Source organism: Solanum verrucosum, unplaced genomic scaffold (assembly GCF_900185275.1).
Source record: "Solanum verrucosum unplaced genomic scaffold, falcon-dt-bn FXZP01000129.1, whole genome shotgun sequence".
In the NCBI taxonomy this organism is placed as follows: domain Eukaryota; kingdom Viridiplantae; phylum Streptophyta; class Magnoliopsida; order Solanales; family Solanaceae; genus Solanum; species Solanum verrucosum.
The window spans coordinates 201598-273686 of NW_026020333.1; the positions used below are offsets into that span (position 1 = coordinate 201598).

The window sequence follows — 72089 nt, forward strand, 5'->3', positions numbered from 1 at the left end:
TGAGTTTTTCTCTATATTTTGTACTCTCATATTTATATAGTGGATTGTTCATTTCTTTTGTGGACGTAAGTCGATTGACCGAACCACGTTAAATCTGTGTCTTTGGGTATATTTCTCGCTTGTCTTATTACTCATGGTCTTTTGAGGTTTATTTTGCTAGCTTCCGCTTGACACCTAATTATTTTTGGGAATTTTTTTAAAATGTCAATATTTTAACATTTAATAGGATCTCTTTGCCACATTTTCAATATTTATTAAAAGTGTCAATATTTTAGTTTGTTATATATCTTATTTATGTATTTCTTAATTTGAAAAGAATACAATTATTTAATAACAGAAGGGAGAAAATCAAGGGAGAGAATATTTCAAAAAGAGGTAAATATCACTTAATTTTCTCATCAGTTACATTTTTTAAAAGAAAACTCAAACATGTGCCTTTTCACAATGTATTTTTGTTTTTTTTTTTCCAGAATTTTGTAACCTTTTTAAATCGTATTCATTCCAATATGTATATTATTTGTATTCATTATAGTTTTCATGTTGTATTTTGTATAATGAAACTTGTATTTTTTTTATTAGTTTGTATGCATTCCAATAGCTATGCCAAATGAATCTATAGTAATTTGAGAAATGTATTTATATTCATGTATTTTTTTCTTCAAAAATTTGTATCCTTTTTTAAGTCGTATTCATTCCAATATGTATTTTATTTGTGTTTGTATTCATTCTAGTTTTTATGTAGTATTTTGTATAATAATATATAAAATACAAAAAACAGTATGATGAAAAAGTGAGAATGAAATATAAAACTGAAAAGGAATAAGTGAATATTTGTTGCAATCATTCTTAAATAAAATACATAACTAGTTGACATACCTTTAGAATGAATACAAATTAGGAACAATATCAGATTCATAAACTATGCAACATGATTTTTGAATGAATACAAATATAATAGCATACATACGGTTTTGAATACAAAATTGAGAAAGGATACAAAATTCTAAAAAATTTTATCAAAACAAACCAATAGGAAGTGTGCTTCCTATAAATAAAAAACACATCTAGTTGACATACCTTTGGGATGAATTCAATCAGGAACAAATACAAGATTCATATATATGCAACATGAGATTTTGAATGAATACAAATATTAATAGCATACATATAGATTTGAATTTTAATTGACAAAGGATACAAAATTCTAAAAAAAATTTATAAATACAAAACAAACTAATAGGAAATTGTTCTTCCTTAACTTGGTCTTCAACAAGTTTTTCGAAATCTTCAACACTCAATTTTGAAAATCAAAAGATACTTGGTGACAATGTATTTGCCTTTATCAGTGGGTGAAAAATATTTTGAAGGAATTGTAAGATTTCTTAAACAAATTGGAGGAAAGTAGAAGAAGTGATTTTCTTACACGAGAAAATGAGAGAACAATGGTGAAAAACTCAAGAGAGAGACAAGAAAAGGAGAGAACAATGGTGAAAAACTCAAGAGAGAGAAAGGAAGAAATTGGGGTAAAAACCTAGAAAGAGGGGAAAGTGGGTAATGAGAGTTTTTTTTTCTTCTTTTTCACGTATAAGGAGTAAAATTAGTTAAATGTGGGGCCTGATTTGAGAAATAAAAGGAAAGAAAATCAATTATATTAGGATACATTTTATTTGCTAAAATATTGACATATTGACATTTTCAATAATTATTTTAAAGTGTAGATATTTTTAATAATTATGTTAGGGAGTTTGACTAGTTTACTAATTTTCCCATTATTTTTCGGTCAGATTACTTCACGGTCCAAGTAAGACTTCTAGGCCACAAGCCCACAACAAGGTATCTAATGAGCTACTATCCATAAGAAAACGTATAGTATGTTATGATCAAGCAAGTAATGAAGAAAGATAAAAGTCTCAAACTAAATACAGTAGAAAAATATATAAGTTAAAACCCAAAACCTAATTATACATCATCTGAGAAGACTGAAAGTAAATATAATTGTGTCCAAATACGCTATATATCTAAATGGAAAGGATACAAAATTAAAGATCAATAAGGAGTCCTTGGTGCAAGTGATAAAATAATGAATACTCAACAAGTATCATCGATCGACTAATCCAAATAAGATAATATATATCTTAGAAATACTTGCCCAATCCTGTCATTCATATGACAACAACCGATAATGGATAATTAAAATATAATAGTCATCAACAAGTAAACAATAATCAACAACATGAAGGTAATTAACAATGCAATACTTTACTGAATCAGCCTAATTTTTAAATTCATCAACAACGTAACATATGGAATGTTATGCACAAATCAACACCAAATAAAGTATGGACGATCTTAATGTACATATCAATCCTAGTGCAGACAATAACAACGTGCATATCACATACTCAACACAAACTGTGTCTACGTGCATATCATAATCAACGCAGAATCACTTGAGCAAGATATGTCATTTCAATAAAGCATAATCATCAGCTAGACATTATCGTATACTCAACACGGACGGTCTCAACGAGCATATCATAATCAACTCAGAACTGCTTTATGCAAGGTATAAACATTATCAACCTCATGTAGAAAATATCATGAGTTTCAAGGCAAATTTATGTTATTAACTTAACTACCTAATAGATCAATGAGAATACATAGGGGGGAAAATCAAATTTGAACTGAAAGAGCAATAGTTATAACACTTTATTAGGAGTTGAGGTGTTCAATTATAACAAAACTTAGTTTGAGCGTCTAAATGAAATATTCCGACAGGTCAAATAAGCCAATAACATCATAGTGGTCAAGCATTCAGTGTCATCCCTTTCATAATGTGATGACAACATACAAATCTACAGACCTCCAAAAATGTAAAGAAATAGACCAAAACTAAAACTAACCCGTATACATAATTAGATGAGTGCACCTATTTACAAAACAAAACTCACAGATATCACATTTTTCTCAGTCAAAAGTAGCGCGTAAATGAGATGCTTACAGGTTCCCTGTAATTGTAACAAAAGGGACTAATCTTCTATAATCTCTCCGTCTCCCAAGTGGGCAACTATCAAGCACCCTCCCTAGCATCAACCGTGTGTTTTGTAATGCTAATTCTCTTGCTGACAAACCAGATTCAGATGCATTAGATTGTGCCACTGGTGTCGAACCTGGTCCATATCCGAGGCCCATTGCAAACTGCAATGGTCCACTTCGAGCCTTAAGTGATGTTTGAGATGCAAGGAGCTTCTCTTCGGTGCCAATGAGTCCATAATCTAATTGCCCCGGATCATTGGGATGTGATCCGGGTAAAGAGCTACAGCTGTGTAAGAGGGCTTCCAGCACACTAAGTGCCTCCCAACACATGGGGCTTTCCACCAACTGAGATACAATTGCATACAATTGTGGACTCTGAGCAGCATCCATAGGAGTATGCTGAAGCAATGCCTTCAGCATAAGAAGGATAACACGCTGATATTCCACTGGCCCTTTCTCAAGAAGCCGTAGGAGGTGCCCAAATGCCAGAGTTGAGTGCTTGGGGAACCATTCATGGCATAGTAATGGTGAAACACAAGCTAGAAGGTTCTCTATTCGTTTGATCTCACCACGGGAGTAAGCCACAAAAACAGTAGCCAGTTCATCCATTGATTTTGATTGACACCAGACGGCTATATTGGCAGCAACAGAGCAAGCCTTTTGATGTTGTTGCTGTAGTGGTGACATAAAACCCATAAATACATCCTGGCTGAGCTGTAAGCAGAGCCAGGGAAGCAAGCCAGTGATGTGCATCAATAACCGTGTTTCTGCGTCACCGAAGATGGAATCACATGAAGGCACTGTAATCCTTGATAGAAGCTCAACAGAAGCACCATGACTGACAGTGCACATAAGGCCTTTAAGAACCAATGGCTGTACTCCCTCAAAGACTGGGAACTTTGCATTTGAATCAGAAGCATTCCGTGATTCCAGACGTTGAAATTCAGAACTGTCAGAAATACTTGAATCAAGCTCATCTCGAGGCATACTTGAAAGAAGCACGTTCTCTGTTGTTCGATCTCGGAACGATAAACGGTCAATAACCCGACGAAAGAGCTCCAGCACTTGACAGTACACATGAACAAAATCAGTATGCATCATGGCAACACAACCCCAGAAAAGCTGGGGATAGAGTATAACCTTTTCTGGTTCCATATTCTCCACCATCACCTGTAATGTTAACAAGATCTCCATAACAAAACCTAAAACAGCTGGTATAGGATTTCCCAAGCACCTGTGAAGACAACGTAGCAGGGATACACATGCATCATTTGTTACACAAGGCCTTAGTGAACGGTAAATCTGGTGGGAACGGCAGGCCAAGTGTCTAGATGTGCACTCCATGGCCCATTTAAGTGCCTCTGCTCCCCAAGTTTCTCGGAGATCTCCTTGAAAGAAGATAGCATCCACCATACTCTGTACCAAAGCAGACAAGAGTGCTGCACTTGGTAGCTCTGTTCTCACTACCGTGGGGTCCTCATCCTCCCACATCATGCTACCTCGCTTAGATTGAACATACTTTATGAGGCTCACTACTTGCTGCTTGTTCTCTCCATCACTATTTTCAACATCATATAACTCCAAATGACGCCCTGCAAGTGAATACAATAGATTTACAAGCAGATGCTGACAATGCTCCAAGACAATATCCTCTGAACTATCCATAGATACAAAAGTGACATGAAAGAGCAAAGGTAAATGCTCCCGGAAGTCCTCATCGTTCTCATAAGCAATTTCAGCGAGTAGAATCAATGCTATGTCTGCATGAGAGAGAGAGTGCTGCTGATGTCCTTGCAATGCTGATTGAAGTTCTTTTGCATTAATCCCGTGCATTACAGACCCAGAATGCAACCCATCTTCCCCCGAATTTGGAGTGTCAATGAAGTAGTCTCCACTGTCTCGAGAGCGATGACGACTTCGCATACTTCCAGTTGAACTCCGTACCCCCATTAATGGCCCTGACATGTTCACCAATGATGGAAGAAGTTGGCCAGACCTACCAGCAGTTCCAGGGACAATATTCAACTCAGGAGGCATAGGAGTCAATGGGCCTGAGGCACTTCTCCCTCCAACAGTGGCTGTTCTCCAGCTCAAGCTCCCACTTGTGTTCCTCAGTGGACCATCAAGAGACCCACGAACTAATAAAGGTGACATGTGAGGTTGACTATCTACAACGGATGCAACTTGAACCACAGAATGCCCTTGAGAAAATTCTAACACGGTGTTTCCATTTCCCTCACCTTGGTTTGCACTGGGCCTCAGAGGTTCGATGCTATCAAGCATGCGCTGAGCAAGTTGATAAACCAAGTGATCAATAGTACGTTGGGGGCATATACGAGCTAAATATAAACTGACCCTTTTAGCAACAGAGAAGTATGTAGCAAATGCACCACTTATTTCTGCTGATGCATTTGAATCGCAATCTTCAATACCTTTTGCAATCAAAAAATCTAAAACCGGACTTATGTTCCTAGGTTTGCTGGCAATTGTACTCCAAAGCTTCTCAATTTCATCAGGAAATTGATCACCATGCCGCCATGTCACGTAATAAAGGCTTTTCAATAGTCTGTCACTCCAACCCGAGTCCTTGAGTCTCCAGAAATTGAGATTCTCAATCCATGGAGCCATGCACGTCAAGACTTGATGCTGTGCAATTATATCAACTGCGTCAAGCTGCCTCTGCATGATTTCTTCACAAAGCCACTGACTAAGTTCAGGGTGATCTTTAGCAAGTTTACAAGAGAGTTTGTACTGGAACTGCTGATATGAATCGGGAAGATTCCCTACAACAGCAGCTCTGTAGCTACCTGAACCCTCCATGCCATCCTCAGCCCATTCACGGACAGAAAGCGTCTCAAGCATCTGAAGGGCATCATCACGAATTTGTCTAGAAGGATCTACCACCTTGTAGAGGATCAGGCTTAAGAGTCTCTGAATTTCACATTTTGGTATCTCTTGACGCATATAAACTTCTGCTAGCACACTGAAGTAGCCATCTGCGATTGCAGCATCTGAGTAGTAGCACTGTACCAAATACAAACTTAGGATCTTCAGAGGTATAACAACATGAACACCAAAAATCTACCAAGGGGAGAAAAGGTTAAATATAACTTGTTGCATGTAACAACAGAAAATAAGTTAGATGAATATATCAACCTAATTTGTATATCAAATAGCTAGCAGTAAATGCAACAAGGAAAATGCTAAAAAAATGTGACTGAAAACATACCATGGAAACAGATGCAATGCAACTACCCCAACAAAAACCGTACAGGAAATAATTAATCAAAAGGGCGTACCTCATAGCACCATTATGCATGTATGTCTGTGGGCACATGTATTTTAAATAAGTCACACATTAACAATCACATTTAAGATGGTTAATCTGATTACACAAGTGCAATTTGAACATAAATCATTGTTAGAATAGAATAGGAAAACACAATCCTACACAAACTAGGAATAGTTTATAGTCTCCTATTTGGTAAGGAATTGTATTATATAGTGTCTATAAATAGGGTTCTCTATGTAATTATTATAACAACAATTCAATAATATTCTTTTCCTATATTTCTCACATGGTATCAGAGCAATTGTGAGAGAAAAAAAAATCACACAGTTTTTTTTTTTTTTTTTTTTTTTTTTTTTTTCCGGTAACCTAGTGGCTGTCCAGGTATTTAATATTTTCCGTCACTGTTTTTCAAAAAACTAACACCACCACTAGTTGAGGAACTTCCCAGCGAGCAAACCCCAATCATCCCCGCCGGAAACCAGTGCTACACGCGCCGTCACGCGCCGCCGGAAGAATTTCTCCGGCGAGTTGACAGATCCACGCGCCGGCGCGTGAGACCTGTTCCGGCCAGTTTTTCGACCAATTTTTTTTTCCATTGCGGTTGCCTCTCCATTCCGAGGCAGACTGTATATTTATTTTCTTATTCCGACCAGTTTCGGGCAGTCAGACCTATTTCCGGCGACTGCACCTTTTTTTTTTTCAGATTCTGACCAGGACCAGCCTTATTTTATTTTTTTTATTTTTTTTTTTTATTTTTTTTTCCTCTCTCTAAATTCATAATATGTCTTTAGGGATTGATATTTTTGGCTCCAAGAATATAGGTAGTTCAAGTGCTATGATCACTTCAGAACCATTAATGGGAAGCTCAAACTATTTAGCTTGGGCTTCCTCGGTTGAGTTATGGTGCAAGGGGCAAGGCGTTCATGATCACTTAACCAACAATACTTGTGTGGTAGATGAAAAGGCAAAGGCTAGTGAGACGGATAATAACGTCAAAGCACAATGGGAGAAGGTTGATGCTCAATTATGTAGTCTCCTATGGCGATCTATCGATTCCAAGTTGATGCCCTTGTTTCGCTCATCCCAAACATGTTATTCAGTTTGGGAAAAGGCTCGTGCTTTATATACTAATGATATATCTCGATTCTATGATGTGATATCTAGAATGACTAGCTTAAAGAAACAAGAATCCGATATGTCTACTTACTTGGGTCAGGTACAATCAGTCATGGAGGAATTTGACACGTTGATGCCAATCACTAAAAATGTGGACAAACAACAAGAACACAGACAGACGTTGTTTCTAGTTCTTACACTTGCTGGACTCTCTACTGACCATGATTCAGTGCGTGATCAGATTTTAGCTAGTCCTACAATTCCTACAGTTGATGAATTATTCTCTCGTCTACTTCGTATTGCTGCGCCTCCCAGCCACAAAGTAGTTTCATCACCGACCTTTGATTCCTCTGCTCTCGCATCTCAAACTATAGAAAAACGAGTATATCAATCTATGGAGAATCGACGAGGAGGAGGTCGTCTTGGAAAACCTCGATCCAAGTGTAGTTATTGTCATAAGTCTGGACACACTCGTGACATATGTCATAATTTGCATGGTCCACCACCCAGTTATGATCCTGCTACTCTAAAGGAATATAATGAGTTCCTTCGTAATCGTGCAAGTAAGCATACATCTTCACAAGAAGCATTTGTTGCTCCGCCTGATCGACCATCCCATAATGCTCATATTGCTCAATCAGAATATGATGAGTTCCTTCAATAACGAGCAAGTAAGCAAAAGTCTCCACAAGCAGCTTCGGTTGTTCAACATGATGTTGTTGCGGGTAATTCTTTTGCTTGTGTTTCACAGTCTAATACTCATGGATCATGGGTCATGGACTCGGGCGCTTCTGATCATGTTTCTGGTAACAAATCACTTCTGTCAGATATTGTTTATTCACAATCTCTTCCTGCTATTACTTTGGCCAATGGGATACAAACAAAACCAAAAGGGGTTGGAAAAGCCACACCCTTATCTTCTGTCACTCTAGACTCTGTTCTTTATGTCCCTGGTTCCCCCTTTAATCTAGCATCTGTTAGTCGTTTGACACGTGCCCTACATTGTGGCATAACCTTTTTTGATGATTTTTTTCTCATGCAGGACCGCAGTACGGGACAGACGATTGGCACAGGACATGAATCACAAGGTCTTTACTATCTTACCTCTTCAAATTCCTTCACAGCATGCTCTGTTACAGATCCTCCGGACCTCATTCACAAACGTTTGGGACATCCGAGTCTATCTAAACTGCAACAGATGGTGCCTAGTTTATCTAGTTTGTCCAAATTAGATTGTGAGTCGTGTCAACTTGGGAAACACACTCGTGCCACATTTTCACGTGGTACTGAGGGTCGTTTAGAGTCTATTTTTTCATTAGTTCATTCTGATGTTTGGGGTCCTAGTAGAGTCAGTTCCACCTTAGGATTTCGTTATTTTGTTAGTTTCATTGATGATTATTCGAGATGTACTTGGGTTTTCTTAATGAAAGATCGTTCTGAGTTATTTTCTATATTCAAAAGTTTCTTTGCTGAAATAAAAAATCAGTTTGGTGTTTCTATTCGTACTTTTCGTAGTGATAATGCCTTAGAATACTTATCATCCCAGTTTCAGGAGTTTATGTCTCACCATGGAATTATTCACCAAACATCTTGTCCATACACTCCTCAACAAAATGGTGTAGCGGAAAGAAAGAATAGGCATCTCATTGAGACTGCTCGCACTCTCCTCATTGAATCCCATGTTCCGTTGCGTTTTTGGGGTGATGCAGTCCTTTCATCTTGCTATTTAATTAATAGAATGCCCTCATCTTCTATTTCGAATCAGGTTCCACATTCCATACTATATCCACAGTCACATCTCTATTCTATCCCTCCTCGTGTATTTGGGAGCACATGCTTTGTTCATAACTTAGCCCCAGGAAAAGATAAATTAGCCCCTCGTGCTCTTAAATGTGTCTTTCTTGGTTACTCTCGAGTTCAAAAAGGGTATCGTTGCTATTCACATGATCTCCGCCGATATTTTATGTCTGCCGATGTAACATTCTTTGAATCTCAACCTTACTACACATCTTCTGATCATCTTGATATCTCTGAGGTCTTACCCATACCTCAGGTCTTACCTGTACCGACTTTTGAGGGACCTACGGTATCTTCTCCATCTCCAGTTATAGTGCCACCACTCCTAACTTATCATCGACGTCCTCGTCCAGCAATAGTCTCAAATGATTCATGTCATGCGCCGGACCCTGCTCCTACTGTGGCCTTGCCCCCTGCTAGCCAATCGATTGCACTTCAAAAAGGTATACGATCTACTCGAAATACTAATCCCCATTATACTTTCTTGAGTTATCATCGTTTATCTTCACCCCATTATGCCTTTGTATCATCTTTGTCCTCTATTTCCATCCCTAAGACTACAGGAGAAGCACTTTCCCATTCTGGATGGAGGCAGGCTATGATTGATGAGATGTCTGCTTTACATTCGAGTGGTACTTGGGAGCTTGTTTCCCTTCCTACTGGTAAGTCTACTGTTGGTTGTCGTTGGGTTTATGCGGTCAAAATTGGTCCAGATGGTCAAGTCGATCGGCTTAAGGCTCGCCTTGTTGCTAAAGGGTATACTCAGATATTTGGGCTAGATTATAGTGACACTTTCGCTCCTGTGGCCAAAATAGCATCAGTCCGTCTTTTTCTATCTATGGCGGCCGTTCGTCATTGGCCTCTTCATCAGTTGGACATTAAGAATGCTTTTCTGCATGGTGATCTTGAGGAAGAAGTCTATATGGAGCAACCACCTGGTTTTGTTGCTCAGGGGGAGTCTAGAAGCCTTGTATGTCGATTGCGTCGGTCACTATATGGTCTAAAACAGTCTCCTCGAGCTTGGTTTGGAAAGTTCAGCACAGTAATTCAGAAGTTTGGCATGACTCGTAGTGGCGCTGATCACTCTGTGTTTTATCGGCATTCAGCACCAAATCTGTGTATTTATTTGGTTGTTTACGTTGATGATATCGTTATCACCGGCAATGATCAAGTTGGTATCGCTAATTTGAAGCAGTATCTCTTTCAGCATTTCCAAACTAAAGACCTTGGCAGATTGAAGTATTTTCTTGGTATTGAGGTTGCTCAGTCTAGATCAGGTATTGTTATTTCTCAACGCAAGTATGCTTTAGACATTCTTGAGGAGACAGGAATGATGGGATGTAAACCCATTGACACTCCTATGGATCCGAATGTTAAACTCCTTCCAGGACAGGGGGAGCAACTTAGTAATCCTGAAAGGTATAGACGGTTGGTTGGAAAGTTGAATTACCTCACTGTGACTAGACCGGACATCTCTTTTCCTGTGAGTGTTGTAAGTCAGTTTATGACTTCTCCTTGTGATAGTCATTGGGATGCAGTTGTTCGTATTCTGCGATATATAAAGTCAGCTCCTGGTAAAGGACTACTCTTCGAGGATCAAGGCCATGAGCATATCACCGGATATACAGACGCTGATTGGGCAGGATCACCCTTTGATAGACGTTCTACATCCGGATATTGTGTCTTAGTTGGAGGTAATTTGGTTTCATGGAAGAGTAAGAAACAAAGTGTGGTTGCTCGATCCAGTGCAGAAGCAGAATATCGAGCAATGGCTGTAGCAACTTGTGAGCTAGTTTGGATCAAACAGTTGCTTGGAGAACTGAAGTTTGGAGAAACCGGTCATATGGAACTTGTGTGTGATAATCAAGCGGCCCTTCATATCGCATCAAATCCAGTGTTTCATGAGAGGACTAAGCACATTGAGATTGATTGTCACTTTGTAAGAGAAAAGATACTCTTAGGAGATATTGTTACCAAATTTGTGAAGTCAAATGATCAACTTGCAGATATCTTCACCAAGTCTCTTACCGGTCCTCGTATTAATTACATTTGTAACAAGCTAGGTACATATAATTTGTATGCACCAGCTTGAGGGGGAGTGTTAGAATAGAATAGGAAAACACAATCCTACACAAACTAGGAATAGTTTATAGTCTCCTATTTGGTAAGGAATTGTATTATATAGTGTCTATAAATAGGGTTCTCTATGTAATTATTATAACAACAATTCAATAATATTCTTTTCCTATATTTCTCACAATCATATTAGTATCTTAAGAAAACAAGTGTAGTAGATAATAAATGAATGAGTTACATGCACAGGGAAGTCCTACGTGTAAAAGGAAAGAAAAGGGCTGACCTGATCAATGCAAGCAGGAAAGAGGTCCAAATTTGTTATAAGAAGATTTCTTAAAGCTAATTTTGCCAGTGAAACTCGAAGATGACTTCCTCTGTGCCTATCACGACCAGTTGTTCCTCTGCCACTTTCACCAGTGAATCTTGAATAAGATGGAGTTCTTGGATCAGCAGGTGAATAACCAAACGGAGCCCTTGGTGCAGGCTCAATGAATAGGCTATTAATCCAAGATATTACACGCCCGCTCATCTTTCTTGCATTGTCATCAAAGCAGGGTCCATACAATAGTGAAGCCATTGCATTTGAGGAAGCCCACTGGATTGCCTCTACCTGTTCACTCAGTTCTTTATCAAATGATAGTTTGTCCATGGAGTCCTTTGATCGAGAGTGCTGAGCAGACTTGTATCGCTCTACTTCACGGCGATAGTCATTAACACCATCCTGATTCCAAGTATTGCTAGCATCATCACTCCAGGTGAGCAAAAGATCAAAGAGTCGCCTCCTAGTTCTAATATCAAATTTCTCAGATCTAGAATCAACTAATTCAGGAGCCAAGGATCTCAATACAGAAGCAAGTGCATAACGGAGGGGTTGCATATCTTGAAAACTCTCAGCAGATGCTGTATATATCTGTCTGGTTGTATCTTCAATGAACTTTAAATAATGAAGGCGGAAAACTGGTTTCCTACTAAGCATTCCAGGCCAGATATTCTCAGCAACTGTGCGGTATATATTCGCAATGTGGATACGAAGTTCTTCTCGACGGGACCTTTGGCTCTGCAACAATAACATTATATATCTACTTAAGAATCTGACAGGACATATATGCATACAACATAGGTAAAGTGAATATGAATACCTATAACTACATGCCCAATCAGGCTCATAAAAAGTTCAGGACAGAATCTTGAAAGACTGTTGTAAATACAGAGAGTTCCATGCCAGAATCTGTTTGGCAGAAAGTTGGAAATTTTTGTGCAAATATATAGATGCATCAATTTAAGAGACGTCAATTTAGTGTCAGATTGTATTTTTGCTTAACATCAATTATTAAGGACATAATCAAGATTAATGAACACATCAAGATTAATGAACACATCAAGATTTTGTGATATAACAGAATTGGTTAGAGAACATCATCAGTAATATCATCTTCTGCTATTAGACCATCTCCAACCCATCTCTATTTTACTCTCCATTCTCTATATTTGGAGAGTAAAATAGAGAATGCCCACTCCAACCCCCTATATTACTCTATATACTCCATTTATATAGAGGTGAATAGTAGTTCTGTAACACCCCGTATTCAAAAAGGCCAAAATAGCAGCTTTCCAGATGTTGCAGGTACCAAACCACACGGCCCGTGGAGTGGGCCACGGACCGTAGGTGTGGTCCGTGGTTGGCCTGCCTAAGAAGGGTCTGAGGGTCCAGAACCACGACCTGACCAACGGACCGTTGGTCAGACCACGGTCCGTGGTTCGAACCCCCAAAAACCAAGTTTCTGATCACCATCGACGGCCGTGCAGGTTGGTCCGTCGTCCTGACCACGGTCCGTCAGTGGTGTCTCGTGGTTCACTGCTGGCAGTTATTTTTCAGGATTAGTTGGGTCTTTTCCTAATTAATTAATTTCTATACTACGTCGTTTTGCCTATACTTAGGACCCACCTATATAAGTCTTTTTACCCCCAAATTAGACCCATTTACTTCATTCTTCCAAAATCCCAAAAGAAGATCAAAATCTCCTCTCAAATAATTCTCTCTAGAACTTGAAGAAGAAGACGAAGAAGGATTCACCTAGGGTTTCAAGCTAAGGTCTCAATTCCTCCATTGAAGATAAGCAATTGGACTTGAGGTATGATAGTTTTCATCCATGGAGTTCCCAAATTCCTCTATTTCAAAAGGTAGAATTCCCCAATTAGCTAGGGTTTTCTTCAATTACCATGGGTTCTTATGATTATTGATTTGAATGATTGCATTATAATCTTCTAAGCATGAATTGATGATTTACTATGGTTTTAGGATGTTTTCCCCTATGAACCCATGTAAACCCCCATGTTTTCCAAATTGTGATCATATGAGGTGGGTTGTTGATTATGAAAGAGGAGTTTTATGAATTAATGCATGAAGTGAGAGAATTACATGAATTTATGATATAATCCCTATCTAATCATTGAATTCTAGATTTGGTGATTAAAAGCAAGCTTTGAACCTTGAAATGACAAAGTATGAGTTCATGCATGATCTTAAGAAATCTACGTAAATGTTTAAGGGTGCTTTGAGAGTAAAGTGCCAATGATGATGTTGTTGTATTGTTGAAAGGACATTCTCATAAACACAATCTAGCATGATGCGAAAGGTTTTCTCACATAATAAGGATTCTTAGGTTGAAAGGCTATTCTCACCTAATTGAATCAGAGAGTAAGAACTATCCTAATGAAACTAACTTGGATTGGTTGTCCAAGGACACCTTTCCATGGATAATGAGAATAAGTAAGAAATGACTATTCCGTGGGAATTATGCTTAGCACCGAGTGAATATTGTTATGAGATGGAAGCTCTCCCGTTAGTAGACGTCGGGTTTCTAGAAACAATCTCTTGAGATGGAAGTTTTCCCGTTAGTAGAGGCCGGGTTTCTAGTAATAATCTCCTTATCCCATAAACTATGTGCCCCCATAGGATGATTAGCTGGTGGATCCACTTAAGCTAGAAGTTCATGGTTCTACCTTAGGCAAGTAGAACAACCCTTTTCGGTGTGGGAGACACCGGGGAATCATGTTATAGCTCACATGGTCTCTATGTCGGTTAAGGCTAATTTTCCCATAACAAGATTGAAAGTGAACTAAGGTTACTCAAGGAGTATCTCATATGTGTTCAAAGGTTTAAAGATGAATTAGCTTGCATTGACCAGGAATGTTATGATCTATGTTTCTAAACTTCTTATATAATTATTTTACTTGGTCTATTCCATGCCATGAAATGAAATGTCCCTTTTTGCATGTTTTAAATACTTTTATGCATCACTATCATACTTGGTACATTGTTTTGTACTAACGCATACTCTTGCCTACATTTTTCCCAAATGTAGGGTCTGGCAGTCAGGTTTCCGAGTTTCGTGGCTAGTGTTGATTCTTGGATATTTTTCCCGAGCTTTGGTGAGTCCTCATGCTTCGAGGATGGAGTTTTATTGATTCACTATCTTTTCATGTATTTTCTCTTTTGAACATGATGTATGGGCTAGGCCCAATTTCATTCTATTGTATTAGATGGCTATGAAGAGACATGAGTTTTAGACTTTCGCTTTTCTTTTATAAAAATGTTTGGACTTGGACTATTGTTTTACTCTTATTGTTCTAATTCTTATGTTATGAGAACTAAGTGGCTTGTATGGAGTCCTTCGAGGTTCTATACGCCATGTTACATCTTAGGGGGTACCCCTGGGTCGTGACAAGTTCTCCAAATTTGGAGAACTACTATTCACCTCTCTATTTTACTTTTTTATTATTTTAATATTATTTCTTTGATATCATTAATTAAGTCTTTATTATTTGCCATTACTTTCTAATGGAATATAACATCTAAAAATATATAATTGACAAGTTACAATTTCCACCTGAATTAATAATTTTTTTTATTTTTTTTTTAAAAAAAAAATAGGACTTTAAATATGTAATTTAAAATCATTTATATTATATAAGACTATTAATTAAGTGTCTAATATTTGAAATTATTTTCTAAGTAATATAATATCTAAAAACATATTATTGATAAGTACACTACTTCCATCCCGAATTGACAATTTTTCTAATTTGATTTTTTTAAATTTTTTGTCACTTTAAATATGTGATTTAAAATTATAATTACTTTTTACTATAAAGAATGCACAAAGTTTACATGATAATTCCAACAATTCATTTTTATGTTAAAGTGATAAATTATTAAACTGCACTTTTTAATGAGCCTGAAAATACTTGATTGCAATAGTTCAAAATGGAATAGGGGAAGTAATTACTCTCTCTGTTCCTTTTTATATGTCATCCTTACTATAAATAGTTGGTCCATAATACTTGTCATTTCATAAAATCAATGCATAAATTACAATATTTTTCCTACTTTACCCTTGTGATTTATTAGCCTTGAAAATATACATTTGACCAATATAGAAAAACTAAGTAAATAATTCATGTTCATTGGTCAAATTAATTAATCAAAATAAATTAATTCATATTCATTGATTGAAAAGTTGACTTCAAGAAAAATTAAATACAGGTAAAATAGTAAACTTACTTAATTTCTTAATGCACGTAAAATAAAAAATGGTGACATATAAATAGGAACGGAGGGGGTAGTATACAAAATAATTGGATACAAATGAAATTGTTAATTAAAACAATTTTTAGCTACACATAAATAAAATAAGGACAAAAAGTTACTCATTTTGAACTCCGTAATGCATTAATAGAGAATTTATGGGAGAAACGTAATAATCTTGAAAGTTGAATATTAAAATTTAAAATAACTTTTTCAATGATGCAATATTTATTATGTAATTGTATTTCATCAATGATTTCATTTGGATGAATTGTTCATTTATATGTATTATATATAATATTTGTTGCAATTTATGTTATTTAGAAATTTAGAATAAAATATTTTTTTATTAAATGAAATATTTGATAAGAATAAAATTTTATATTACATGAAGATTATATAGATTATAGGGTGATTATTTGAAATAGGAAAATAAAATTGAAATAGAAATAATAATATAATATTGAGGAAAGAGAAAAAAGATTTTTTTTTAGAGAGTAAAATAGAGAATTGGATTGGAGTTGATTGTCTGAAAAAATAGAAAACTCTATATTTGGAGAGTAAAATAGAGAATAGGGTTGGAGATGCCCTTAGCATGCAAGAAATGTATTTCTCCAAACCTGGGCATTTGTTATAAAGGAGATGCTAAGCACATGGATGTCAGTCGATTTAACTTGATTAGTATGAAAACTCTTGATGTTATCCCTTCATAACAAGTTTCATTACTACAACTTTGCATCAAGTTGGTGGCTGCACTCTCTGGTTTTAACCTCCAAGGGTTCACCTAAACATGTCATTTAGGAAAGGAAGAAAAAGGCTTCCAATCCAAGCCTTCAGTTTTCCAAGTGGACTAAGAAGGTCCATGTTCATACTGTTAGCGGAAATCTATGCCATGAAGTAGATAGAAACTCATGACACTCCCATGTATCCAAAGAAGGAAGAAAAGGAAAGGATGAATCAAGCACTCAATTACTGACATCAAATCATAGGGAAGATGAGACAACAGGAGAACAATGATGGGGAAGTATCAAAAGAAGTACCTTCCATTTTGGTTTCCCTTCTGTCTCCAGAGAGACCTCGTCGATGAAAGACGCAAGCTCATTAAACATGACTTCACATATTTCAAGATGGGCGTGGCCAAGAGCCATGGTAGCTGCATGCTAAAACAAGCAAAAAGAACAAATTATTTGACACATTGATAACATACAATGAGAAGTTCTGATTCTCTCCTACTTCTCTCAGCATCATGAAATACTAATACACAAACCATCACCCATATTCCTGGGCTCTTATTCTCAGAAAAATATTTCAGAGACACAAAACTTTGAACAGCTTTTTCAATATCTACACATATGACAGTATATAGAGGATCTCCTGATAATAACCAGTGTCATCACAGGGAACAGTTCAAGGATTATTTATCAAACTGAAAAACATAAATTGTAACTTGATATCAGCCCAGTGTTTATTTAGTGTATTTTCCAATTCTTACAAATAAACTCTGGTGCTTTAACATTCTTTCAAGTTCCAAAGGCATAATATGTTTGTCCTAGATAGAGGCTACAGGAAGTTTGAAGACCAAAATTCAGTCAAAGGATTCTCAAATACTCATGAAATACAAGAATAAAGAGAAACGACACCAACTTCATTACACTGATCTCAATCGCAAGTCTTCAACAATCAAAAATTTTAATACCATCAGTCATTTAAGATTAGATTGTTAATATATTATCCTATGCGTTAACATTTACATCGAGAAATAAACACATACAGAGCCTAACAACCTTATTACCACCTGAAAGCTTTTATGTAGCCACTACTTACTATATTTGGTTCAGAACAAGACTTTAAGGATGGGAAGATTAGGTGAAAAAGTTCTTTTGTAGCTGCTGAACCACCACCTTCATTACTATCAGGTGGACATGAGCATGCAAACATTCCATACATCAGCCACTGATCTAGCTTATTATCTGTGTCCTGTGATTGATAAGCCTTTCCGCCCAAATCAGAAGGAGTGATATGAGCAAGCCGCTGAATAACTTCCAGTCTGCAGGTAGCAAACAAAGTGGAACATTTAGCCATCTGCATAAATTGCTTGAATTTGAAATTTTGAAAAACAGGAGCTGCATCAATGAACAGGAAATTGAACATGAAATATTTGTTCTCTCTGATAAAGAACAAAATGGCACAGTCGAAGGAATGTATCAAGGTAAAACACCAAATAAATACAATGTTCATCTCATCCCAAAAAATAGCAGACGTGTATTCCATGTCAAATTGCATGCATAGATTTTTTCTTGCAGAGAAGAGACTCTAATTCATGATTCTAAGGACAAGTAAAGAAATTTTTTTAACATGAATCTTTTTTCTTCTATCAGCAGTATTATAGTTGGACCAAACCATTACACACAAATCATTCTACAACAGAATTGTTTAGACTTTCCCAAGTATACCCAAAAAATTGCTTATAAAAGATAAATGATGCTTAAAGGCACAACTTTCACGTCTTAGATGTCCATACACAAATGGCTTACTTTGCATCCTGAACAGAACTTGGACACAGCTCAGCAGCATACTTCACAAGCTCACTAAGACAACGAGCCCATCTGTGCTTATCGGGGCTATCAAATAGTATAGATTGGAGAGTAACATCAGGGGGTACAGGATCAGACTCTCGCCTCAGATCAAATGGACGCCCTGAATCCCAGTAACAGGTCTGAACTATATCATCCTGCAAAAACAAATAGCTCCTTACCAGATAAATACCTGAATTTCTTAATCAGAAATAACAGAGGTACTTGAATGCTCAGAATGCACTACAAAGGAAAGAGATGTTACATACCCCATTCTCTTCTAAAACATCAATTATAAATATGGGTTCAGCTTCATTTCTCAAGATATGATCTGATCGATCGTGCAATGAAAGTTCCCTAATATCGTTTCGCAAGGCACGGACACAACGCAGTAACTCCAGTGCTGTGTGTCGAATCTGACTATCCACAGAACTAAGGAATATAAGACCAACTGCATCTATCTCCGAAGCATGAAATTCAATTGTTTGGGAGTGATGGAAAGAAGACTTCTTGAATCCCTCAGTTCTCTGAACACGCTTTGCATCTGAAACATCATACTCCACCCTATCGTCAGTTAGGCAAGCTCTCCAGAAACACATAAGTTCCAAAAGGCGCTTCAGAGACGTTTGAATGAGAAGAGGGAACTCATCTGGAAGACACATAATAAAGTTTGCCATCCCTCTCATAACTGCAAATCGACGATGCGGAAGGTATCTTACAATGCGATTGAGTACCTGTACAGCTTCCTCACGCACACCTGGATCAATACTGATACCATGTTGAGGTATTATCCCGGTTATTTTATCACTTCGGCCAACTTCTTCAATCAGATACGGTATACACTTCAGAACTGAGCGGAATAGATAACCCTGAGACTTTTCCTTTATTACAGCATCTGTGGCACAAAAGCATTTATATTACACCAACTTGGCACAAAATTCCCTTTGAGACAAGCTAGAGGCAATTCGAAAGAAGAGATCCAAAGATAAGATCCAAATCATAAACGTTGATTTGGTTTGTGTAATGTTTATTGCTACATTACAATCCAACACATGACTTCTCTCCAAACAAAAAAAAAAACCGCTGAATGTTGTAAGGATTGCAAATTTAAGCAAAGTGAGGTGGGCTCTAAAACACTTCAAGGCAACCCTTGGGGCTCAAGTCACATTATACTAATCCCTTGAAAGGTGAGATATTTGTCTAGTGAATATCTTATGTCTTGAGTTGTCAAACTGTAATAACCCATTTTCAATGCTCTGCACCTTATAATGTCCAATTTGTGCACCCATAAACACTTCACTCTTGATTATTTTTTAGTATTTGACTGAAAATAATCTTTAATTTATTTTCTAAATTTGGTGACTTAGTATGTCTTTATTTAGAATGTATGTTTAACAAAATTGCTGGACATATTGCTTTTGAGCTCAGAATATTTTTCAACATTTTTTATCGGAATATATTTAAAATGTCTTTTCATATTTTAAATTTGTGTGTTCTATTTTTTAAGTAAAAAAATAAAATATGCACAATGTCTCGGAGCTAACACCTCACTCTAGTTGTTGTATTCTCCTATGAACCTCATATTGTTCTGTGGACAACCTAAATAAGAAATCATCTATTTTCTCCAGCATTACCCTTTTGTGGTAACTCTCTTTGGTTAGAATCGGTATAAGACAAAAATAAATAAGAAATCATATCTTTGCTCATCATTGATTTTTTTAATTGATAAATATATTTGGTGAGAATTGTTATACGAGGAAGACCTGGAAACCAGGTTAACAAATCCAGGACCTGCCTACTTGTTTGAAAGGAGAGGAAGTCGTAAGGCATAGCCAGTAGGAGGCAGCAAGGCTTCAGAACAAAGCCACGGGGAAGGGAGCTTGGTTATATCTTGTCTCAAGTACATCAGTCACAATATGTTATCATTCACATCACAGAGAAACAAAGGAACATGTATTCAACCAAAAGTATATTTCTCGTATTTGCATTACCCACAAGACATCTGAGTCCCAAAATCATATTGAGAACAGCCCAAATCAGAGTTCTACCTGTGTGAGGATTACATAGGCAATGTTTGGTGTATTTTAGTTGCGAAAATCCACATATACTTCAGAGTTCAGTGATTCATAGTTCAAATGGCATATATCAATACATGAACAGACAGAGAAAGCAAAGAATTCAACGAGGCATGACCAACTTAAGTAATGTATGCGGCCTCAAAGATGTATGTCTCTATAGGTCTATTGTGAGAATAATAGCTGACCAACAAACAATGTCTTCTGAGCAGTGAGAAAAGCATCTCAAAAAGATTGTAAATAAACCAAAATATTTTCAAAGTTCTTAGATTGAATTCTGAGAAATTGGCAAAATCAAGTATGCAACTCAACCATACATACGCAAGCTCATATAAAGGTTCAAGAACATGAGCTACGTATTTAAGATGATTACCAATGGTGGTCCTTGAGGAAGTAAGAAGAGCCTGGCTGTAGTTCTTGTGACAAGATCTCAAAACTGACTCAATTGCAGCCTTCACTTTTGGGATGTAGTGGCCAATACCACGAGCTGTCAATTTTGGTCATAACAAAATGATGACTCCAGAATAACAAGGCCAAAACAATGAACAAAAGAATATCAAGAAACTAAGGGCACTATATTTACCATGAAGAATTTCCAATCCAACATGCTGGCTGGTAGGAGACATGACAATGGCAAGCAAAGCACGAAGACCAATAACTTTGGCTTCACTCGGACTATCTGGCTTCAGCAATTCCAAGATTGTATGGTTCATAGCAAAATCAATGTTGTGTTCAGCAATGGTCACACAGAATTCTACTAGTTTATCATGTTGCACATCTTGGGTAAGCATGCCTTTTCGGAGAACTGTAAGGAGTTGTGACGACACACTGTCTAGGTAATCCCATACACGATTTGGAGGCTGGGAATCACCATGAACACTCAGGTAAAATCTTAAGACGCGGTGTAAACAGTCTAAAGCCATGAATCGGTGGCTCTTGTCCTACAGAAAGACCAATGTTATATTATTCTTTCAATGATCTTACCCATAGCAACTGCATAAGTAGATACATGACTCAGTTGATGCAAAAGAGAAAGTGAGAAGCAACTACAGTAACTTTTTACTTTGTTCCCAAAGCTTACCCTCAAATGCTTATAGAGTTGCTCCATATGAGGACCAAAGTTACTGAGGAAAAAATGCGGATCACCAAGACACAGGAGAAGTGTAACTAAAGGATAGCCAACCTGGGTTGCAAAACATATACAAATTAGAGTAAACAGAATGAGAAAAAAGCAACCAGAAAACATTGTCCAGAAACAAAAGTGTAAGAAAACAGCATGCACTGTGGACAACAGAATGAGAAAGAGACAACTTGGTTAAGAAGTCAGGAAACATTAAAGCAGTCCAGCTAAAATATTTTGAGACTTTTCTATAGGTTAATTTGATCTGCTATTCACCTCATCTATTTTTCATCTTAGATGGAAAAACACCAGAGTAAGACAGGTGGAAGTTCTCAAAAATCTAATTGTACTTTTTAAGATGCTTACAGCAATATGTTTGCTTTGCTTGTCCATCCAATGCATGAGCTGAACCCTTATTCGTGCCACAGCTTCGTACCATAAAGTTAGGGCAGGATCTATGAATGAAGGAGGCCATTGACCTTTTCCACTATCTGCAAGAGGCGCTAAGATGTTTGATAGCATATTGCATAAGGCATGATGAAGTTCGCTTTTTCGTTTATGTGGAGCACGATTAAGTGGGTTAGCTTTAGCCACAAAGGAAGCTGAAGCATTCAGTCCACCCTCTGTCTTTACCTGGAAATATCTTTATCTTTATAGTACCTCAATGCAAATTAATTCAGTCAAATAAAATACCGCATACCCCAAGCTTCAAGTAGCGCATTCCATTTATAATACTTAGTGTTTCACTTCTAGAAACACTAGTATCTATCCGCCGTGTGTTGAGTTCCATGAAGAAGCGCTCTGTCACTGAACTAAATCTGGTGACAGAGAAAGGGGAAACGTTAACACCTCACATTAATGAAACACGTGGCTGAACTTGACATTCTCACTGATCAAAATCATTTGTGAAGTACACAAACTGTATGATGTGTATAGGGTCAGGTTTTACCGCTCACATACAACTCTCATGAAACTTGTTATTTATCCTTGTTAAAATAAATTCCATTCAAGTTGGGATCAAGTGAGTGAGTTTGAAAATATTGGACTATAAAGGTAGGAGTACCATTCACTTACCTGATCCTTGATAAGGCACCGAGGAGTTGGGCAACCAAGTCCAGAAGAAGCCCCCTTAAATCAACCAATGAAGGGTAATCAACCTGGCTAACAACCCTGCAATAATAAAGTGTCACAATACCACAAAAACCTCAAGTCAATAGCCTTATTTCCATTATTCTACCATCTGACACAAGAATGAGAATAAGTCAAGGTCGATCACAGATAGTCTCTCTTGGTCATTGCAATGGCAATAAAAACATATTTATAGAGAGCAAAGTTATAACGCTTGGAAAGATACAAAAACCTGATCTTCATAGTATCACAAGCCTACAAGACAGGAGTCCTCCAGTTTAAGGCCGAAACATCTATTTTTATTTTTTTTGAACAAGTAACATTTGTATTATAACTCAGCACTTAGGTAGTGCTAAACACCTTTACAGCAAGTCAAAACATAGCAATATAATAAAGAACTCCTAATCCTAGCATGACTCTAACACTTGAGGATATTTTCTGCATCTATAGGAGAGTTCTTTGTACACCAAAAACACAACCAAAATACAATCTGTTTTAATTTTCTGCACTGTTCTACTCCTGTCTTCGAAACACCTAGCATTTCTTTCATTCCAGATGGTCCACCATATACAAGCTGACTTATTTTCTGGGAATGGAGATCAAGCAAACTCAAAATGAAGTCTTTGTTTGTCAAAAGAAATATATGAAAGAGATTTTAAAAAGATTTAGAATGGAAGAATGATAAAGTGTGAGTACTCCAATTAATCAAAAAGAAAAGCTGCAAAAGGATGATGGAGTTGAACTAGTTGATGAAGGAGTATATTGAAGCTTAATTGGATGTTTGATGTATCTCACAACAACAAGGCGTGACATCTTGTTTCCTGTGAGTGTTTTATCCAGGTTTTTAAGTTGTGCAAGTGAGTTGCACTTGATGGCTGTCAAAAGAGTGGTTAGGTATTTTAAAGGAACTCTAACCTATGGCATCAGATTTAGCAAAAGTCAGAATTTCAAACTCCGTGGAATTTTGATAGTGATTGGGGGGGGTCAACTGGTGATATGAAAAGCACGTCTGGTTATTGTTTCACTTTTGGATCAGGGTGTTTCTCATGGTGCTCAAAGAGACAGGAAATAGGAGCACAATCACCAGTTGAAGCAGAATTCATCGCAGCAGCCACTGTTAATCAAGCACTATGGGTTAGGAAAATTTTGATCAGTTTGCAGTTGGAGCAAGAAAAAAGCACTGAGATCCTTGTGGATAATCAAGCTGCCATAGCCATATCCAAAGATCCCGTGTTTCATGGAAGGACCAAGCACTTGAACATCAAGTTTTATTTCTTGAGGGAAGTTTATAAAACGGTGAAGTGGTTTACTCTATTGCAAATCAGAGAATCAAGTGGCGGACATTTTTACAAAGTCATTTCATGTTAGCAGATTCGAATATCTTAGAGAAAGTTGGGAGTTTGCAGCTCCTAATTTAGGAGGAGATGTGGTTACGTGTCTCAGGATCTATTTGGAATGGGGTAGAGACTTCAGCTAATTGTTAGGAGATTAGTTTTCTTTTAGTCATTATCCTAATAGCTAGTTATAGTTGTTCCTATTTTCTAGGCATATTAGCAGTCTTTTAGCGGTCCATGTTCAATTTTAATGTCATTCTCAACTCTATCCCTGACTGGGTCTTTGATTTCAGGCCCTTTTGAGGAGGGTATCGTTTTGGTTAATATCAGCCCGGCTCGCATGGACTTCCGGTCTTTCTTAGTTGACTACTTTTTTATTGCAATTTGAAGTTCTCTAGTTACTCCTGCACAAGCAACAACAGTTATGGATTTGATTGAGGGGCGCTGGGAAGAATGGATCGGGGAGATGCCCTTGAAGATGACTTACCCAGCTCTGGAAGGACATGAGTGGAGAATTGTCACCGGATTTGATCCAAAAAACAATGTTCTGTTTCAGTTGTATTGCTCCTCTACTTATTTAATCAGCTTGAAGTTCAATAAAGATTATTCTTCTGATTCAATTCATCTTGCTATTTCAGTTTTAACAACACTATATCCAATTTGCATAGGATTCCAGGCATCTTTTGTGATAGTCTTGAGTCTACTGCTTCATTAGCCCATAATTTGTCTGCCTTGAATGAAAGCCATTTGTTGGGAGTCTACCAGTTTATCCATCACCCCTTTGATCCTTTCAGTCAACACTTTAGACAAAAACTTGTAGAAACTGCCTATCAAGCTAATTGGTCTAAAATCTTTTAACTCCTTTGCCCCTTCCTTTTTGGGAATCAGTGCAATATATGTTGCATTGAAGCTCTTTTCAAATATCTCATGTTCATAGAAGTTGTGGAAGTAATTCATAATGTCATGTTTTAGAACTTCCCAACATTTGACGAAGAAGCCCATTGTGCATCCATCAGGTCCAGGGGATTTATCTATAGAACTTTTTGAGGCAGCTGAGCACCTCCTCCTCAAATTTGGCTTGCAATTGTACTTTTTATGCTTCTGAGATTGTAGGACAGTTTATCATGTTTCCTACTGGTCTCCATCTCTCTGTTTCTGTGTACTTCTTATAGAACTGTATGATCTCCTTTGTTACTTTGTCTATTTCCAGTTGGTCAATACAATTACTTCTTTTATGTGCATTAGCTGAATTGTGGAAGAACTTAGTGTTGTTGTCATCTTCTTTTAGCCACAAAATTCTAGATCTTTGCCTCCTTGCAGTCTCTTCGTTCTTGTGTAGCTCTTCATACTCCAAGAGAGTAGTTGCCTTTAATGCAACCTCTTCCTCTGTTTAGTGCTCTATTATCAATAATAAAGTCCAGAGTTGTCATCTTGTTTAACAGATTGGATCTTTGCAAAAACAGATTTCCTTTTTCTTCCTTACTCCACTCCTTGAGCTTACCCTTCAGTGCTTTCAATTTACATGCTAAAATGTAGTCTGGTTTCCCTGTGTATGCAAAAGAATTCCACCAAGACCTGATTTTGTCTATAAATCCCTCAGTGTTTAGCCACCAATTTTTATCCCCTTACCCCACTTCACTATGCTAGAACAAAAAGTACACTTTAGGAGAGGCAGGCCCTCTCGAAATAACCAGAGCTAGTTCCACAGAACTTGTTATGCACATGAAATTAATTAAGAATTGTGTCACTTGAAAGTTAGAGGTGAGGTAACAACAAGGTTTGAACAATGTATGTCCTATCTGAACATGTCACTGTAGAGATGCATAAATTTCAAATAAAAAAAATTAGGCATACTGTAGAAACAAAATAGTAGGAATACCAAGATCGGATTTGTGATTCTAGTATAGAGAGAGGACCAAATAGAAGTGGAGCAAAACAGCTGTCAGTATTTACAGCTTTCATTCTGGAAAAAATGAAAAGGAAGTTGAGTGCCATGAAATTATGTATTAGCTTGACTAGTCATTACCTGTCTGCATTTATTAACCAATCGAAAACAAAATTTTCAAGCCCGATCCATAGCTTCTCTGCAGTTTGGAAAAGCACATTAAACTTAGTAGAACTTGACTAGCTACCTAGGGAAAGGAATACTTGTTGATGACATTAACTCTACAAATGTACCTGTAAGTCCTTCTTGTGGACAACACTCTACGAAGCGAATACATGCAGAGCAAAAGATGCATTCCACAGCAAGCTAAATCATCCAAGAAGCATGTCAGATGCTTCCAACAGAAACTTACAGATTTAGGATTACTTACTATATGATACAGTTCAGGTACAAACATGAATAGTTTACAAAAATAGAACAATACATATTCTTTTCTTTGCTTGGACAATTGAGTTTTAAAAAAGGTACTTCGAAATAAGGGATAAAATTGAGACTTTTGAGTTCCATTTCTCATAAGTGAATTGTTTTCTTTGTAGTTCTCTTCAAACATCTTGTAGTGAACCCCATAAGAACTAAAATTGAAGAGCTGTTGAGTATTGATGAAATTTGATGATAAACAAACACAATGTGCTTTGTGTATTGATTGTGATATGTGAAATGAGAACCAGGTCCTTAAGACTCATACAAGTGTTTAGAGACACAAGTCCTGTGCTGATATATTTTAGGAAACATATCAGTGTGTCTGACTGTCTTCATTCAAATTCCTGTAATATATTTGGGGTAATTACACAAGATTTTTCTAACAAATTGAGTTGTAAAAGGATTCTAAGTATAGCCAACCCTGTGGCTATTTTTGGTAAGATGCAGCCTAGGAATCCTTCACTGAAAAAGAATCCGATTGATTTGGTTTCATTTCCAGGAGTCCTCCTTTGAAAAAAACTAAGGATTAATTGGTTTCCTTACCTGCATGCTTACTAACGAGATTGGTGCATATTGTGTGTACTGTTTTGCAGATTATTGAGAGACCATGCAAGCAGTTCAGAGCATTCAAGCAAATTCATTTTTGTACTTTTTTGGCCTAAAAGTAAGTGATTAAAAGCACCTTTTATCTTTCCCGAACACTACAAAAAGTAGAAAAAGAGCTTAAAATCCAAAAGCACTTAAAATAAGCCAATCCAAACACCCTCTTAGAGTTTTGGCTTAGATTGCAGGAGTTGTAATATGATTTTGGCTCATTATGTTCAGTGGAGTTTTAGAGTTAAGTACTACAGGGGTAGGTCATGATTTTTACACTTTTTGAGCCAAGTGGTTTTCCACGTTAAATCGTGTGTTCATTATTACACTGCACTTTACAGTTTTTAGTTGTTTAAACTAAATACTAATAAGAATAAGGTGCGTTGGAGGCAAACATTAGGAGGTGAAGAAAATTTGGTACGACCCAATTCACACAAACACACACTAGAGTCCCTGTAAAGGTAAAAGGATGAGGATCCTATTCACCTGAAGAAAATCCTTAGGCAGTCATTTATTAACAATCTCAAGCCTTTAGGTATAAGACTTCTGTTCCATGTAATCTGCAAATAGTCCATAAGACTAATTATAGAGGGGGATATACTTGCGAGATAACTTTATGAGGAAAAGTCATTATACTTTTTAGGGTTCTTTTCTTCTTTTTCTTATCTTAGGCATCAGTAGTTAAAGACCCTTATTTTGGGGCTGCGGATACGAATGATTGTTTAGTATTAAATTTTATGAATTGAAGTTGGTTATCATATAAGTTGTTCTTTTGTTCTTGATTTAATATTTTGTGATTGGCCACCATTGAAATAAATGTATTGTCCGAATTGAACTCGGGAGAGGAATAAGAGGATAGAATGTGGGACAAAAGGAGCATGATCTTCTCTAGAAATTAGGGTTGATTTGTATCTAGGATAGGGATATACCTAGAGACCTTTCTTGGTTACTAAAAAAGATGTAAACTTAATGCTCCACAATTGGTTCAGTTTATCCCCACTCAACGATGTAGTTAGACTGTCAATTGTGGTAGGCGATTAGAGGTCGGGAGACCATTATCATACATTCAACTTTGTAAATCAGCGATTCAATAACTAATTGAAGTCCATAGAAGAAGATACTATGCATGAATTCTAAGTAAGTTGCAGCCTTGATTTTCCCAATCATTAGTATACGTCTTTTATTCTTGCATTCTAATAAGGTAAATTCTTTTGGCACTCTTGAATAAATAATTAGACAAGAATAATTTAGTAAAAATTTAATCGACAAGTCATTTGGGTTCGATAATCTGGCTCTTTTAGAGCCACTATATTACTTGCGCGTGCAATTGGAAGCAACAAGTTTTTGGTGCCACTGTCGGGAACTTGGAAATTAATTGTTTTTCTAGGCTATACTTTTTCTTTTTATTTATTTAAATTTTTTTTAAAAAATAATAATAAAAGAAAAAAAAGGTGGTGAACTTAATTGTGTCGTGCCGCGATGTCAAATTAGGTGCTTATTGGGAAGCAACCCAATTTGTAGTGTAGCTTCTTATTTTTTTTAATTTTTTTTAGTGTCACTTCTTTTTGTGTTATTTTTGCAGAATAGGGGAAGTCTGAGTACCCAAGAATTTGAAGCAAAGGAGCATGTTTGAGCGTAAGTGTGGAGTGTGTACGACCCTTGATGAAAAAAATTAAGAGAACATGCTACTAGCTAGGCCTAGAGGCCTTAGGTAGTTCTTTCTTTCACTCTTTGCTTATGTATTGAATTGTTGCACTGGGGACAGTGACATGTTTTAAGTGTGGGGTGGGGGATTGAATTCCTAGTTTTTGTTGTTTTATTGAGTCTTTTCTTTTTTTAGGATGGGTTCCTCGGCTTTTTTTTTCGGTTCTTTTCCTAAGGATAGTCCCTTTGAACCAAGTAATATTTTTAGGAAGTAAATTTTTTCTTTTTATTTTTATTTTGTTGGAGAGAAAAGAAAACACCCTTTTGATTGTTTGATACTTGTTATTTGGGCCTAATTTTGACTAGTACTTTCTTGTGAATGATTGATTGCTAATGAAATTGCAGACTTTTTGACACTGAGGCACATGGTTGTGACTTTGTATATAACTTATTTTATTTTATAGTTTGTTATGACCCTGTTTCTCTTAGAAGTAGAATTGATTCATCTTTGATTGATACTCGTGTCATGTGTGATGAGAATTTGCATCTCAGTCTAGAACTTGTCCAGCATGTTATTGAAGCAAAATAAAAAGTGTTGCTTTGTTTAGGAGATGATATTAGGCTTTCTTTGATTTGTCTTGTTAAGTTTAGCCTTTTCAAATATTATATCACTAGTAGCTCCTTTGAGCCTGTAGTCTTTCGTTGGTAGCCATATTTTTACCTTGACTCTTTTGTTGAATTCCTAATTTTTACACCTTGCTTCCTTGAGCCTTGTAGCATAAACTTATTTATAATTGTTAAATCTAAAGAAAAAGGGATGGTTGAGTGAAAAAGGTAATCAATGATGGCTACAAAGTGATTAAAAAGCCCTTTTAGAAAGAATGTAAAAATAGAAGAGAAAAACAAAAAATTCTTTGAGAAAAAAAAAAAATTGAAGCATCTTGAGATGATGAGAATTACTTGTGAAATAATTATAGAGGACCGAAAATAAAGAGAAGAAAACAATTGGTGATGAAATCTAGAAGTGCAAAGTGCTTAGGGAAGTGTAAGTCACTATTATATAGTTTCCCTACCCATCATCTAGCCTATATTACAACCCATTAAAGTCCTATTTGATTTTATCCAAACATGTTTAATTAGTGGAGATGTACATAATGGGTAAACCTATGATTCTTTATGCATACATGTGAATTTTATTTGTGAGTGTGAGAGTTGTTCTTTGATGCTAAGTCCTTAATTTATATTTATTTTTTTGACAAAGGTAACAATTTTGTGTATTAATCTTCAGCACTAAAGGCTGGGATCCCAAATTTACATCATGGAGCTACATACAGGTGCGTGTACTCAAAACAAAACAAAACTAGATCCTACTTCATCTTACAAAGAACCTAGGATATCTATAATAGCTATAGGATCACCTACATACTCAGAATTGCACCAATAGCAAAAAGTGATTATGCAATTCATTTTAATCCCGTGTAAAGGACTACTAATACTCTCATAGCATCTCATATTTCTCTCCTTCCATATGGTCCACCAAATCACTGCTGGGACAATTCTCCATCTGCTTTGGTCTATACTGCCACTGCCTTCATTGTTCCAGCTTTCTATAGCCTGACTTGCCCTTTGTGGCATGGTCCAATTTGTGCCCCTGAAGTTGGTAAATAAGTGCCACAGTTGTCTAACCACCTTGCAATGAAGAAACACATGGTTGATTGTCTCTGCCTGTTGCTCACAAAAAAAAACATCTAGGACACATATGTATTCCCCTCTTCATTAGATTCTCCTGTGTTAGTACCGCCTCTTTAACTACCAACCAAGTAAAGACTGCCACCTTATATGGAATTTTGACTTTCCAGATAAACTTCCAAGGCAAAAATCTGAGTTGAGTCCCCATTTGATTCAGATTCTTGTAGGCAGAGCTAACTGTAAAGATACCTTTGTTGTGATGAATCCACCTAAGAGTGTCTTCTCCCTCTTTCAATCCTCCAAAATGGTCCAAGGTGCCATAAAATTCAGCTAGTCTATCCACCTCCAGTCTTGTATCATCCTTCTGTATGTTAATTTCCATCCATGGATGGACCAAACTTCTTGCACAGTGGCCTGATGTTGCTGATTCAACAGATAGATGTCTGGAAAGAGCTGTTTGAGGCTGCCATTTCCTAACCAATTATTGTCCCAAAACAAAATCTTTCTTCCATTGTTTACATTGAATCTAGTTCTTTGAAAGAAACAATGCCACAAATTTCTAATTGATCTCCATAGGCTAATACCATAGGCAGAAGTCGTTTCCTTAGTTTTCCAGTGGTCTATCTTCTCATACTTGGCCTGAATCACTCTAACCAAAGGGCCTGCTCCTCTTTAGGAAATCTCCACAACCACTTCATCATAAGGCTTTTGTTCTGTTTCTTCAAGTTTCTATTGAGTGTGTGGACTGCTTCTTCTTGTGAGGGCACTTTTTTCATGATAAATAGGTGATTTTATTAACTTTCTTTGACGAGAGTAGGTGAGCAAGCTCAAATTTGATGAGTTTAGAGTGCTTCCTTGAGGTTAGGACGTTAGAGGTTTGTTGTTTATTTGTGTATCTGGCATAATAATTGAGAAGTGTACTTGATGTATTGAAATTTGTGGCTGGCCTAATTGCTTGTATCAACTAAAGTGGTGGCATTCCTAATTTGATTTTTTAGATGAACTTTAATGCTTGCTTGAGGACGAGCAAAAGTTTAAGTGTGGGGTGTTGATGTGAGGCCAAAAACACATATTTCTAATTATTATTTGCCTCACATTTATTATTTGTATTTGTCCTTTTTGAGCATGAATTTCATGGATTGTGCGTAATAGTGTATTTTATTTGTAGGAGTAATTGGTGTAAAGTTGGAAAAGTTTGGAGCTTAAACTAATAAAAGATGGAAGATTACAGAAGGAAATCAAACAGACAGCTTAATAGATTAAATTGAATATAATAATATATAATTTTAATATATGAGAAGTGCAAGAAGAATTTGAATTGAATTATTACATGGGCCACGTGTCAAAATTTGAATACACGCACAGATTGAGGCGGCCCAGCATGGTTCAAGCGGAACCCAATTTCTTTTGGGTTTTGGTTTCCCAATTTGTTTTGGACTCAATTATTTTATTTAGAGTTTCCTACATCTATAAATAGTCCATAAGAATAATTATAGAGGGGGATATACTTGCGAGATAACTTTGTGAGGAAAAGTCATTATACTTTTTAGGGTTCTTTTCTTTTTTCTTAGGCATCAGTAGCTAAAGACCCTTATTTTGCGGTTGCAGCTACGAATGATTGTTTAGTATTAAATTTTATGGATTGATGTTGGTTATCATATAAATTGTTCTTTTGTTCTTGATTTAGTATTTTGTGATTGGCCACCATTGAAACAAATGTATTGTCCGAATTGAACTCGGAAGAGGAATAAGAGGATAGAACGTGGGACAAAAGGAGCATGATCTTTTCTAGAAATTAGGGTTAATTTGTATCTAGGATAGGAATATACCTAGAGACCTTGCTTGGTTGCTAAACAAGATGAAAACTCAAAGCTCCACAATTGGTTTAGTTTATCCCTGCTCAACGATGTAAGTAGACTGTCTATTGTGGTATGTGATTAGAGATCGGGAGACCATGATCATACATTCAACCTTGTAAATCCGCGATTTGATAACTAATTGAAGTCCATAGAAGAAGATACTATTCATGAATTCTAAGTAAGTTGCAGACTTGGATTTTCCCAATCATTAGTATACGTCTTTTATTCTTGCATTCTAATAAGGTAAATTCTTTTGGCACTCTTGAATAAATAATTAGACTAGTATAATTTAGTAAAAATAATTAATCGACAAGTCATTTGGGTTCGATAATCTGGCTTTTTTAGAGCCACTATATTACCGCGACCACGTAAACTTGTGTGTGTAATTGGAAGCAACAATTACCTTACAAATTTATCCTGGATAAATGTGAAACTTTTTGGAGAAGAATATATTCTAATTAAGAATCTTATGTCAGAGATTTCTACGATTATCCATTATGAAGCATTGTGTAGATAGATTGGAGAACTGTATTCTTTACAAAGCTTTAAATTTGCAGATTGATGGTCAATTTTTTGTTTTTCATCCAAAAAAAATTATAATGAGGAGTGATCAATAAAATGCATTGCTCTCAGTTTGATACAACTAATCGCATGAAGAAAATGGTCTTCGTACACATAACTCTGAGAGGAAGTTAGCTAACATCAAAGCGTAACAAATGTTACAGGATGTCAAATCAGAAATACTTGTGGTGACTTGCTCCCTATAATAAATTTGAGCCAATAAATTCAAGTGATCTTATCATAAATAGTTAAAGTATAGCAATTTCTTTATTTCTAACCATATTTTGTAGTTGAATCCATAAGTTTCATAACCCACTATATTTCTTCCTTAAGTTTTGTTTTACATAGATATATACACCAAGTTCAAAAGGGCAAAGACCTGGATTAGTATTAGTAAAGGTTTATAACACAAATGTATGACCAGTCCGCCAATCTGATAGAAAGGTCTTTCAATCTTTTTCTATTCAATTAACTATGTGGTGTTCATTTTCATGCAACTTGTTTTATGACAGGAAACTGGAAGAGCATATAAAGAACAATATCTCAGCACTTGAATGCAAAAGCATTTGTCAGTACTGGAAAATGAAGTAATGTACAAGCATTAGTAGATTAACAGACCTTTCTCTGAAATGTTGATGCGTCATTTGCACCTTTGGGAGATTCGCTATAACCAACATAAGAATCATAAAAGAATACAATGTTAATAAGATAATTTAAATAATCTAATAACCTTGATTTAACTACTTTATTTTTTGAAACTGAGATGTAACTAGTTTTATGACGGTATTGAACAAGGAAAGAATATAAAACAGAAAAGTTCTGTTATGAAAAATTTCTTAGTCAGATTCCTAGGAAAAAGTATGTGACCTATTGATCAATGAAAAGGGAGAAGCAGATAGAATGTGGAATGAATTTGGTCAGGAGAAGAAAAGATAGTACTTCCTCTGTCCCATTTTATGTGGCAGTCTTTCCTTTTTAGTTCCTCCAAAAAGATTGTCACCTTACTATAATTAGAAACGATTTAACTTTAAAATTCCCCTTTTACCCTTAATGAAATGATTCTCAACCACACAAATATCTAAGAATTGTTTTAGACCATAAATTTCAAAAGTCTTGCTTTTTTTCGTAAACACCGTGCCAAGTCAAAGGGTGCCACATAAAATGGGACGGAGGGAGTAAAAAATTACACTCCATGAGACCCAATATAAGTGATTGTTGATTAGCTTGATTCTAGGAGATATTCTTCTCTAGGTTAGTTGTGGGAGCAGATTTTATTTTATGGTTATTAGTTGTAATTGATTGTCTAATCTAAATTAGTCATAAGACTGTTTGTATAAGCATCCTGATTATTGTGATGTAAAGACACAGAAAACTTCACAAAATTCAATAATACAACCAATACGAATACAAAAAAGTATTCCTCTTTCTCAAAAAATTCATGATATCAGAATTATTTTTGCCTTTTTTATGTGAATTATCTCACTCTGCAACAATAGGGCTCCACTGTGTTTCAAGAGGTCAAGTTTCTTCCCTCTTTTACTATTCGCGTCAAAAAGGGTAGTTATACAAGTCAACCTTTTACCAGTGCTGATCTTCCACAGATGGGAAGGAGAAATCTGTTGAAGGGAAAGCAAGTGAGGACAGTGACTGGGAAGAAAGAGATGTGTTGTTAAGGACATGGATCTGAGGAACTATGACTGAAGAGAGCATGTATCTCATTGTAGGTTGTACTACAGCTAATGAGATGTGGGAATGCTTGGAAGAGGCATATCTTCAAGCAACAAAGGATAAAGAGTTTCAACTCAAGCAACAACTTCAGAACATCAAGCTAGGATCTAAGAAACTTGATGAGTATCTGAAGGAGTTTAAGGGTATATGTGATTGTCTTGCGGCACACAAACCTTTTGATGAGGATGGCAAAGTTATCAACTTTGCAAGAGGTTTGGGTCCTAAGTATAGGACTTTCAGAACTGTGATGCTTGGAAAGGCACCTTATCCAACTCTCCGTCAGTTTGTCAATGCCCTTAAGAGGTTTTGACATGAGAGAAGAGGAGGATGAAGTGCCACAGGAGAACCATAGCATGACCTTCTCTGCACAAAGAGGCAGAGGTAGAGGATTCTGAGAAAACTCCAATAGAGGAAATTCTAACTACAACTCAAGAGGAAGAGGATTCAGACCTGCTAGACAGGGAAACTTCAACGAGAACAACCAAATCATGCAAGGATCAAATCAGGTGAAGGGCAAGGATTCATCTAGTGCTTGTCAAATTTGTGGTAGGAATAACCACACTGCACTTAAGTGTTTCTACAGATGGGATTAGATGGGACTACTCCTGCTAGGCTAAAGAGACTCTCCCACAAGCTTTGGCAGCATCCAACTTGCAGGGAACAACTGATCCTACAATGTATGTTAATTCAGGATCCACAAATCATATGACCAACAACATAGGTAATCTATCTGATCTTTAGACCTTACAATGGAACTGATAAAATAATTGTAGGTGATGGATCACATCTAAACATTACACATGTTGGAAACACTACAAAATCAGGATTGAAAGTTAAGGAAATATTAGTAGTACCCAAGTTAAATAAGAATCTATTGACTGTTAGCAAGCTTGCTAAGGACAACTCTTGTACACTTGAGTTTAATGAATCTGATTTTGTTGTTAAGGACAAGAAGACAGGGAATCAGCTGGTCAGGGGATCTAAGAAGAGAGGACTCTATGCACCAGAAGATAATGACATCTTGTCCTAATACACTTGAACAAAATGGAATTTCTGAAAGAAAGCATAGGCATATGGTGGAAATTGGGCTAACACTACTTTTTCATGCCAAATTGCCCTTGTTCCTTTGGGTAGAAGCCTTCCTCACTGTTGTGTTCTTAATAAATAGACTTCCATCCTCAGTGCTAAAGAATGAGATACCATTTGCCAAGCTTTATGGGCTCCAGACTACAACAGTTTAAAGGTTTTTGGCTGCAGGTGTTATCCATATCTCAAAGGCCAGACAAAGTTTGCACCAAAAACTTATCCTTGTGTGTTCATTGGTTATAGTAGCCTACACAAAGGCTACAGGTGTTATCAACCATCAAACAGGAGAGTGTTTTTCTCTAGACATGTGATCTTTGATGAACAACACTCCCTTATGTGCAACCAGAAAAAATTGATACCACTAATCCCACTCGCTTTGTTACCTTCCTTGAGTCTTTTTCTGATGTGCAGGACGACACTTCAAGTGATCACCAGGCTTCCAGTGCAGTTGATACTATCAATCCAGGGGAAGTGTTGTTACATACTCCTCCAGAAGTGGTGCATACTTCTCCACAATCGACTGATGCTCAGCCTGATGATGTACTATCAGAAAACAGTCATGATCAGACTGATGATTATATACAAGAAAGCATCTCAGAAGGTCATCAAGTCTAGCTGATCAAGATTCTAGACACACAGCCTCAACATCTAATCCACAAGGCATACAACTAGAAGTTGACTTGTCAAGATGGTTCAACACTGAGAATAGGCCAAATTCTGAAGAGATGCTACTCTCTCAAAGCACAAATGGAGTCTCAGAAGCTCAAACTTCTGAGAGTACAGGTGGACATCACATGGTAACAAGATCAAAGAGTAAACAAGCCTTGATAGCAGCAAATGGAGCAGCTAACACTGAGCCTAGAACCATAGATCAAGCACTAACATTGCCACACTGGAATGAAGCCATGAAGGAAGAAGCGGATGCACTGCATCAAAATCAAACATGGACCTTGGTGCCTGGAACTACTCATATGAATGCGGTTGGATCAAGGTGGGTATTCAAAACTAAGCTCAAATCAGATGGCTCTGTAGACAGACACAAAGCCAGACTGGTAGCCAAGGGGTATTCTCAACTTGAAGGAATTGACTTCGAAGAGACCTTCAGTCCTGTTGTCAAAGCTACAACTACAAGGGTAGTATTATCGGTAGCTGTCAGTTTACACTGGCCCATTTGACAGCTTGATGTTAAGAATGCATTCCTGCATGGACATCTCCAAGAAGAAGTCCATATGGCACAACCACCAGGATTTATTGATCCTCAGTATCCACATCATGTGTGGTCCCTAAAGAAACCCTTGTATGGTCTTAAGCAGGCACCCCGGGCTTGGTCTGCCAGATTTAGCCTGTACTTACTTCATCTTGGATTCAAGTGCAGTACGGCAGACTCATCATTGTTTGTTCTTCACTGCAAGAAAAGTACTATTCTTCTTCTTTTGTATGTAGATGATATAGTAATTACAAGAAGCTCCCTTATGCAGTGAAGCATTGGCAGGAGTATCCATCTGAGGTTATATATTTTGATGGTGGTATCCATCTGGATTAAAGTAAGTATGCTACAGAACTGCTTAAGAAGACTGATATGGCCATGGATAGACCAGTGAACACACCCCTTGCACAGAAGCATGGACTATTGGAAGCTACAGGAAGTCCTGCCAATGCTTCATTATGCAGGAGTATTGTAGGAAGTCTTCAATATCTTACATTAACTAGGCCAGATATCACTCATGCAATGAATTTGGTCAGCCAGTTCATGCAGACTCCTAATAGTTAGCACTTCCAAGCTGTTAAAAGAATCCTCAGATATGTCAAAGGCACTACAAAGCTGGGACTTGGGTTGAATGCACAATCACCTTTAAGATTGTATGGATACTCTGATGCAGATTGGGGAAGTTGTGTTACAACAAGAAGATCAACTACTGGGTATTCAATTTACTTAGGTGCTAACTGCATCTCCTGAACCTCTAAGAAGCAGCAGACAGTTGCAAGATCAAGTGTTGAAGCTGAGTATAGGGCATTGGCTTTGACTACAGCAGAGATCACATGGATAACCTATATTCTTAGAGACATTGGTGTATCACTGTCCACAGCTCCAATACTGTTTTGTGATAATCTCAGTGCACTATACATGACTGTGAATCCTGTGTTACATGCCAGAACAAAGCATGTTGAATGAATTATCATTTTGTCAGAGAAAAGGTGGCTAGAGGGCAGATTATTACTCATTTTGTTCGATCTCAGGTTCAGCTAGCTGACATTCACACTAAGGCACTAACCAAGCAGCAGTTCATAGGTTTTCGGAGCAAGCTAGGAGTGGATGATCCTCCTCTCACTAGCTTAAAGGGTAAGTGTTGGAGACTCTGAGTTAACGTAGGACTCAGACAACTAGTTAGCATAGGACTCTGTGTTTGAATATGACTTAAGTTAACATAGGACTTAGTTGACTAGTTAGCATAGGACTCTGTGAATGTATTACATATTATGTACGTAGTAGTAGTTGTCGAATAGGACACAATGATCACAAGTTGATCAGCTCTGTACAACAACATTGCCTATAAAAAAGGCATTGTTGTATTGATTCACACAACAAAATATACAAAGTATTCTAGCTTCTCTGTCTCCTTTATATACTGTGTTTTCTACAGTCATCGCACACCACCAGAAGTTCCAACTACGGTGACGCGTCAGTCTCACATGCCAATGAATAGATCACCTCACAGTGACTTTTTTTGGGAGATTTTTAGTTCTTGAGGTTCGCAGGCCTATCCTGAGACTACCATCCAAATTCCAATAATTTCTTCTCTTTTTTTTTTTTTTGTTTTTTTGACAAGGTAACAGACTCTATGTAAATCATCAGCACTTTGAAGCCAAAATTACATCATTGAATCTACATCCAAAAGAGTAAAAACAATAGACTAACACTAAATCCTATCTCATCTTACAAGGATCCTAAGATGTCTACTGTAGAAACTGGGTCATCTATATACTCTGAGCTGCACCAATAACAAAAACTTATAATGCATTTCATTTTTAACTTTTATAGAGAGCTACTATTGCCTTCAAAACACCTAGAGTTTCTCTCTTTCCAAATGGTCCACCATATTACTGCTGGGACAATTGTTCATCGTCTTTGTTAGTGCTACCAAAATTCCAGCTAGTTAGTGCCTGGTAAAGTAGATTCCAAAGCTAGCTAACCAATTTACTATGAAGAAACAGATGGTTAATTGTCTCTGCATTATGCTCACAAAAATAAAATCGGGAGCAAATATGTTTGCCCCTCTTCTGTAGATTCTCCTAAGTTAAAACAACTTCTTTCACAACCAACCAAGTGAAAATAGCTGCTTTGTATGGATTTTTTACTTTTCAGATATGCTTCCAAGGTACAAATCTGATGTGAGAACCCATCTGATTCATGTCCTTAAAGACAGAACTTACAGTAACAATGCCCTTGTTGTGGCATTTCCATCTTAAAGTGCCTTCTCCTTCCTGTAGCCCTTGCACTGGTCTAGAGTGCCATAAAAGTTGGCCAGTCTTCCATCTCCCAGCCTTGCATCAATCTTCTATAGATCAAGTTCCAACCTTAATTTGACCACACTTCCTAGAAAGCAGAATCCTGTTGCTAATTTAAAAAATAAATGCCAGGGAACAGTTGCTTAAGACCTCCATTCCCTATCCAGTAATCTTCCTAGAACAAGATCCTCTTGCAATCCTTCACATTAAAACTAGTTCTTGCAAAGAATACATGCAACGGGTTCTTGATTGATCTCTACAAACTTGTGCCATATGTAGTGTTTGCTTCTTTTGTCCTCCAAAAACCTTCCTTTTCATACTTAGCTTGTATCACAGTGCCATAAAGAGTGAACTTCCTTAGATAGTCTTCGAAGCATTTCATCAGGAGACTTCTGTTCTGCTTTTTCAGATTTCTAAAAGCCAGCCCTCTCTCTTTCTTAGCCACAATTAAGGTGTCCCATTTGACTAAATGATAGCCTTTTTCCTCCTTGCCACAAAAAATTCCTCCTACGAGCATCAATTGTTTCCACTACATTAGTGGGAAGAGAAAATAATGGCATCAACTAGGTAGATAAGGCATTTGAGACAGAGTTGAGCGGAACCAATCTACCACCCCGACAAGTATTGTGATTTCCATCTAGTCACTTTTTTTCATATTTTTCCGTGACATCATTCCATATATCTCTTGGTTTACTTTTTGCACCAAGATGCATTCCTAAGTAAATTGTTGGAATCTTACCTATTTCTCCACCCAAATCTCAGTCAGCTGCTGAATCCTAGCCACCTCATTAATTGGGAAATTAAGACTTTTTCTCCCTTTAATGTGAAGGCCTGAAATAACCTCAAAGAGAAAAAGAATAATCCTCAAATACTTCAACTGACTCTCCTCTGCATCACAGTACATATGAGAGTGTCATCAGCATACTGTAAGTGTGGTACTTCCACTCTTTCATGTTGTTCCTATGCTTCATTGAAACATCTTATCCAACCATTATTGTGGCAGTCTTCACCATATTGTTAAGTCCCTCCATCACCATAATGACCAGAAAAGACGATAACGGATTATCTTGTCTCAAACCTCTTTGAGAAGGAAAAACACCTTCAGGTGAGCCACTTATCAAACCAGAGAACCTGACAGTGGTAATGCAAAATCGTATCCATCTGATCCATTTCCCTCCAAACCCCATCTTCTACAGAATTCTAAGCAAAAAACTCCAATTCACATGGCCATATGCCTTTCCAAAATCCAATTTGCACATGATACTTAGGGGTCGTTTGGTACAAAGATTAGTAATGCTGGGATTAGTAATGCGGATTAGTAATGCGGATTAGTAATGCAGGGATTAGTAATGCAGGGTTTTTTTTATCAAGTGTTTGATTCATTGTTTCCCACCTCATCTTGTGTTTGGATTAAAACTTTATCAAAAACTTCTTTCCAATTATACCCTTGAATTATTATGTAATTGGGTTAAGGTAAATAATTGCCGGACAATATTAGTTTTTTATGGCCTTCTAACTAGCTATGAGAAGAACAATTTTGTTGTCATGTTTGCCTTTTTTTTTCACTTAAATTATTTGAGGATAAATATTTGTCATCTTAGTAAATTGATCACTTACAAAATGTCAATTTTCAATTTAAAAAAAGATAAAATATCTACTTTTAAAATTAACAAGACGAGAAGCAACAGTAAAATTGAATAGACCATCTACATTTACACATAAAAATTGCAAGTTGTAGTTTTAATATGTATGCAGTTTTATAAATTGTTCAAAATACAAATAATTAGAAAACCACACAAATATATATCAATAAATTATACATTCAATTAAGATCACAAACGTCATGTGGTGATATATATGTCTTTTTAATTAGTTAATGTTAAACAACTCACATTTCAAATATTGTATTAATTTGTATTGGATTTATTTAGTAGCAAGTAACTCTCTCTAAATAATTTGTACGCTAATTTATTTAAATAATTTACTAGTACAAATATAAAACATAAAATCAAGAAAATAAACAAAATAATTAAAATGATTTGAGGGATATTTTTGTCTTTACATAGACTTATCCCATGGTATTATATCCTATGTATTACTAATACCTCCAAATGGAAGGTATTAGTAATACATCCTATAATACCATGTAGGATGTATAACTAATGCTTGATTAGTTATAGCCCAAATTCCTACCAAACACAGTACTAAATAATACCATACATAATACATGGACTATTTGTTTTAATATAGCCTACCAAACAAACCCTTAGTGTTGTATCATTAATTCTGGAATATATCCATTCATTGGCAATAAGAGCAGCATCAGTGATCTGTCTGTCTTTCAAGAATGTCATCTGCAGAGTATCTACTAATTTGTACATCACTTTCTTCAGTCTCTCTATGAGGATCTTGGATATCAATTTATATATGCTTCCTATTAAACTAATAGTCTGAAATCTCTCAATTCCTTAGCCCTATTCTTTTTGGGAATAAGAGCTATGTTAGTTGCATTGAAGCACTTCTCAAAAATTTCTTGAGGATGAAAGTTGTGCACAGTGGACATCACATCATTCTTTAAGACCTCCCAACAATGAACAAAGAACCCCATAGTGTACCCATCTGGACCTGTGCTTTATCTACTGCACATGCCTTGAGACCATCCAAAACTTCTTTCTCCTCAAAAGGTTGTTGCAGTTCCTGTTGGTCCTCTATGTTTATGGTAGGCCACTGGTACATGTTGTAATAGGGCCTCAATTTCTCATTTTCACAGTAAAGCTTCTCATAGAAGGTAATGATCTCCCTTTTAATGTTCTCTATCCCCACAATATCTTATCCTCCTACCTGCAGAAGATCAATGTGATTCTTCCTCTTGCAAGCATTTGCAATTCTTTGGAAGAACTTTGTGTTTTTATCACCCTTATAAATCCACAATGTTCTTGATCTTCGTCTCCATGCTATCTCTTCCTTTTTGGCATAATTTTCCAATTCTATGAATAAATTAGATTTCTGGCCTCTTCTTCAGTTAAATTATCTAGAAGAATTCTGGCAGAAAAAGGTTTATCATTATCTTTGAATCTGGAGATTTATCCACTCCATATGGACATAGTTATTGGTTGATGCAATGTTTAAGATCCTTCCACTTTATTTAACCAGTAAATTTCATTCTCGTCTCTTCTTCATCATAGTTTCTATCAGATTGCCTCCCTCTAGTAACTTTTTCTAATAAAAAATATGTCCTCCCCCTCTCAATAGTTCAGCTTCTCAAAAGGTGGAGTGACAACTGACAAGAGTTGTTCTCAATCATATCTTTTTACCATGTGGAATTTGATATTGGTATCTGTTTCACAAGCTTAGTGTCAAACATTTAGAGAACTTCTCAACATGTGAGGTGGTTGACTCAAAGGGAAACAAGATATATTAACACTAGAAATAATAACTATTGACGGATAAAGGTTTCTCAAGAAAAGCATTTAAAAATCCATCATTAAGCCTACTGTAGTTCTGTACATGATACCTCCCCATGAATGTTCCACTCAAGGCAAAATGGCATGTGCAGGCCCAATTTGACAAAGGTATTCTCAAGAACAGATGTAAGAATTGTAATTGCTTAAGTAGCAATTTTCTCCACACTTTTGCTTCTCAATCGATCTTCAATTGAGCTAGCAGAAATGAAACTACATTCTTTCTGTAGTTTTTATTTATCCACTAGGTGACTATCAATTAGTTCCAACAAAGCATGTCGGGAGATGTGGAGGTTCACGATGTGATACTAACGTGTGACTGAAGGAGATACATGCTAACTATGGGTAGAAACAGTTGCATGGCATTTTGTAGACATGGTTTGAGTTGTATCGATTAACACATTATGACCCAATTTATCATGCTGTGAAATGTGAATTCTTCCAAGTAGATAAGTAGCTATTGGCATGCTGGACAGAATATGCAATGATAAAACTAGACATACATCTACCAAACTATTTGAAGATGCATGATGAGTCTGCCTGTGCAAGTGCAATGAATCAGCATGATTCGGGTGCATGACTAAAAATGTATATCACTTGAAACAGAAACGGCAACCATGCAGCACTTGAGGACAAATTACAGTTAAGAGTATGTACCTTTCTCTCCATCTTAAAAGAGCCTCTAGAAGAGGACCAGGTGTGTGTCGAGCAATCATAGCTAACGAATCCAGTACTTGCTCATAGGCTGGATCTGATGGCCGAAGGTACTGTCCATCCTGTTTAGCCCAAGTAAAGTTTCATAATAGCATACAAATCAAGTAAAAATAAAATAAAATATGTCCATCCTGTTTAGTCCAGGTAAAGTTTCAGAATAACACAAATCAAGTAAAAATAAAATAAAATATACTACATCTCTTTAACTTCACATAATTTGTTCTTGCATTAGGATGCAGATAAAATTACATCATTAAGAATCATGCCAATGAAACACAGAGCACATAACTGTAATAGCACCAGTGCCAACACAAAAGAATTATACTTACTCTTTTCTCTTTCTGGTGCTAGAGAATAATTTGTTACTTTTCTCTCTTACCCTTCATGTGATACATTTCAATTGACACTCCTGTGTCCACTGAATTCTTTCCTGGGGAGGGAACCAAAGGGATTGAGATCACATTGACCCACTCTAAGCCTATCCCCAACTCATTCTGCTCTTCTTATTTTTTTTGCTCTTTTCCCACCCAAGTAGTAGAGGCAACCTATCAGGGCCTTCTTATGAATAACCATTAGGACACCGGCAAGCATCTCTCCTTGGAAACTCTCTCTGATGCTTATCTAGGTGAGACTAAAATATATACATGATATGATCCAAAAAAAAGATATTATCTGGACTTAACTATTGCTCTTGGAGAAATTGTGAATCAACTGATTAGGCGAAGACAAATAGCAAAATATCTTTCCAAGTCATGTGACAAATATAGCATGAAAATTTAGTTAAAGCACAAATACACCAAGCATTGTTATACTACCTCCCTTCAATTTTATGTAATAATACCTGATTGACACGAGGTTTAAGAAGTTACTTCGACTTATATATTATACATATTATTAATAGTGAAAGTAAGCATTAAGATAGTGGTTGAGGACCACTAGGTGATTCTTCCCATATGTGCTAACCTTGGGGACAGAATTACGTACCTATTGCCAGTGGGAGGTGATAGGTATCCCATGGAGATAGTCGAGGTGCGCAAAAGCTGGCCCAGACACCACAGTCATAAAAAAAAGATAGTGGTTGAGGACCCCAATGCCAAGAGGACGATATTAAGTTCCAGTGGTGAAACAAGGATTTTCACCAAGGGGATTCAAACTATAAAGAAGTAAGCACATGGAGAAGACAAGCGAATCCTACATCTACTATGTTTTTGACCTCATATATACATTGCAATTTTTCGGCAAAAGGTATCCAGATGAACTCCTTGCACCTTCCTAACCGTCTTGACAACCAAGGTCAGAGTCCCATCAGAAGGACACTAGGCAAATTAATCTCAGCTGCCTAAATCTGGACAAAGTTATATGGTACTCATGCTAGTAGAAAGTAGAAAGTAACCAGTGCCCCAAGCTGGCTTGGATGCCACCAATAGTGGGTGAAAACTTATTTTGGTAGAGAACATCAAATCAAGATGAAACAGTTTAATGAATTCGAATTATTGAGATTAGTACTATGGCATTTCAAATAGAAAGAGTGTCAATGAAGTGGTTGAGACTCCTGAAGTCTCAGTTTCAAATCCAGGGGAGACAAAAACATATCAGATTATTCTTGCTAGTAGGAGGTGGCACGCACGAAATTAGTCTACGTACTTGTCTAAACACCACGGTCCACGGTCATCGAAAAATGAAAAATACCTTACATTAAAATAAGAGAAATAAGAAAAATTAGTAGAAAGAGTACCTGAGCTTGAGCAGTTTCAATGCGACGCCTAGCAAGCGGAAGGAACCTCTGTAGCAATGCATCAACAATCAGCTTCGCCGCACTTGTCTTCATTTTCCCCCAATTTTTTTACACCAGTTGGTTCCAATTACAAACTTCTGATTTCATATCCTACGCAATTTGTCCATTTTCAACATGAGTATCAACATCGCAATGACCAGAATTTCCAAAATTAGAAATCAGGTTTCTTCATCCAAACACAATTTCGTATTGAGATTGGGCAATTCCGGTTGTCTTTCCAGGTAGATTCACCAAAAAAAAATTGTTGCTATGCTCGAGCTTTGATTTGTTGTTCGCTAAAGGCGGCACCCGTTTAAAAAATAAAAGAGTAAACTGTCAGGACCGGTTCAGCTCTGCTATTTTTCTTACTTTGCTCCTGCTGATTCGGGTTGAGCTCTAGACCACTTTTATGTTTTTTCTTTTTTTTTATAATCAGTGAATTCATTCGCCTTTCGGGCGGTCATCAAAAACATAAATAATTTATTAAATACTATTTCAATAAAAGGGGATATGTGTGTATCTCTGTATGTGTGAATTTTAGTTGAAAATTTTAGATATTTTTTAGAGTTTCTTTTTACATAAAAAAGAATATAAAATAAAATAATTATATTATCTATCTATACCTATATTATCTTAAAAGCATGAACTCATAACTTGAAGTTAAATTATCATAATATCTCTAACTTAGGTTGTGCATTTTTCGATGAGTTGTGACTTTTCCGATAAGTTGTGACTTTTTTAAAAGGGTTGTGATTATTCAATGAGCTGTGACTTTTCCAATGTATTGTGAATTCTCTGAAAGGTCATGACTTTTCGGATAAGCCACAATTAACATTTGTTCATACTACCCTTTGTTGACTATAAATAGAGGGGTTTCCTCTCATTTTTCAACAACAATTTTTTTAATCTTCTACTTTTCTTCTTCTTCTTCTTCTTGTATATTATAAAAATTTCGTGTGATTTATTGACGTTGAGTTAGTCCGAAGTTTAGCGGAATATGAGGTACCACTATTCTAATGAACTAAACCGTTCTATCCTAAGAAAATATATTTCATAACCTCGAGTACTTGATGAAAACAATTTTGATGATATAATAATTATTTTTTTACTTAACATATACATTAGTATGTAATATTCCACTATATGAAGTTAACATGATGTAGTCTAAACTCGTTTGTTTTTGTTAACAATTTCTCTTGTGATGTAGATATATGCTTTTGAATAACTTTTTCCAAAATTATTAGACTTCTCAAGAGTTAGATAATTGTCAAGGTTTGTTTTTATGATGCTCAAGACTAAAAATTGACTTTATTTATCAATGTTACTTATGTGATTTGGATTGTCAGAAAGTTTGCTTAGAAAGTTTGCTTCAAAATAGTTATTACTATATAAAAATTGCTCTTTTGTTTTACTTATTTACTATTTCTTAAAATTTCAATATTTTAGACAAAGAAAAGTTCATATGACTTGTAATAATGTCAGTTGAAGTTTGTATTAGTTTAATTTTTATTATTTACTTAATAACTAATTTTTATGAGATAAATATTTTTATTAATGCAAATATATATTATATGTCACGAATGTATTATAAAGCTAACAAAATCTTCTAACTTCAAAATATATTATTTTATAATGTTCTGATATTTTTTTTGAAAAAAAAAATCTCACAACAAATTTGAAAGTATGTGGATATCTATGAATCATTTAAAATTTATCATATACAAAATAATTTGTTATTCAATAATATGGAATAAACATTTTCATGTTGTCCCTACACTAAATTAAAATCTAATAACTATAAAAAAAAATGGGAACATTAATTAAAAGTCCTATTTATTTATGTAAGTATAAAATTTATTAGAAATTCAGCTATTGCACATTAATAATTTAGTTATAACATTATAAATTCTCTTAGTTATTAGTAATTATTGCAAACGTTATTCACACTCTTTTGCATTCTTTAGTTATAATATTATGAATTCTCATAGTTATTACATTAATTATATCTTTCATCTTTCCTTATATTAACCTTTGACCAATAATTTTTCATATTATTATACCTCCCCTAAATATGTTATAACTATATCTTTTTTGGGTGTAAGATAAACATGTGATTATATATATGATTTCATAGAAAAAATATATTCTTTAATATTAATTTTTAGTTTTTCGGTAAAAAAATGAAACCTTTATTAGTTAACTATGACAATAAGATAACTATCTTTTATTTATGTATACAATCAATAGATAAGTCAAATATGCGAGCCAACAACAAAAATTACATATATTATGTTATAACTAATAAAATAAAAATTAATATAAAAAAATAGTTATAAAAAAAATACATCTAAATAGTTTAACGTGGAATACACATGCAAAACACATCTGGTTATACGACAAGAAAAATGCACAACAAATATCGTCTATAAGGTAATATTAGTAAGATATAACTAATTACATGATTGACTCTTATCAGATTGAAATAAATATATGCATTATTACATTAGACTAATAAAATATTTCATTGACCATCTTCATAGGTTCGCGTAAATAAGAGATATATATAACGATCCAAATTGAACATTCACAAAATAATCTTCAATATTATTTTGTGCAAATTATATTATTCAAATCTTCGCTTAAATAAGCAATACTCTTTACTATAACATATATTTTCTGAATTGGTAATCACGTGCAACGCACGTGTCGAAAAACTAGTACCTTCCTATAAATGTGTAGATGTAATATTTGGTTTCATAAAGGAAAATTTTAATTACTTTTTTTACATGTAATCATATTCTTTAAAAGTGAAAGAACATTCTTGTAAGTTATAACGATTTTAAAATAAATAACATAAATACACTATTTTTCAAAGTAAAAAAAGAAAAACAACAGAAGAAGAAGAAATAAATAAATATACTTTTAAATAATAGATAAGATATATTGGGTTTGTTAATTATAATTAATATACTTTAAATGTAAATAAGTAACTGTTATAATTATATAGCGAGTAATGTTTTAATCGTAGAAACTTGTACGTGCTTATTTATCCATATATTTGATGTCACGCTCGAGGCTACCCCCTTGACGTTGCACGGGACCTAGGATCACGAGTGACTCCAAGCTAACTGTCACGATCCAGGGGTACACCCTAGATGTAACATGGCGTACTTGACCCCGAAGGGGTCTCCTACAAGCCCTTAGCATATCATACATAAGATAATAGAAAATGATGCGGAAATTTTAAAACTTTTCTTTACAATCGAAGTCTTTTATAAAAGCAAGCGGAAGTCTAGACTTGTCTCAGTATAGCCATATATTACAATAGTTCAAATGAAAAGGGACACAACCCATACAACCATAGTCCGAAAGTGAAAACTACTAGAAATGAAACTCAAAGTGAAACTCTCGTCCTCGAATCATGAGGACTCACCACAAGCAAGGAGAATAGTCGAATCCAAGCTTGAACCAAATGATAACCACCTTAAGAACCGGACCTACACTTGGGAAAAATATAGGAAAATATAGGTTAATACAAAAATGCACTAAGTATGATAGTCATGCATAAAAACCTTGAAAACATGCTAAAAGAGATATTTTAGTTGAATGCATGCACTTTTGCTAAGTTAAACCATCATTTTGAAGATAGTGTAAAAACACAAGTCATAAGCATAAAAGACATCATACTAAGACATAGGCTATAACATGATAGGCAATAATCATAACTAGTGAGCATAAGAGATATCATCATAGACATAGGCATAATCAATGAAATCTAGTTCAACATAACATAAGAGAAACATTTCATGAGCCACCTCAAGGCAAGCTTGTGACATACATAGATAAGATCCCATAATCTCACTCATGCTAAGCAAGTCACTTTAGGTCCTTATTCATGTTTACCATCTTTTGATCTCATTCTTAGCTTACTTCTCATAGACAAGGGAACATTCACCTTTAGTCAATCATATCAAGGAAAGTAACTCATGGAAACAATCCAAGTTAAACATACATCATTACGAGTAGTTTTCCCATCAAATGCACTTGCCATATAGTCATAAGCATATTCAATACATACATCATCATAACATAAGAGGAACACACCATAATTACCCTCAAAGCATACTTGTGCAATGCATGAATAAGATCTCATACTCTTACCCACACTAAGTAAAGCTTCTTAAGTAGCCATAGTTCATACTAGACTTGACCTTGTGGGAATTAGCCTTAACTGACATAGACCATGCGAGCTTAACATGAAATTTGGTGTTACCCATACCGAAAAGGGTTGCTCTACTTGCCTAAGATAAAACCATTAACTTAGCATTAGGTGGAACCAATAGAAAAATCACTTATGGGGGCACGTAATTATGGGACAAGAAGATTGTTACTAGATACTTGACCTCAAATCTCATGAGGGCATCCTTCTCAAGAGATTCCTCCTAGAAACCCGGGATCAACTCACGTGAGGGCTTCCATCTCATATCAATATCCACTCGGTGCTACACATAATTCCCACAGAATACTTTACTAAGTCATAACTTGATTCATGTCTTATGGAAGGATGTACTAGACAATCAATCCAAAAGAGTTCATTATGATATCTCTTAGATCATGCGTGAGAATAACCTTTCATCGTCCATGTCTTCATTAAACATTAGATTCAATTAGGTGAGAAAACCTTTCAATCATTACAACATCATTATCATAATTGTACATAGGTATGTAAATGATAATATCTTTTCAACTACACACAACAAGAACATAATCACTTTAGTCTCAAAGTATTCTTAAAACACATACATAAATCTCGTAATCATTCATAATTCTCATACTTTCACCCTTCAAGGATCCAAGATCATATTCAATCAATACATATATAATTACTACATTAGACATGTATAATAACATGATTCAAATAATCAATTCACTACATTCACAATTGTATAATATTCTACATGCATCAATCAATACCCACACTTTGAGATCCAATTTGGGAAAATAGGGGAATTCAACATAAAACCATATAAAATCATCAATATATCAATAATAAACCATAATTCAATCATTAAAAACGAATTTGAAAGGAATCCAGGTTTAAGTCAAACCCTAACTTTTTGGGGAAATCTCTATCTTTGAAATTGAGTTTGAAGGGACTCCATGGATGAAGACTATCTATGGATGAAGGACTACCATACCTTAGTTATGATTCTCCAAAGAATTTGAGTGAAAAATCCTTCTTCTTCAAACCCTAGCTTGATTTTCTTCTTCTTCTTCCTTGGAGTTCTAGAGAGAGGATTTTAGGAGAAGTTGGTTTTGATTTGGGAATTTGGAAATTATGATTTGGATGACTTAGTTTAGGGACTTAAAAGCCTTATATAGGTGTTTACCAATAGATTAAAATTACCTCACCTCATATTAATTAAAAATGGAAAACCCCAAAACACCCCTAAATTTAACAGCCAAAAGGCAGTTTCCAGGCCTCACCCACGACCCTCATTGACGAATCGTGGTTGGACCCACGCCCCATGCTAGTGAGGCGTGGGTTGAGTTACTGGAACTCCTCACCTTGGCCCCTTGACCACGAGACCAGACCACGGGGCGTGGACCCACCCACAGGGAGTGGGTCCTATCGTAGGTCAAGGTCTTGGGCAGATGTTTGGGACAAATGCTAGGGTCCTCCTCAAGGACCCTTGGTTGGTCCTTGGGGGGTCGTACCTTGACGTTACAACCCTAAAACCTTCAATCTAAGTACGGGAAGTTAAATCCACGACTCTAACCCTCATGAGAAGCTCTAAAACCCTCACGACAAGCTCTAGTTTAGTCTACTAGTTTCTGAGGTGTTACACTAACCCTGTGCCTGGCATGTCATAAGGATACTGAAAATAACTAAGTAAAACATGAACTATGCAGAAGCTAAATCAATAGATATCTGAAGAAAAACAATCCCAACTAGTCTGAATGTAAATATACCATTATTTACGAGTTTTACTGAAGACTGAAACAGCACTTAATAACTCTCAAGCTGAATCTACTACTATGTATGAAAAGCCCCTAACTGAGTTGAGTTGTTAGGACATTGCCCTAACTAACTCTAACAAACTGAAAACTGAAAGCAAAGACTAAAATAGAAAGCATATCTATTGTCCTCGAAGTATGAGGACTCACCACTGAAGTTATTGAAGTTGAATTGAGAATCAATCTAAGCGTGATTTGGATGCTGAGTGCCTTAACCTACATCATGAAATGATGTAGCGCAAAAGTATGTGTCGGTACTTTGAATGTACTAAGCATGCAGGTTATAGAGATGTGAAGTTGAACAAGGTATATAAGTTGAACAATGCATAACGAGCAATGAAATAATCTGAACAAGGATATAGATATGTACTGAAGTATAACCGAAAGATAAATTGAATGCAATGACCAAGTACTAATCATGAAGATAACATGTTGAACTATATACTGAAGTAACTGCTAAAAACATGGTCAATGCACTAAGAGTCTGACTATAGGTCTACTATTAACCGACATAAACCACGTGAGCTAAACATGGAGTCCGATATATACGCCCTATCGAGAGGACCCAATATACCTTGCCAGGGGTATAGAGGCATGAGTGTGGTGTGATCACTAAAAACCGATGCCCAATAGAGGGGACTTCTGAACCTACGTTGGCATGTAGTTCTGGGACTTTGAGGGTACGCTGAACCCTAGTACCACTCGGTGCTAAGCCTACTCCCAACTAAATATTCATGAAGATAAAATGCACTAACTAATGAATAGCTCAAAATACTGACATGCTAACTGAGAATGCAACATTTATATACTGAGAATGTGCCATTCGAATTCTGAAGCATGATTTTTTGTTTAACTGACCTAGCAAGTATAATTCATTAACTAAGAGAGATTACACAAACTAGGGTTCTGAGTTTTATACGAGGAATTATGCAATGTTTCCAATAAAACATGTTATTTAGACTATGGATTCTATATCAGCTAAAACTACAACAAATTTCTAAGATTTTACAAACCCTAGGTCTAAACAAGTTAAGTAGAATCAAGGAGCAGACTGAATTCTAGGGACCTAATGGATGAAAGGGACCCACTATTGAAATCCCACATACCTGGTGACAAAATCTACGGAGAAATCCTTTGGATTTCGGGGCTAAAATTCGAAGAACACTTCTGCTCGTTCTTGAAAGAAACTAGAGCCTCTTTCTCTTCTTTTCATACTAACTTGGATGATTTTTGGAGAATGGGGGTTCTGGGTATGTCTGGCCAGATTATTAGGCATAGACTGAGTAAAACAACTTAGTTTAGGTGTTAAACAACATAGTTTAAATACCCAATGTGTAGGGAAAAGACCAAAACAACCTGACTTAAAAGTTGATGAGGGCCATCCACGAGGGCCATTGACAGACCGTCGTTGGGACCACGGCCCGTCAAGTGGGTCGTGGTTCTTGGAAAGTTCTATTGGTTCTTAGTACGCCCATCCACGGTCCACTTCACAGACCGTGTGAAGGACCACGGGGCTATGAAGGCCAGTGTGGTTATTTAGAGGCCAGGGTCCACTGAGTCAGGTCGACAGAACAATCCATGGGCCGTGTGAAGTTCCACAGACCGTCAAGTGGTATGTGGTTCTTCCCTTGAGCCATGGTGTTCCTTTAAGCTGGGCTAGAATGTGAACCACGATGAGGGTGACAATTCTTGGTCTTGTTCACGGCCTATGAACCCTTCCGTGGTTCACCATTTTTCTCTTGTTCAGTCTTAGTTAAATGCTGATGTGTTACAATATCTCCCCCTTGGGATCATTCGTCCTTGAATGAAGACTATACAAGCTGAACATGGGGATGAAGCTATAATCCCTACCAACTGGGTGCTAGAAACTAATATCCGACTTAATTGAGTCCCATAAACATGCAAATATGCTTAAATGCAAGAACAACTGAATGAACAAGATACTAAGACTGAATTACACAAGAGTACACTGAGTGACTGGAGAGGAACTATTACCTCAAGCTAAAACAGAATCGGAAGGAAATAGGTGAGGATACCTGCTCATTATGACTGCTTCCGCTTCCCAAGTAGCTCCCTCTACGGACTGACTCCTCCACAAAACCTTCACTGAAGCGACTTTCTTATTTCTCAACCTACAAACCTGACGGTTAAGAATCTCAATTGGCACCTATTTATAAGTGAGACTATCCTTCACAACCACACTCTTTAATGGTACTATCGATGCCAGATCACCTACACACTTCTTCAATAAGGAAATGTGAAAGACTGGATGAACAACTACTAGTTCTATTGGCAACTCCAACTCATAAGCCACATTACCAACCCTTTTTCACAATTCTGTAAGGACCTACATATCTAGGAATGAGCTTCCCTTTCTTGCCAAATATCACCACCCCCTTCATAGGTAACAACTTCAGGAAAACCCAATCATCGATTTCGAACTTTAGGTCCCTTCTCCTCACATCTACATAGGACTTCTGACGACTCTGAGTTATCTTTAGTCTGTCTTTGATGAGCTGAACTTTCTTCATAGCCTCATGAATCGAATCTAGCCCAATCAAGGTTGTTTCACCTACTTCAAACCAACCAATCGGGGACCTGCATCTATGCCCATATAATGCCTTATATGGGTCCATCTGAATATTGGAATGTAAACTATTATTATAGGAGAAATCTATGAGAGGTAGGTGATCATCCCAGTTACCTTTGAAATCGATCATGCAAGCTCTCAATATGTCCCCTAAGGTCTGAATGGTACGCTATGCTTGACCATTTGTCTATGGATGAAATGTTGTATAGAGATTTACCTGAGTACCAAGACCTTTCCGAAACGATTTCTAGAAATAAGAGGTAAACTGAGGACCTCTATCTGAGATGATAGACAAGGGAGCCCCATGCAACCTGACTATCTCATTGATATAAAGTTTGGCATAGTCCTCCGCTGAATCGGTAGTCTCAACAACCAAGAAGTGAGCAGACTTAGTGACTGTCCACTATCACCCAAATGGAGTCATGATGTCTGCGAGTACGAGTTAAACCCGTGATGAAGTCCATGTTTATCACTTCCCACTTTCATGTAGGAATGTTAATCTCTTAAGTCATACCTCCTAGTTTCTGATGTTCTACCTTGACCTGTTGACAGTTAGGACACTTAGCCACAAAATTTGCGATGGCTCTCTTCATGTCATACCACCAATAGACTTCTTGTAGATCATGGTACATCTTAGTGGCACCCGGATGAATAGAATATCTGGAATTATGGGCTTCTATCAGGATCAACTTCCTCAACTCACCCACATTTGGAACACATAAGCGACCCTGGTAACAAAGCACACCATCTCCCTCTTGGGAAAAAACCTCAACTTTTTGTTGATGATCTGCTCCTTTCAACTGAAGTAGTATAGGATTTCTATCCTGCTTTTCCTTCACCTCCGCTATCAATAAAGATTCTGATCCATTCTGAACTATCACACCACCATTTGACGTGTCCATAAGGCAAACTCCTAAGGGAGCAAGCCGGTGAACATATTTAGCTAATTCTTTCTTCTCCTCCTCAACATGTGCTACACTACCCATGGATAGTCTGTTGAGGGCGTCAGCCACTACATTGGCCTTATCCGGATGATAGAGCACATTCATGTCATAGTCTTTGAGGAATTCAAGCATTCTCCTCTAATAGAGATTCAACTTTTTTTGTGTGAACACTTACTGGAGGCTCTTATGGTTTGTGAACACATTAACATGAACACCATACAAGTAGTGTCTCCAAATCTTTAGGGCAAATACTATGGCTGCAAGTTCGAGGTCATGCGTCGGGTAATTCTTTTTGTAGACCTTAAGTTGTCTAGAAGCATAAGCTATGACCTTACCTCGCTACATCAACACACAACCTAGGCCGATCTAGGAGGCATCACAATAAATCACATAACCGTCTGAACTATCTGGTAGAGTCAAGACATGAGTTGTAGTCAACCTAGTCTTCAGTTCCGAGAAGCTTTTCTCACACTCATCAAACCACTGAAATTTGACCTTCTTTTGAGTTAACTTGGTCAATGAGGAGGCTATGGATGAAAATCCTTCAACAAACCTCCTGTAATAACCGGCCAAACCTAAGAAAATTTTGATATCTATTGAAGAGGTGGGTCTGGGCCAATGTTGTACCACCTCAATTTTCTGAGAATCCACTCGGATCCCTTCGTTGGATACCACATGACCAAGGAAAGAGAGTGATTGTAGCTAGAATTCACATTTGCTGAACTTAGCAAATAACTGGTGATCTTTGAGGGTTTGAAAAATGACTTTCACATGAGTCGCATGCTCTTCTTCACTTCGAGAATAAATGATGATATCAACAATAAAGACGACGACGAATAAGTCCAAATATTGTTTGAACACCTAGTTCATTAAGTCCATGAAAGCTTCTGGAGCATTTGTTAGTCCAAAATACATAACTACAAATTCATAGTGACCATACCGAGTCCTGATGGTTTTCTTTGGGATGTCACTATCTCTGACTCTGAGCTGATGATAGCCGAATCTGATTTGATAATTGTCTAGTCACAACGAGATGCAAAGAGTTCACATATTGTCTATGCAACTTCATTTGGCCTCATCGTAGCCGCACATTCATGTTTGTTCGATTATGAGCATTATTCAAGTCATCGGTATTGATCAAAACCGATACTCGAATTTGCAAAAGAACAACCACATTCAACACATACACGAGGTGGCAAAAAAATTTCGGAAGGGTCAAAAATCATTTTCAATTAAAAGCAAGAAGCCACAAGCTTAAACCTTCCACAAAAAGCAGTGTAACACAAATTTATCACAAGGCCCAAATAGATAAACAAAACAGATATGCACAAGGTGGGCCTCACCCCACCTAGGGCTGGCACCAGGTCGGCTGGCCCTAGCCTGCGACCAGTTCAAGAACCGGATCGTCGGACCTGGTCCTGTCACTTTTCGCAAGTTGGGATGGATTCGGGATAGGGGACCGGTTAGGGGCCGGTTCACCCTTTGGTCCTGGTCAATCGGCCCGATCCCTGCCCGGCTGAACCAGTCGATTTCACGGGATCCTTTTTTTTGAATTATATCTGTTGGGGCAACGGCTAGTGGGCCACCCCAACGGATTTATTCACCTTTGTCACTTCCCCAACACCCCCTACCATCCCCCTACTTTTAATACTTTAATTTAAACCATCAAGTTATCATAAATACACTTTAACCAATTTTTAATATTATAAATACCCCTCTATCCCTCATTATTTCTTACAAAATCATCTATTCTCTCATCTATTTTCTATATCCTCTCAATCTTAAATCTCAATTTTTTATTCCATTTAAGTCTCATATTATATCATAATACATATATTTCAATTCTAAATTTTCATATTATATCATAATATATATAATTCTCATATTTGCTATCAAGTATTGGAGTTCCAAATTACAAGTTACAACAAACTACAAGCTTTAAGAATCGGTTATTCAGTTATAACGTCTGCTATTAACGCAGACGTTTGGTACATTCGTCTCATAATATTTATATTTTATTTTTCGTCATTAATTTTTGTGTTATTATCATTTTTATATTACACTTTACATATAATTAAATATGAGTTCTAGCAAAAAAGATACCGGTAAAGGAAAAGAGAAAGAATCAAGTGGCATTAATAAATTATTTAATTTTACTAAAAAAAGTAGTAAGGAAAAAAATAAGAGTAAATGTGGTGGTATTTCTTCTAAATCAATGTCTAGAGTTAGATTTAATACAAATGATTCTACTTATGTTGATGATACTTCTTATGATATTGATTCAAATGTTCAACTCGATCATGAAATATTACAACGAATTTATGGTGATAATCCTTATCTTGATGAAAATTCAGGTGAATAAGTAGAAGTTGGTTCGGGAGAAGATGAATTAGAAGATACACCTACTAGTCTGGTGACAGAAGTTCCAAATGGAACTACAAATTCAACGGAGCAAAATTGTGGACGCCCACCCCTTATACCTCCTACAAGGGAGAATGTGAAGTATCAACGCCCTAAAACTTATGTTGTGTGGCAATTTATGACTTTAGATAAGGAAAACTCTATTGTTATTTGTAATAAGTGTAAGCAACCTTTTAAACATAAACAAGGTGGAGGTCAAGGTAGGATGGGGGGCTTAAATAAACATTTGTTATCTTGTGTGCTGATTCAATATAAAGAAGCTAAAGCATTAGTCGATAGAAAAAAATGAATTTCAGTTAATGATTTTGATATTAATGTTAATGAATCAGTAGGGGCTTCTAACATGGTTCAAGGAACATTAGATCCTTCTAACCCCGGTGGTCCACTAACACAACGTAAATATAATAAGGAAAGAGATCACAAAAATTTGGCTAAAATGGTTTCTGTTTATGGTTTGCCTTATAGTTTTCCTTCACATCCCGATTTTATTGAATATATTCAACAAACTTATAATCCTACTTATAGAGGTTTTTCAAGAAATACTGTTAAATCTGATGTTTTTATATTTCAAGGTAAACATTGTCAATATCTTCGTTGTATATGAAGCATATTAGATTGTAGAGTGTCTATAACTTTGGACATGGGTCGTAGTGTTAATGGACATGATTATTTAACAATTACAACACATTGGATTGATCAAAACTGGAATTTGCAAAAAAGAATCCTAAGTTATAAAGAATGTGTTGAGAAAAAAACTGGTGCATAATTAGCTTCAAATATTTTGAGTGTTCTAGATTATTACATGCTTATAGATAAAGTAATGTCTGTCGCATTAGATAATACATCTAATAATACAAACACTGCTAGTATGTTAAAAGTTAGATTATGTTCAATTGATGTTAAAACTTTTCATGTTAGATGTGTTGCACATGTATTAAATTTAGTTGTACAAGATGGTATTTTATTATTTGATTGTGGTTGTATGAAAATTGATTATGTTGATGCCTGGATTTTTTATGCTCATAGAGCTGCTAGAATTAGGGAATTTAATGAGCGTTGTGTACTATGTGATTCGCCACCAAGAAAAATTCGAAGACATATTAAAACAAGGTGGAATTCTTTTTACGAAATACTTTCAGTTGCTTACGAATATAAAAGACTCATACAAATGGTGTTTAATGCTCATAATGCTGACCCATTAGATAGAATTTGTGAAGAAGATTGAAAAGAAACTAATGAACTATTAGAATTTTTAAGACTTTTTTATGATGCTACAACCATATTTTTTGGAATTTATTATCCTACTATTTCATCAGTATTAATAAATATTTGTACTATTTCAATTCAATTTTCTAAATACAAAAAACTTGAAAAATTTAGAGTTGCAATTGAAGGTATGATTGAAAAATTTTAAAAATATTTTTTTCCTATTCCTCAAATTTATTTAACTGCTACTTTACTTCATCCTGATTATAAATTACGAGGTGTGCAGGGACTTGTTGACACTTTTTATGATACTTTAGAAATTTTACTGGAAGAAATTCCAACTTGTGAAATGTGTAAGTTTAGCATAAAAGTAGAAGCAAAAATTTTGTATGAAAATTTAGAACTACAGGAAATACTCAAGAAGAAGTTGGTCAAACTTCTAATCCTCAAAGTAAGCTCGAATTTCAAGTTATATGCGAGGTTTTCTTGGTCTTAATTCTACTAACCGTGATGATTTTGAAGAATATCTTAATCAATCTTTAGAAATAGTGGAAGACAAAGATGACAATAAAGATTTATTAGCATGGTGGAGGAGGCGGAGCGTTGCATTTCCAATTTTGAGCGAAATGCTTCATGATGTTCTAGCTATTCAAGCTTCATCAGTTCCATCGGAGGCTGCTTTTAGTGCAGCAAGGTTTCAAATTGGCGATCATAGACATTCATTCGTGGAAGAAAGTTTGGAAACATCAATTTTATTTAGAGACTAGGTCAACGCCGAGAGGAGGAATCATAATTTGCCAAGGTTAAGTTCCAAACAAGAAGCTTGGATTAATGCGATAATTGGATCTAGTGATGATGAATTAGAGTCACAAGAGTTTCTAGCAAATTTGCCAACACCAGAGGATGTTACCATCGATATGATGCAACAATTAGAATTGAATTTTAAAGGAGAATACAAATATTAGATTACATCCGAGAACTAATTGAAACAAAACCCTTCCTAGAAGGTGGCTGTGTAAATTAGTTACTCATCTAATATTTGTAGCAAATATTAGTTTTACATATGAGAACTTATTGAAACAGAACCCTTCCTAGAAGGTGGCTGTGTAGATTAGTTACTCCACTAATATTTGTAAATTGTAAGTTAGAAGTTCTAAGTTGCAATTAGATTTTATTGAATAAATTTGAAGGCTTTATTCAAGTCTTTTTTATATAACTATTGTCTTGCATTTTAATTTTAATTTTAAAATACTAACTTTAAAATACTTAATTTAAAAGTTGAAATTTGACGTTTAAAATTTCAAGTTAAATTCTTTTAAAATATTTAAAATACAAATTTGAACTTCTCAAATTTGAAATTTGAAATTTGAAACTTGAAATTTGAAAACTTAAGCATTTTTTATTAGCTAAAAATGTTATTGAAAACTAAATAAACTAAAAATGCTATTCAATAACATATAATTTCAATACAAATAAATAAACATATAAAAAAGATAAAAATCCCACGTCCCATCCCATTCCGTCCCGCCAAATCCCGTCCCATCCCGTATATATAGTGGGACGGGATGGGACGAATTTTTATCCCCCTAATCCCGGTCCCCCCAAAATCCCGGCCAAGGTGTCCCCTGTCCCGTCCCGTCACCCTTCGTCCCGTCCCTAGTCCCCGTCCCCTTGCCAGCCCTAACCCCACCACAAATGAAAAACATTTGTCCTCAAATGCAAACAAAAATATCCAAAAGTGAAATAAAGTAAGACAGAGAGGGAGGTAAGTTGGAGGTCCTGTCTATACAGTCGCTCCACTTGTCTGGGCATTAGTGCCCGGTGCATCACTCTGGTGTCTCAGTACCTGGAGTCGCCTCAAAAGAAACAACAGTACCATTCCCACTAGGAGCTGCCAAGGGTGTATCCACCAAAAAGGCCTGCACAGCTGCATAGAATCCTCGGGCCCATAAAGGAATATAGGGGCCTCGGGGAGTAGTCTCCCTGTCAGAAATGGGCCTCTTGCCCTTGACTTTATTTCTAGGTGGAGGTTCTTGTCTTCCCTTCTTGGGAGAATTTGACCCCCCTTCATTTATTGTGATATCCCGTGCTCTTTTCCGGGGTGGCATGACAATATTGGTCTTTACCATATCTCGGGATACTCAGACTTCTCCCTGCTAGACTCAACAACATGTAAGCACAACCCCACAAGATTTAATCGATTTTAAGGCATAAAAATACGGGATTATAACAATATAAACACTACAGGCATAGGCAAAAACAATTAAGATCAGAGAGGCCCAACACACATCACTAAGATAAGATCATTGCAAATGAGTACAAAATTGCTAAAAATAAATTCGGGGTTGGTAAAACCAACCTTAGATGCGATTTAAAATACTTTTGAAATGCTAGGCGACAATGTAATCCACTCCGAACACAAATCAACGACTAAAATACTTTAAAATTGCAAAAATATAGAAACTAAGGTGCGGATGTGAGTTTGTGACAATTGAAAGTGTAGTAAAGTGAAGAGTTTGAAAGTTTAAACATTTGGCCTTTTAAGAAACCATACTGTTCTCGCCCATTTGGCGACATTAGTCGTGCTCGCTGACTTATTCGGCGACATTAGTCGTGCTTGCCGACCCACTTGGCGACACACCGAGTGGTCACTTACCTCGCCGAGTTTTACAAGATCTTGATGTGGGGATCCAAACGACGGATTAGATCGGGATCGCTGACCTGGTCGGCGATTCACCAATAATTTCCTAGGCTCGCCGACTTTTACAGACTCCAATGTAAAATTGTCTTGAGTCCAACAACGGTCTGGGTCGGGGTCGCTGACCTCTTCGGCGATGTGCTGACTGGACCTTTTGCTCGCCAATCTGCACTTTTTAACAACTTTCCCACTTCGACCTACACAAATAACACACCATTATTTCTTAAAGCAAAAATGAAGCGATAAGGGGTCTTGGGTTGCCTCCAAATAAGCACCTTAGTTAACATCATGGCACGACGCAAGTCGCCATTTAAGTTCCATTAGTGGGGTTTGCCTCATTTTCATAAGGCAGCCCCTCTTTCGGCTCTGGGTAGAGGCATTCCAGAAGCATCTTATCTGGAATTCCATAAGTCGGGCACTGCTGCAAGAGAGCCCTAAACCTTTTCCACAACTCATAAACTGACTCACCCTCCAATTTATTGAAACTTAGGATGTTATCCCTTAGCAGCATCATTTTCAGAGGAGGGTGGTCCATTGGGTCACCGTTGCTAGCAGACATGCTCAATTTTTCTATTCAAAACAGCAACACAAAAAACAAAACTAAAAATTAAGTAAGTTCAACTATAATTATCAAGAACAAAATTCAATGGAACTAAAAATTCTCAACTAACATCACTCCCCGGTAGCAGCGCCATTTTGATGTTTGCGTAATCAAGACACAATTTCCGATGGAAGTGTCTACGATTGTACAATAGTTTAGTAACCCAACCAAGGGTTGGGATCGTTCCCAAAGGAGTGGGTTTGAGAATTAATAGAGAAATAAAATTTAGTTTTAACTAGTCGTAGCTAAAGACATTAACGATTAAAAATATTGTAAATTAAAGGCGAACATAAGAGTGTCAATTAACAATGGGGGGTTTTGTCATTAGTAAGTGAAAACAACAAAATAAACAATGATTTCTAAATAATGAAAGAGGATCCTTGGGATGTGACGGGAATATGGATTAAGCTAGATTAATGTGTACATGCTTTCGATAGAAGATTTATAGAATAATTGTGACTAGGCTAAACTTTAAGGGGGATAAGCTCTCTCTCGAGCAACTTACCCCGTTTCAAATGCGTTCCTCTCAGACACTTACTTGCCGCATGAAGACCAGCCTACGTCTTAACCCACTCACTCTCTCGAGCTAAACCTCATGTCGATCCACTCACACTGGCCATCAATCTAGTGCTCTTAGTTTTATGACCTCTCTCTCGAGCAAGCCGAAAACACATAAATAAACTTGTATTTGCAACTACAAATTCATTAAATTCAACCACAACCACTGAATGAGTCACATTTAAACTACGAATAGACTATCAGCAAGCAAGACCCAACAATTATCTTAACCCATATTCGCTAAATCACACCCCAAGAGTTGGGGTTTTTAGCCACACATATATAAGAGACAGAAATTTATACCAAATTGAGCTTGCATTCAACTGGTTATGAAGATTTAAGTCTTGATACAAGCCAAAATTGAAGAATCCAAGAGACCCAAATCCAAATCTTGAAGAAGAAACCCTTTGGAACTTCAAGTCTTCAAAACCCTCTCAAAATTAGAGCAAAAATATCAAAAAGTACTATTCTATATGAAAATTATAATAATTGTTCGACACTTAAAACTACAACTCTAACTAGTATTTATAGTTTTCACATATTTGTGCTGCAGCGGATCATTCGGCGTCGTTAGTCAGAATCGACGATCAACTCGGCGATTCGCCTTTTGGTGTAATTCATCGCCATCTTGCACCAACCTTTATCATCGTCGTGCTCTGGGTCATTGGGTGACATGGTACTACTTCGCGAAACTTCTCGGTGATGCGCCGACTACTCTTTTTTTCTGCCGACTTGATCCTTTCCTTCAGGGCTCAGCACACTAGAACAAAAGGCGAAGTAAGACTCTTCGGCAACTCGCCTAGTGGACTCGGCGATCCTCATGCCTTCATTTCTTCGTTCTTTTCAGCCTTTTGCTCCTTTTTGCTCGATAGTGTCCATGCTTTCCCTCAAACTTCAAATACCTGAAACTAAAGGTTTTCATCAAATATCGAGATAAAACATGAATTTGAGGACACTAATTTCATCAAAATATAGCCTTAAATGAGTCCAAATTGTGGACTCATTAACACCCTCAACTTAAACTTTTGTTTGTCATCAAGTAAAACTCAAGTTCGGCAGTTCAAAAAGGAAGTCTCAAACAGTGCTACACAAGACTCAATCATGAATGCACACACAAGACTCAATTTACTCATGCGAAGATCAAATGTGCACTCAAATTTTAAAGTTGTGACTCACCAATATTAAAGAATCTCAAGCTCGCTATACTCGCTTCAAATGCAAGTTCAAGCTCAACAAAGGAAATCAAATGCCCTCACACGAAATAGTGATTCCATTTTCACACACAATGGTTCAACAATTTAAAGTTCCAGAATCAAATGCAACTCTCACACTCACAAAGAAAAACACTATGCATGTTTTCACCCATAGGTTTGCCCTTATTTTCCAATTGACAAATGCTTCAGCTCACTTAAGATCAAAAAGGTCTTTTCAAGTCTTGTAATGGGGTTGAGTGCAAAGGTATGGTCATTTAGGCTCAGTGAGTTTCATCCTCATGAAATGTGGTGCTCACAATACTTCCTTTCCTGTTCTTTCATCATTTTCTTTAGTGCTCATAAGTTATCCCATTATTCACTTTACATGGATTGTTTGGAAATCCCATTTCTTTTGTACTTTATTCCATGACTTTTTCTTTTTCATTTTTTTCTTTACTCCTGTCTTTTTTTTTTGTATGGAGGGGTTCCATTTTTCTCAAAACCATGGGTTAAAAGAAACTTTTCTTGCACTTCTTGACTTGCCTTCTCTTTTCACCACAGCCCCAACTTACTATTCAATCAACCATAGATCGCGAGGGTTATAGGTAGTGGATTAAGAAAGGTCATGTTTTCATCAAGTTTCTTCCAGAGAAGGATAAGGCTCAAGGGGTGTTCAAAAGAGATTCACACACGCTCACAAGGTAGGTCACAAAAGAGGTATATGTCAAATTGTTTCACACTTTTCAAAATTGCCTAAGATCATATCAAGAGATAACCTTACTTAGTCAATCGGACCATCGGGGCAAATTTTAGGTGTTATCATGCATGGTTCACAGTAAGCTCATCACACAAGGCATCAACACCAAAGTCAAACAAGACTTCACACTTTCGCTAGTGTGCAACGATCCTCACAAGAGACTTGATTCGATAATTGTCTAGTCACAACGAGATGCAAAGAGTTCACATATTGTCTATGCAACTTAATTTGGCCTTATCGTAGCTGCATATTCATGTTTGTTCGATTATGAGCACTATTCAAGTCATCGGTATTGATCAAAACTGATACTCAAAATTGCAAGAGAACAACCACATTCAACACAGAAGTGATGGCAATTTTTTTTTGAAAGGGTAAACAATCATTTACAATTTAAAAACATGGAGCCATAAGCTCAAACATCCACACAAAGCAGTGTCAACACAATTTAGGCTAAAAACCCAATATATAAACAAAACAAGAGTCATAATCAGCACACAAAGGTGGGCCTCACCCCCCACAAATAAAAAACATTTGTCCTCAAATGCAAATAAAAATTATCCAACAGTGAAATAAAGCAAAACAGAGAGGGAGGTAAAGAGGGGGTCCTGTCTACACAGTCGCTTCGTCTGTCTGGGCATCAGTGCCCGGTGCCTCACCCTAAGCCTGGGCATCCGTGCCAGATTCACTAAGGTCTATTGAGTGTGAGTCCGCTAGAAAGACATGCACCACTCTACAAAATCCCCGGGCCCATGAAGGAATATTAGGGTCTAGGGTAATGGTCTTCCTCGCAAAAGTGGGCCTCTTGCCCTTGCCTTTCCCATTAGTTGTGGGTAGTTTCATAGCTTTGCCTTTCGACGTAGCTAATCCTCATTTATCGCAATCCCTTTGGACTTCTCTTAGGCTGGTGTTATTCTTTCAGCAGCTTTTGATTTAGTCATGTCTGCAAAATCTCTAAGAGAAGTTAGAAAAACGTAAACAAAAGCACAGCAAAATAATTGCAGACAGACTCACCAAACCAGATGATGAATCACAGAATTTCTTAGGCGAGCTCGCCGAAGGAATTAGCTCTAATACTGCAGCAAGTAGGAGATGGGGGGAACCACTCGGCGTGTCGCTGACAACTTTCGGCGAACAAGGATAGGCTCGCCAAAAGGGTTCACGGGTGCAAGCAAAACAATGATCAAAAAGGCTTTCGGCAAGTCACCTAGTGCTTTTGACGATCTCAAGCCTCTCACCGAAAGCTACATGATCCAACATCGAACAAAGCTTGAAATTAATAGCGAGATGAGGAACTTTTGTGAACTGTCGAGTGGTTCGGCAAGCTCGACCCAGCTCGCCAAACGACCCAACGTGCTTATTTTCAACCCACTTCTCAAAATTAACTCTTGCAACCTCCGCAAACAAAATTAAAGCATGCACTAATGAAATCAAGGTAATACCCATTACACCCAAACACAACCCCTCAAATTTTAATCCATTTTAAGGCATACAATTACGAGAACTCAACAGTCACAACTACTCGGGCAAGATTATCAAATTAAGTCATGCATGTAAACAATCTAATCCTATCAGGCAGGACCAGAACACTTTAACAAGATCAGGCTATTGCAAATGAGTATAATTTTTGATAAAATAAACTCGAGGCATAGAAAACCAACCTTTGGTGTCGATTAAGAGAAGATTGAAATACTAGGCGGCAATGTAATCCAACTTCAAGCACAAATCAACACTGAAAAATGCGAAAATATAGGAACTAACGTGCGGGTGTGAGTTTGGGAAAATAAAAAGTGAGGGAAAGTGAATGAGTTTGAAACTTTTAAACCTTTGACTTGCAAAACCGTCCAGTCCTTCGCCCATTCGATGACATTAATCGAGCTCGCCTATCCACTCGGTGACACGCCGAGTGTTCATTTCCTCGCCAAATTTGACAGGACCACTAGTTAGTGTGGGGGTCCCAACGGCGGTCTCCATCGGGATCGCAAACATAGTCGACGACTCGCCAATAATTTCCTGGGCTCGCCGATTCTTACAGACTCCACTTTGAAGATGTCTTGAGTCAAACGACGGATTAGGTTGGGCTCGATGACTGGACCTGTTGCTCGCCACCCTGGATTTTTCAAACACTTTCCATACTTCAACCTATACAAACAACGCACCATTATTTTACCAAAACACAAATAAAAGCAATAAGGGGTTTTGGGTTACCTCCCAAATAGTGCCTTAGTTAACGTCACGACACGACGTAAGTCCACCTTCAAACCTCATTCTTGGAGTTGACCATAGTGTCACTAGGCAACCCCTCCTTTTGTCTTGAATTTAAGTGAGACGACATTTGACCCATTTGGGTCTCCAACTACTTGATTGATACTGAATGGGAGGTAACGGTCTGACTAAGGGTCGACACGTCTTCTTTCATTTATTTCAAGATCTTGTCTGATCCCTCAACTTTTTTGAGGATATGAGAAAGCATATTCTCATACCTACCACCCTCCGAATCCTTTGGATTTTGCCGCTCGTGGGGAGGCACATATCTATCCTTCTCCCCATCCTTCCAATTAGGATTACGGTCTCTCCATTCACGATCTTTCCAACCTTTATCTCTATCCCAACCTTGGTTATCACCCTGCCTTGGGTAGTTTGAACAATAACCACCGCCTTGGTTGGCTAGGAAGTTCACCTCCTCATTGTACAAAGCATCTAACTTTGCCTTTTTCTGATTTGCACACCCGAAACCCATAACATTGACACCCCGAACACCAGCTCCCATGACATTTTTGGACAAAATGTCAAGTTGTGTCATGATCTTGGCCATGTTTTGGTCCCTCTCTTAATCATTTTCCATATGTTCCTTGGTCAATTTGAATGTAAGAGGGGAGACTTGGTCTTCACGGGTGTACTAAGCTCAATTTATCGTGGTCATGCCATCCAATAGTTGAGCTGCTATCACGTAAGTTTGTTGCATCAAACCTCCTGGAGAAAGTTGGTCAGACATCCTTGTTTACCGAGTCTAGGCTCCGGTAGAAATACTGCAGCAATACGTTGTCAGGCAAGCCATGGGTTGGGCATTGGAGCACTAACTTATTGAATCGCAGCCAAGTCTCATGAATTGGCTCACCCTCCAAACGCTTAAAGCTTTGGATTCTGTCCCAAAGAGTCATCATCTTCGGGGGAGGGAATTAATTGCGGTGACCAACTCCTCTCACGAAGTGATTGAGTCGCGTGGCAATTCAGCTAGCCACTTGCATGCTTCTCCCATCAAAGAAAATGGGAACAACCGTAAACGAACTGACTCTTGGGATATATTCTTGAAGGAGAATGGTCTGCACACATCCACAAAATTTTGAATGTGCTCATGAGGGTCTTCATTAGCTAATCCACTGAAAAGCCCATTTAGTTGCAGGAGTTGCAACATAGTACTCGTGGTGTGGAATACAACATTCCCTTCGGCCGCAGGCAAGCGAATGACACCAATACCCCCATGAGATGGGGTCATTAGCATGAGGCTTATTTACATCGTTAAGGTTTCCGATGTCGTCTTAATGGCCTACTTGGCTACCATTGCTGCCGTTCAAACTCATACTTCCTGAAATATTCACACAACCAAACAAAACAAAGCAAAAAAATTAAGTAAGTAAACTACGACTAATAAAAGTGAAATTTGACTCAACTCGAAGTTCTCAAGTAACACCACTCCTTGGCAGCGGCGCCATTTTGATGTTTGCGTAATCAAGACACAACTTCCAATTCAAGTGTGTATGATTGTACAATAGTAATATAACCCAACATAATGGGTTGGGTCGAGTCCCAACGAAGCGATTTCTGAGAATTAAGAGTTAAGCGCGAATATGCTAGAGTTAACCATATATAAAAACAGTATCGAGTAAAAACATGATAAATCAAGGGGTGACACGAATCTCAATTATCAATAGGGGGTTTTGTATTCAACTAGTGAACAAAAATAGTGAAAACAAAAAGATGCGAATATAGGGAGACGAGATTCTTGGGATGTGATAGGAATATGGGATAAACTACAGAATTAGGTAAATGCTATTGATAATCAATTGCTGAACATTTTTAACGAGGCTAGACTTTAGTGGGGGTAAATTCTCTCTCGAGCAACTTACCTCGAATCTACTCGGTTTCTCTAGAACATCGAGTTGCCGCAATTAAGCACAGCCTTCGCCTTAGCCCATTCACTCTCTCGACCTGAATGTGTGGGAAAATGCCTAGGATTCACTGTCTCGAGCTAAACCCACGATGACCTAATAACCACCAGCTATTGATTTAGTAGTCTTAGTTTTAAAACCTCTCTCTCGAGCAAGCCAAAAATACTAAGATGAAATCGTATTTGCAACTACAATCTCCTTAAGTTCAAACACAACTACTAAACGAAATCACATTTAAACAACAAATAGACTAACAATAAGCAATACCCAACAGGAAATTTAACCCATATTCACAAAATCACACCCCAAGAATTGGGGTTTTTGCTAGACATAGAAAAAAGGAAGAAAATGATACCAAATCGTAGGAACATCAACTGGGTATGATTTATATTCACTTCAAATAAGTCTAGGATGAAGAATCTTCAACACCCACTTCCAATTTCTTGGAATTGGAAGTTTTCAAATCTTCAAAAGCTAAGCAAAAATGTTCTCTACTTGAAAACTTAGAAAATAAAATGTTGTATCTGAAATTGCATACTAAGATAAAAATTCAAATTAGTATTTATAGTTGTCAAAAGATGTGTTGCGAAGGATCCCTCGGCGCAGTTAGTCGGCATCGTCGATGCACTCGGCGATCCGCCCTTTGGTCTGCTTCATCGCCTTTCAACTGTTGCCTTCAGCATCTTTGCGTTCTGGATCATTGGGCGATATAGTACTACTTCGCGGAACTGTTTGGCGACGCACCGATTGCTCATTTTCATCGCCAACTTGATCTTTTCCTTCAGGGCTCATCACACTGGAACTTTGGGCGAGGTTAAGGCAATTAGGCGATTCGCCTAATGCGGCGATCCTCAGGCCTTCTTTTCTTCGTCTTTTCAGCTGTTTTGTTCCTTTTTGCCAAGTAGTGTCCATGCTTTGCCTCAAACTCCAAATACCTGAAACTTAATAATTTACATCAGTTATTGAGACAAAATATGCATTTGAGGACACTAATTCTATTAAAATGAAGCCCTAAATGAGTCCAAATTGTGGACTCATCAGGTCTGATCAAGCCTTTATCTAGAAGGTCTTTCAACTGTTCTTTCAATTCCATTAGCTTAGCTGGAGCCGTTTTGTAAGGAGGAATAGAAATGGGCTGGGTATCTAGAAGGAGATATATTCCAAAGTCGATTTCCCTTTCGAGAGGAACTCCGGGAAGATCTTCTCGAAGCACTTTTGGAAACTCATTTACTAATGAGACTTACACAAGAGTTAAGGTTTCAGTGTTTGAATCCTTAACCCAAACGAGATGATAGATATACCCTTTGGAGATCACCTTCCTAGCCTTCAGGTAAGAGATAAATCGAACTATGGGCAATGAGCTACTACCCTTCTACTCCAAGACTGGATTGTTTGGAAATTGAAATCGAATGATTCTAACTCTACAATCGACTGAGGTATAACATGAATGTAACAAATCCATGCCTAGAATGATATCAAAATCTACCATTTCTAGATTTCAAGGTCTACTGAGGTGACTTTCTGAGAAACTATGACATGGAAATTTCTGTATACCCGTCTACCTATAACTGGGTCACCAATTGAGTAGAGACTGAGAAGGGTTCTGAGAGAGTTTCTAGACCTGCATTAGTAGCAAGAGATTCCTTCCACTACTGGTACCAAGTGAAGGCCACTCCCTTCAACTGAATAGGCGGCCAAATCTGCACTCTCGACTAGAGTGACACCTAGTATGCATGTTACCTTCTCGATGCCGTTGAGAACTGTTGTGGATCTTATTCTGACTTAGACCCATGAAACTCATGTAGGTTCATACGAGTAAAGTCCCAGATTCTTACATCAGTGTTAGTTTGTGGCGGAGCTAGGGCCACAACCTTCTGATTGACCTGGGTGGTCATGGCTTGAGCAAGCACTTGGAAAGCAGCCCTAAACTCGGCATGCATGACTTACTCATTCAGTGGGTCTATTGGAGTTGCTGACTAATTCTTAGCGATAGCTCTTCTAGGAGGCATTTTTTGAAACGCTAAGAGTAAGAGGTAGAAAGAGATTAAATAAAGTTTATACTCTATGGAACGAGCTAGAAAAGAAAGAAGGGAAGTTTTTCTTTGAACAACTCATAGCCTTTCTTTCATAGGTGTGGCGCGCTTCACACTCATGTAAGAGACTCTACTTAGTGTGGCTTTCAGACACCCTAGGATTCTTGAACCTGATGCTGTGATACCAAGTTTGTCACACCCTGAGGCTACCCCTTGACGTTACATGGGACCTAGGATCACGAGTGACCCTAAGCTAACCTTGATCCGGCATGTCATAAGTAAACTTAAAATAACTAAGTAAAATATGAACTATGCGAAAACTAAATCAATAGCTATCAAAAGAGAAACAAGCCCAACTAATCTGAATGTAAATATACCATTATTTACGAGTTTTAGTGAAGACTGAAACAATTCTTAAGAAATCTCAAGTTGAATCTACTACTATGTCTGAAAATCCTCTAACTGAGTTGAGTTGCTGGGACATGCCTCTAGCTAGCTCTAAAAAATTGAAAACTGAAAGTAAAGACTAAAATAAAATGCATGTTTATTGTCCTCTGAGTATGAAGACTCACCACTGAAGCTACTGAAGTCGAATCGAGAATCAATCTAACCGTGATATGGATGTTAAGTGCTTGAACCTACACCGTGAAACGATGTAGCGTAAAAGTATGCGTCAGTACTTTGAATGTACTGAGCATGCACGATATAAAGATGCTAAGTTGAACAAGGTATATAAGCTAAACAATGCATAATTGAGCAATGAAATAATCTGAACAAGGATATATCTACGTACTGAAGTATAACCGAAAGATAACTGAATGCAGTGATCAAGTACTAATCATGACGATAACATGCTAACTGTATACTGAATTAACTGGTGAAAACCTGGTCAATGCACTAAGAGTCTGACTATAGGAGCTATTATTAACCGACATAAACAACGTTAGCTAAACGTGGATCCGATGTATACGCCCTATCGAGAGAACCCAATATACCTTGGTACGGATATAGAGGCATGACTGTGGCGTGATCACTAAAAATGGATGCCTAACAAAGGGGACTTCTAAACCTATGTCGGCACGTAGTTCTGGGACTTTGAGGGTACGCTGAACCCTAGTCCCATTCGGTGCTAAGTCTACTCCCAATTGAATATTTATGAAGCTAAAATGCATTAAATAGTGAATAGCTCAAAATATTGACATGCTAACTGAGAATGCAACATTTATATACTGAGAATGTGCCATTCAAAATCTGGATCATGATTTTCTTTTTAACTGACCTAGCAAGTATGATTCATGAACTAAAAGAAATAACACAAACTAGGGTTCTGAGTTTTATACGAGGAATTATGCAACGTTTCCAAGAAAACATTTTATTTAGACTATGGATTCTATATTAGCTAAAATCACAACAAATTTCCAAGATTTTACAAACCCTATGTAACGACCCGAGAGCACCCCCTATCGTTACCGGCGTATTCGACCTCGAAGAGGTCTTATACAAGCCCTTAGCATTCATCATAACATGTATCATAGAATAAAATCAAGAAAAATTTAAAACTTTTACTTTGGAAGTTCAACGTCACTTCATACATGAAAAATAGAATCTAACTTCATCACAATGCACCATCTAGACATAGAAGTATCGAAAGTGGGACTTAGCCCTTAGATCAATAAGAAGTCTAGAAAATAGGAAGTACAACAATGTCTTTCAACATAAGCAAAGAGCTAAACATAGAAGCTAGATCATAGGGTCTTGTCCTCGGACTTGAGGACTCACCAACTTGG

The 72089-nt window shown here is 36.9% G+C and overlaps 1 protein-coding gene across 2 annotated transcripts; it reads right to left on the bottom strand.

Moving 5' to 3' along the window:
• Window positions 1–2895: 2895 nt before the first annotated feature.
• On the bottom strand, window positions 2896–45256 carry LOC125836832 (uncharacterized). 2 transcript variants are annotated; one of them, XM_049515990.1, is made up of 17 exons: window positions 45079–45256; window positions 43287–43405; window positions 33466–33511; window positions 26314–26386; window positions 26162–26219; window positions 22748–22843; window positions 22374–22491; window positions 22040–22306; window positions 21635–21736; window positions 21137–21494; window positions 20927–21040; window positions 18748–19373; window positions 18440–18636; window positions 17730–17952; window positions 16946–17065; window positions 11601–12374; window positions 2896–6060 (listed from the first exon to the last, which is right to left on the bottom strand). In XM_049515990.1, exons 1-17 carry the CDS (start codon window positions 45169–45171, stop codon window positions 2998–3000), a joined length of 6447 nt encoding a protein of 2148 aa, XP_049371947.1. In that variant the 5' UTR covers window positions 45172–45256; the 3' UTR covers window positions 2896–2997. The 2 variants fall into 2 exon arrangements, with proteins under 2 accessions (XP_049371947.1, XP_049371948.1); XM_049515991.1 differs by lacking the exon at window positions 33466–33511.
• Window positions 45257–72089: the final 26833 nt, after the last annotated feature.

Coding starts and splice junctions, on each gene's coding strand:
- LOC125836832 (XM_049515990.1), bottom strand. CDS start 45,171: ATGAAGACAAGTGCGGCGAAGCTGATTGTTGATGCATTGCTACAGAGG. Junction 22,492..22,747: donor GGTGCCTTATCAAGGATCAG/GTAAGTGAATGG, acceptor CTCTGTCACCAG/ATTTAGTTCAGTGACAGAGC. Junction 21,041..21,136: donor TGGATTGGAAATTCTTCATG/GTAAATATAGTG, acceptor CAAAATTGACAG/CTCGTGGTATTGGCCACTAC.